A 72,089-nucleotide genomic window follows, 5' to 3' on the forward strand; every position below is an offset into this window, starting at 1 on the left:
CAAATCCATTAAAAGTGACAATCTAAAATTTTCACATAGAAAACCCATTAAAAGCCTTTACCTCACTAAGCTTATTGTCATGCTACTGTTGTTGATGATGATGGAAGAAATCATCACTGCCAACAACCCACTTGTTCATATCATTGAGCACAAAAAAGCTACTGAATTACGAGAAAATATAATTTGATAGATTGTACTAAAACTACTACTCCAAACTTGCACTTTGTTGATATTTTTCCTAGTTCCTCTTAATAGACATCAAACTTGTTCTCAATAAAATTGTATCAATTCAGAGGAAAAAATGTGGGCTAATTTAGGATGATGACTAATGATTTGGTAGACAATATATGGAAGAAACCTATAGAAAGGTAAAGATTGTGAAGGCAAAAATTATGATGGTGGATTTTGGCATCTAAGACAAAGAGTTTGTTCGAAAAAAGAAAAAGAAGTAATAAGAGTTTGAAACTTTGGATGGATGTAGAAAACCGTGGGGATGGAAACTATCAAGACATTGACTAAGCAATAAAACTCGTAATTTTGGTTGTATACAAGTGTATTCTTGACTTTTAAAAAATTTTAATGATTATTCATACTAAGGAAATTTAGATGAGGGCAATTTTGGGCATTCATATACTTTTTTGGTCTTACATCATCAAGGTAAAACCCAAACCTATGTTCTAGGGGAGGTATGTGTAATTTTTAAAATGTAAGGGTAGCTGTTTGAAATTACTAGAAACCTCAAGGGAGGTTTCTGAAATTATCCCTTAATTTTTTAAGCATACATGTTAATCCACCTAGCTTAGTACATACTACCATATATGTACTAATAATTTAGCTCATTTTTACAAGAAAGTTTCTCCAATTTCCTATATATCCTTATATTATATAAGATTGAGTTTTGGTCAAAGAATAGGTTGAATTTCAACTGCATAGGTAGGGGCTTTTTGGGAATGTGAAATGTTGTGTATTTCTTTAAAAGCTTTAGGTACAACTTAACGAGACATGTATTTGGGTATATTTACTGAAATGACCCCATATTAATACATTTAAAATTGTCATTGCTGAGCCATCTAGGTATTGATGGAATGTGTCATGAGTGCTCATGGAATTATTGATAGTTAAGGGATATTCCGGTAATTACACCAGCACACAAGCATATATGGGTTGTACAAAATGTAAAAAGCATTATTCTCTGTAGAGGTATTTTGGTCAGAGGTAAGTAGAGAGAAAATGGTGAAGCCTAACATACAACATAGTAATACTTTTGCCAATGTTGGTTGCCCATAATGCCCTTTCAAATAATGAACTTAATGGTTTAAATTTGACATAAGAGTGATAAAGCTTTGTTGGAGAGAGCTTTAATGGAGGGTACTTGAAAAATCACTTGTGTAACCGATGAATAGTGTAACTGCAACAAGTGAAGCTTCATTTGTAGTCAATACAAATATTATTGCAATACTTTTGAGCTACCATAACCAATGAATAGTGTAACCAAAGCAAGTGAAGCATCATTTGCAGTCAATACAAGTGTTATTGCAATACATTTGAGCAGCTGCCCATAATGGAAATTCTATACATATTAAAGAATCTTGACTCACATATATGTGGTCTGTTTTCTCTTTTGTTTAGAAAGGTATAGTCACTTCATGCAAGATTAAGGCTATGTTCGCACCGCACTCAACCAATAAGCAAGGCTGGAATCCTATGTCATTATGCATAACTCCTGGGATTGTCCGTGTGTTCTTAGTACCTGTAATTAGTGACTTTTATCGCGTTGCCTAGCTGCAAGATAGCATTTTTTTCATAGATTCGGTTGCCCTCGTGTAATTTGACTGGGTTGGTTATAATCTTATAGGTTTGGGGCAACAGCAAGAAAAAGCTCTCGGTGGAGATTCTGGAATAAGGTTAGCTTTCTGTGTTGCTCTGCCTTTCTGTATTATCACTGACCTTCAATTTGACACCGTTTTATTGTAACGCTGTGTGAATTGATTGATTATATCGTTTATTGTTGATTTGGGTGTGAAGTGTTCACTTCACTTACTACTAAATGTGTTCCTTATTTTATATTGTATGAGAACAAATTTTTATGCTATATTCCATGCCTGAAATTGCTATAAAGTTAATGACAACTTAATCTATAATGAGAAGAAGCAATTTGGGACTTGCATTCACTTATCTGTCAAATGCAAGTTCGTCAAAGGTACCGGTTAAACATGGGACCACATCAAAATGGATTAGCAGTGCTACAAGCGTACACAATAATGGAGCACTTGAGAGATCTCCAGGAACTCAACTCCCGAAGAGCTCGCTGTCATATCAAAGTACACAACTAACTATGCAACCACATCAACATCCTGGAATTCTGGCAGTGCAATAAGCGTAGCTGAAGTAGCAGAAAAACCAGACTTTATCTCTCAAGGAACGGCAATAGATGTCGCAATGATAGAAATGGAGACAAGGAAAAGAGTCGGCCCAACCAATTTGGACACCTCATCTTCTACAAAGTCCAGTGAAGGAACCAGTGGTGCAACACCTGCACAACAAAATGACGAAACCACCAAGAAGCAACACAACTGAGTACTTAAGGCTGCCTATTAAAGTATCTAAATTAGTTTACTACTATTACTATCACTAAATAAGGGACTGCATGGTGCCAGGATTATAGCTATTACTATCTTTGTTTTCAACAATCTTTGCTTTATGGACTATTACTACTGTTCTCGTTCGACTACTTTATGGGCTATTTTTTTTTTTTTTTGCAATAGTAACTGCTTCTCATTATTTGATGGCTATTTCTTCTCACAATGTACTATTGCTTGTTCAACCAAAAAACCTCCTTCCCCACAAGCACCAAACACCTGCGCGATGTGCGGGCACTCCCCCATAGTATATATATATAAAATTGAGTTGTTGTATGACTCTTGGGTGATTTTCATCTAACATTTGTAGGGGCGTTTTGGTAATGGTAAAAATATAACAGTATTGATTAAGCAAAATGCACAAGTTTCTGTTGCCTAATTTCGCATGGTTTACCTACTGTACCCTTTAGTGGCTAATGGCTTGGCTACTTTGCCATTGATTTAGCAAAGTGGGTAGAAAAGAGAAATTAATTCCCCTCAAGTATGTTTAGCTGAATTGATTATGCAAATTAAATGCATTTAAGATAATATTGGTGCATAAGGCTAAAAATGAATGCTTGAATTGTAACGGTAGAAAGTTTCGTCTTCTTCATCATTAAAACTCAAGAACCATTAATTCAACTCTTGCAACAAATGACACTTATTTGAATTAGTAACTGTAGCACATTGATGAGGCCATTAAAGTGTGAGAGGTAAAGAATCATTTGGAATAAATGTTACAAGAGTAACGCAGGACCTCCCATTTTCTTCAACATTTGCTCATCAATTTGTAACGTAGGTTACAATAATGGCTATTGTTAAGGTACAAAATTGTGGATTAAGAAGGTTTGCACAATACCAAAGTTGGGTTTGTAGAGGTATGCTCAATTTTGCTCTTGCTTTCTGGTCTATGAGTTGCATAGCTTCCATTCTACAAAATCCTGAATAAGCCTTTGTGCTTTCTATTGCAAGCGGGCGAAGTGTGGAGAGATTTTGCTCTTAGATTGCACTTTACTACCGAAGGTACAAGGTAACTCTATATTCCCACTTGATGCATGTCAATAACAAAGTGAATGATTGTTCCACTTTGAAAATTATCTTGTAGTTGATGCAATTTATTGGTTCAATAATTAAGTGACTGAGTTGTTGTGTGTGGATAGAAATTGCCATTTGAATAGATAAATGGCAATATTTATATGCTTTGTTATTTTGTATTGAATTTCGTAGACCTGATAATTGTTTGATACAAATTAGTGTTTGTAATGAGGAAAATTAATTTCCTCTCTAATTATTTGTAGATGCATGTATTGATCGAAATAATGGTTCTTAGTTGTAGTAGTCAAGCAAACAAATGCTATATATAAATTTTCTATGTTTGAGTTTAGGGTTTGTGGGTTGAAATTTAGGATGGATCAAACAAACAATATTGAAAAACTTAATGCTAAAAAGTAATTTGGGAATCAAAAGGCAAGAAAAAGATATGTATTGTTATCAGTAGAAGAAAAAGATAAAGTACGATTGGAACAACAGAAAATAAGCGTAAAGCACTAAAAATTCATGTTCATTTTGTTAAAACTACTAAATAGAACAATGGTGAGTGTTCCTGATTGAACAAACTAATTTTGTTTGAAAGATTAAACTTAGGGGAAAATGATATATATGATAACACCATGAGTTTCCATTTGTATTAGACATTGAAAAGGAAAGTAGGGAACCGTGCTGTTATTGCTCAAGAAAAGAATCTAGCCAAGCACCAGAAAAATGTAATGCTAATTATGACAATAGAAAGCTTAAGGAACATATGAGTGTGTTCCACTTGATATCAAGTTATCAAACACTGTTAAGTTATTTGACCACACCACAGGTATCAATCCCCACGCTTCGCGTGGGACTTCCCTCTAGTGTTTAGAATAAATAGATCATTTTAATCTTGACTTAAATAGTTTTATTCAATGAAGTAAACAAACATATGAAAATCTTTGTTGAGTACTTTTCATGCATTAATGCATGAGTAAAATCTAGTTTCTTAATGTGCAATTTAATACCCATCGATCATTGATTAGAGAATATATTGCTTGGTCTTTTAATTGTCACTACTGGTTCTAGTTAGTAAAATTCATCTTTGTACTGAACTTAGTACTAATTTTTATTTATTTACTTATTATTTTTGACAAAAAAGATTTTATACGCTTTGATGACTTGAAAGTTTTTTATTATAGGAGGAACGCCTTACCTTCCAACTAAGTTGTATTTTAATATCTTGGTCAATGTAGATAGAATTTAGTATTGAAAATTTGATGTTTTCGAGGGATAATTAAAGTTTAGGTGTCTTTTAATTGTTAATTAATTCAATTCTTAACTGTAGCTCTTGGATACATACCTACTTAATATTATCATGTTTGGAGGTTTATACTCACATGATAACTTTTGAAGAAAGAAATGCAATTTGTATTCCCCACTGTTTGTTTTATCGACCGTTGCTCCCTAAACAGATCAAGTACCTCATAAAAATCGAATACCCATCGATCATTGATTAGAGAATATATTGCTTGGTCTTTTAATTGTCACTACTAGTTCTAGTTAGTAAAATTTAAAATCGAATATTTTTGGTGTGTGTAGTTTTCCTTACTCTTAAAAAAAAACAAGAATTATTATCACTTTATCCCCTTAAACTATATCACTACTATTAGTTTACCCCATAACGTTATCTTTTAGTCACTTTACCTCCATAAGTAATTCAACTCATCATGTTAAGCAATTTTGGACAAAAATACCCTTTTATTTTATAGCATTACTACATTGTTATTATCACTTTATTCGTTTAGGTTATAATGATACAATCACTTTAGCTCCTAACATTATTTTATAGGCATTTTACCTCATCGTTAATCTAACTAGTATGGTCAAAAAATTTTAAATATATTTACCCTTTTTTATATATAATTTAAAATAAAAAAGTTGGAATAGTTATTCTTCCTTTTTTCACTTTAAGAGATCGAAAAATATAAAAATAAAAAGGGTTTTCTCAAATTTCTTTTTTTCACATTTATTAATACTAAGAAAAGAAAAGGAGATAGGAAAGAATGAGACAAAAAATTAGATTTTGCAAAAAAAAAAAAATTAAAATAAAGAAAAGTCTAACATTATCTTATTACTTTAAGGTTATCGAGATTAGGATTGGAATTTGGTGGTAAACAAAAAAAGTGAAATAATTTTAAAATAATAAAAGTATTTAATTCTTTCTTATTTGTAACTTTTAAGAAAAGAATTGAGCTCTCTCTCTCTCTCTCTCTCCCTCTCCCCCTCTCCTTCCTCCTCTCCCTCTCCATCTTTCTATTTTTTTTCAATATTATAAGATTGCCAAGAAGAAAAAAAATTAATACTTTAACTTTTTTCCTTAATACTAAAAAGGAGAAGAGTTACTCTAAATTTTTTATTATTTTTATTATGCAAAGAGGAGGGTATTTTCTTCTAAAATTTTTTAACTTGCTAAGTTGGTTTAATGGTAGTATAAATTGCCTAAAAAATAACTCTAAGGGGTAAATTGATAATGAGACTATATTTTATGAGGAAAAAGTGATAATAATTTTAAGGGTTAAACATGTCTTTTCACTTTAATTAACAAACTCTGTTAAGTTTGATCGTTAGTCTTAGGGGTAAAGTGACTAAAAGATAACGAAGGGGGAAAGTGATTGTAGCACCAAACGTTAAGGGGGTAAAATGATAATAATCCAAAAAATAATAATTGTACTTATTGACTAAATATATAACGCACTTGTAATTTTTCATGATTAATACTTCTATATTGTCAAAATTTAAAGTAAACAGACCAGTGCGCCTACCCTATTTCTCAAATAAACAAACTATTAAGACCCCTGCACCATTGTGTTTACTATGAATTTATTCTCAATTTGCTAATTCTTATACTTTTTTTTAATTTACCAAGTCGTTGCTAGCTGTCGAAAAGCATAGCGTGATTGACATTAATATTCCTCATGTTTTTCAGGGACATCAATCTCTGAATGACATATCTGGTTGAAATACAACAATATTGCAGGTGGAAGAAGAAGCTGAACCATTAATGACGTTATTGGAGTCTCTTTTAGTTTTAGCTTAATAATGTTGGAGAAAAGTTCCCTTTACCATTGAATAACATTATAGATTAATTTGGTCTTTAAAAGTCATAGTTAAATTAAAATTTTCAAGTTTAGTCCTTTAAAGTTGTGGATAAGTGAACAGCTTCATCTTGGTTTCTCCAAGTAAAAAAAATATTTCATTGAATAATACACCTTGGTTAAAAAAAAAATGGAGTGTTTTTATTCACACAGTTTGTTAATAACTTTGATAGACATGATCAGCGGGTATTTTTTAGTCATGCAAAGTGGTTGTTTCTGAGGGCAATGTTGTTTAAAGTTATAATATTTATGAAATGTTTTCTAATTGCTAGTTAATTTGGTTCTTAATTAACTGGAGCTTAATAGAAAATTCTGTAGCACTAGTACGGCTTTGAATCTTCTGTCCCCAAATTAGTTTTTATCCCGTCTATCCCTTCTTTGTACAGCTGCCACGTGTCTCTAGCTTTTTGATAATTCAAACTCAAACAAATCGATAATAATTGATTGACAAGTTTACTCAAAACTAATTAAAACAGATAACTCAAATTAAAGTACTTGTTATGGTTTAAGGAAAAAATGATTTGAGATAAAAAAATAAAAAAAATTTTAGTTGATTTCTACGTTTATGACCAACAAGACTTTTTTTGTTAAAATAAAAATAAAAAAATGTTTTGAATTATCTGTTTTAATTGGTTTGAATAAACTTGTCAATCAATTATTATCGATTTGTTTGAGTTTGGGTTATCAAAAATTTAGAGATACGTGGCAACTGTATAAAGAAGGGACAGAGGGGATAAAGACTAATTTGGGAACAGAAGATTCGAAACCCACTAGTACATACAAGTTGTTGTATGCCCCCCGCACAAAGCGCACGGGGAATACTCTGAAAGTTGGTAGATTCAGGGCCATGTTTTTGGGCCTGGGAATGAAATCTAATCATCAATTTGCATCATGGAAAGCTACAAAGTCAAAGAGCTCCCATAAGCCAGAACGGAAAACGTACAGAGAGGGTAAGGCCCATTCCAAAATAAAGGGATAATTTCACAAACCTCCCCTGAGGTTTCTGACACTTGCACTGAGACCCCTCCAAGTTTTAAAAATTTCACCTAGCTCCCCTGGCAGAGTATTGGGGTCCATTGCTGACATGCAGAGCATTGAAATGACCAATTTTTCCTTAGAGTTTGGTTTAGAGTTTGGCAGAAATATTGATTAAGAGAAGCATGCTTTGGGACTGCACATGCTTTCTGTGTTTCCATCTTCTGTTCCCCTTAAAGTCCGCCGGCAGTTTAGTGAGCTTTTCAATACCATGGAGGAAAATTTTAGTGAGCCTCTCCATCCTGAGCCCTTGGCATGAAGGCTGGCAATACATGTCTGCACTTTCAATTATGATAGAATACTTAATGTCGCTGAGAAACTGAGGCTCTCATTTAGTGCTTACGAAAAAATGGGAGAGAATTTTTTTTTTCTAAAAAATATAAGAACTAAAAACCTGATTTATAGCAGCCAAGAAACTCGATTTCAATATCATGAGTATGATGATACTTATATTCTCACAAGGGACTATATTCTGGACAAGTCTCTTTGAAAAGATGAACCACAGTGGATTCTAAATGTGGTGTATATATCGGTGATGTGGGAGTGATGGAGTTTTACAAAATATAAATTTCTGGTTTCATGAATATGGAGAAAAATGGGTGCCAGAATGTATGATGTTATGAGCACCACAATGGCCACTAAAAGGCAAACATCCAGGTTGAAACAATTTTGACAAATGATGCTATAATTATATGGCAAAGTGGATCAGCTTATGGAGCTTCTAGCATCTCATTAAAATAGGCAAGATTACTTTATGCTGTAACAGTGAAATGTTGCCACGCCTCATTGATCTTCTTGTGGATATCTCATGAAAGTTTTATCAATTCTCAACTATCCAAAAAATTTTGTGTACTAGAATTGGAGTTAAAAATTGGATCAGGAAAATTTAAACAAAACTTTAACAGCCAATGCCCATGATTGATATTTGACAAGAAAAGAATTAATTCTTGCAATTTAGAACCAACCATCCAAAAAAAAAAAAAAATTCCCATTGCAGAGAGCAGGCTCTGAGATTTGTACCTGTGGTTTAGCAAACCAAGTCATGGACTTGAAAGTAGACAACCTCCTAAATAGATCATCACGGTCCCATGGTCTGCAAGATGGAGCTTGTACTGAACCACTTGAACCTGATGACACCTGCATTTCCTCAGTTGGATTTAACCTTGATTTTGGACCAAGTATGCCCAATGCAGAGAATACATTCGGCCGTTTCTTGCCTTTCAACCACCGAACTCCATCAGCACTACTGTTTTAACCAATATTGTAAAAAAAAAAAAAAATCATTGGCAACAAGTTTCACTCTCTCTGGTTGTAGCATTCCAATTCTTATTGACAAACACAAGCACACAAAAGAAATGCAAGATCAATTTCCTTGCTCGGAGCTATCTGTTGAATCAAAGCCACAATTGTGGACTTTGACAATTTTTCCACAGCTCACAATTGTGGATTTTGGTGGCAGAAATATTCATCCCACATCGGTAGTTTTAGGAATTGTAGGATTTTGAGAGCTATAAATAGCTCTCAAGCTCTTCAAATTGAATTGTACCAAGAACAACAAAGAATTACCATAAGGATTTTGTAATTCTTTGTATTCTTTCTTCTCTCCTAAATTATAAAAGCAGGTCGCTTGAGTGGTGCTCGGAGATTAGGCAAAATTGGCCGAACTCCGTTATCAATTTTCGGGTGCGTTCTTTCCTTATCTCTTTTATTTATTCCGCATTTATTTATTAGTTTCTTTTCTATTGTAGTATAGTATTCAATATATTTGTCTATATTTGGGTATATTTGTAGTGTTTTATACGGTTCATTTGGGTGTATTTTTCTTATTCGTGTGTACGTATTATTTATGTATACACGGGTATAGTTGTGATAATACACCGTGCACGTAAGTTCTGTCTAGGAGACTGGGTTTTAAGTGGGACCGCTTGTGACCCCTCCAGCCTTTCCTGGGAATTTACTTGGAATGGTAATTCTGTCTAAGGAGATTGTTTCGACGATCTTTCTTGGGAATTACTGAATCGGTTTAATCACTAGTTGTATTTTTGAGTGGGAAATTACCCGATTTCCCCAACAAGTGGTATCAGAGCCGAAGGTTCGTCCTTTGGCTTGTTTGTAATTTGTTATATTGAATACTATCATTTGAGTCTGTAATGGCATCTGACAATTTCCACGTCAAGAATTATATCTGGGGCATCGGCTTCCTCGTCCACATGGTCGAGAATTCCAATGTCAAGTTTGAAGGTGGCGGTGGAGACATTTGACGGTACTGGCCATTTCGGCATGTGGCAAGGCGAAGTCATGGACTCCCTTTTCCAACAGGGTCTTGACATTGCCATTGAAGAAAAGAAACCAGATGACATAGAAGAGAAGGAGTGGAGTACCATAAATCGGTTGGCATGCGGAACTATTCGATCGTGTTTGTCCAAAGAGCAAAAATATACTTTCAAGAACGAGACTTCTGCATGGAAATTGTGGAGGGCATTGGAGGAGAAATTTCTGAAGAAGAGTGGTCAGAATAAACTCCTAATGAAGAAAAGATTGTTCCGATTCGATTACCAACCAGGTACTACTATGAATGAACACATCACTATGTTTAATCAATTAGTAGCAGACCTGTTAAATTTAGATGTAAATTTTGAAGATGAAGATTTGGCTTTGATGTTGTTGTCATCCCTTCCTGATGAATTTGAACATTTGGAAACTACGTTACTTCATGGGAAGGAAAATGTGTCTTTAGATGCTGTATGTTCTGCTTTGTATAGTCGTGAATTGAGAAAGCAGGATAAAATGAAAAAGAAAGTAGCTGCAGCAGATGAAGCGTTAGTGGCAAGAGGTCGTCAACAAAGCCAATCAAAGGGGAGAAGAGGAAGGTCCAAATCGAAAAGCAGAGTTGCCAAAGATGAGTGTGCTTTCTGTCGTGAGAAAGGGCACTGGAAGAAAGACTGTCCAAAGTTTAAAAAAAAGGGAAAGCTCCGCAAGACGTAAATATTGCAGAATGCAAAAGTGATGCGGAATCAGATTTCTCTTTGGCTGTATCACCTTTAACATCCCATCCAGATGAGTGGATTTTGGATTCAGCTTGTACCTACCATATGACTCCCATGCGGGAGTGGTTCTTTGAATTTGAAGAACTTGATGGTGGAGTTGTGTACATGGGAAATGACAATCCATGTAAAACAGTTGGGATAGGTTCAATCAAGCTGCGTAATCATGATGGATCCACCAGAATCCTGAAAGATGTTCGGTACGTGCCGAATTTGAAGAGGAATCTCATCTCCTTGGGACTCTTGGAGTCAAAAGGCTTGGAAGTGAAGATGCGAGATGGAATTCTTAAAGTAACTTCGGGAGCACTTGTGATGTTGAAAGGTGTGAGGAAGAATAATCTGTATTACTACCAAGGTAGTACAGTTGTTGGGACAGCAGCAGCAGCAACATCTTCCAGTAGCAAGAAGGATGCGGAAGCAACAAAGTTGTGGCACATGCGATTGGGACATGCTGGTGAAAAATCCTTGCAAAATCTTGCCAAACAAGGATTATTGAAAGGTACGAAAGTTTGCAAATTAGAATTTTGTGAGCATTGTGTTCTGGGAAAACAAAGAAAAGTGAAATTTGGCACTGGTATCCATAATACCAAGGGTATTTTGGATTATGTGCACTCAGATGTGTGGGGACCTGCCAAGACTCCATCCTTGGTGGCAGGTATTATTTTGTCACTTTTATTGATGATTTTTCCAGAAGAGTTTGGGTGTTTACTATGAAGAGCAAGGATGAGGTGCTAGGGATTTTCCTTAAATGGAAAGCTCAGGTTGAAAACCAGACGGGAAGAAAGATCAAGATCCTCCGAACAGACAACGGTGAAGAATACAAGAGTGATCCCTTCCAGAAGATGTGCCAAGAATGTGGCATAGTTCGGCACTTCACAGTTAGAAAAATACCGCAGCAGAATGGGGTGTCAGAGCGTATGAACAAAACACTAGTGGAGAAAGTATGTTGCATGCTGTCTAATGCTGAGTTAGACAGAAAGTTTTGGGCTGAGGCTGTGACATACGCTCAACATCTCGTTAATTGCTTTCCATCATCTGCAATCGGTGACAAGACTCCATTAGAGGTATGGTCTGGAAAACCTGCAACAGATTATGATTCTTTGCGTATTTTTGATTCTACTGCATATTATCATGTAAATGAATCAAAATTGGATCCACGTGCAAAGATGGCTCTCTTTATGGGCCTTAGTGCTGGAGTTAAGGGATACCGTTTGTGGTGTCTAGAAGCAAAGAAGACCATTATCAGCAGGGATGTTACCTTTGACGAATCTGTCATGTTGAATAAGGTAACACAAGATGGGACCAGTGGTACTCCGCAGCAGGTGGAGTGTACGCCGAAACAGGTGGAGTTTGAGCAGATAATGGTGAATCCAACAAACAGCACCTTCAGTGACTCTCCCATGACAGAAGAAGAGTCAGATGAGGAAGAGGTTTCAACCCAAGAACCTCAACAGCAGCAAGAGTCAATTGCCGTCAATAGGGCAAGACGAGAAATTCATAAACCTGCTCGTTTTGTTGACATGGTGGCTTATGCACTTCCAGTTGTTGATGATGTTCCATCCACATTTTCTGAAGCAGTTCGAAGTACAGAAAATGATAGATGGAAAGATGCTATGGAAGAAGAGATGCAATCTCTTCAGAAGAACAATACGTGGAAGTTGACACAACTACCGAAGGGCAAGAAGGTAATTGGATGCAAATGGATATTTGCAAAGAAAGAAGGATTTCCTGACAAGATTGATGTTCGCTACAAGGCAAGATTGGTGGCTAAAGGCTACGCTCAGAAGGAGGGAGTTGATTATAATGAGGTATTTTCTCCAGTTGTTAAACATTCCTCTATTAGAATTTTGTTGGCCTTGGTAGCACAGTTGAATTTGGAGCTAGCTCAACTTGATGTGAAGACCGCGTTCCTTCACGGTGACTTGAAGGAGGAAATCTATATGGCTCAGCCAGATGGATTCAAAGTTGCTGGTAAAGAAAATTGGGTTTGTAAGCTGAGCAAATCGTTGTACGGATTGAAACAATCACCGAGACAATGGTACAAACGATTTGACCAGTTCATGATGGGCCAGAAGTACACAAGAAGCAAATACGATCACTGTGTGTATTTGCGCAAGTTACGAGATGAGTCCTACATCTACTTACTCTTGTACGTTGATGATATGCTGATAGCATCAAAGAGCCAAGTTGAAATTGATAAATTGAAGGCTCAGTTGAGTAAAGAGTTCGAGATGAAGGATTTGGGAGAAGCCAAGAAGATTCTCGGCATGGAGATAAGCAGGGATAGAACGAGAGGCAAGCTTTGTCTGACACAGAAGCAGTATTTGAAGAAAGTACTACAACGTTTTGGCATGAATGAAAATTCAAAACCTGTAAGTACTCCGCTTGCTCCTCATTTGAAACTTAGTAGCCTATTATCTCCAAAGACGGATGAAGAGCGAGCATACATGGCGAAAGTCCCGTATGCTAATGCAGTTGGTAGCTTGATGTATGCAATGGTATGTACGAGACCCGACATTTCACAGGCAGTTAGTGTGGTAAGCAGGTTTATGCATGATCCAGGCAAGGGTCATTGGCAAGCTGTGAAATGGATTCTACGGTATATCCAAAATACCGTAGATGTTGGATTAGTATTTGAGCAGGATAAATCACTTGGTCAATGTGTAGTTGGATATTGTGATTCTGACTATGCAGGTGATTTGGATAAGCGACGTTCTACGACTGGCTACTTGTTCACATTTGCTAAGGCGCCAGTTAGTTGGAAGTCTACTTTGCAGTCAACGGTGGCTTTGTCTACAACGGAGGCAGAGTATATGGCGATTACAGAAGCTGTGAAGGAGGCAATTTGGCTTCAAGGATTGCTTGAAGACTTGGGAGTTAGTCAAAAACACATTGACGTGTTTTGTGACAGTCAGAGTGCTATTCACTTAGCAAAGAACCAGGTCTTTCATGCAAGAACGAAGCACATTGATGTTCGCTATCACTTTGTGCGGGAAATTCTCGAAGAAGAGGAGATTTTTCTCCAGAAGATTCGGACTACGGAGAATCCTGCAGATATGCTGACCAAGGTGGTTACAAGGTCCAAGTTTGAACATTGTTTAAACTTGGTCAACATCCTGCACATTTGAGTTGGCGCCTGAGGGCGCAAATTTGGAAGCACCACAAGGACCGTTTGTTTTTTTTGAGGGAGAAGATTTGTATTTTTGGGTGGGATTAGATTTATGCCAAGGTGGAGATTTGTTGAATCAAAACCACAATTGTGGACTTTGACAATTTTTCCACAGCTCACAATTGTGGATTTTGGTGGCAGAAATATTCATCCCACATCGATAGATTCATGAATTGGTGAAGGATTTGAGAGCTATAAATAAGCTCTCAATCCTTCCAATTGAATTGTACCAAGAACAACAAAGAATTACCCATAAGGATTTTGTAATTCTTTGTATTCTTTCTTCTCTCCTAAATTATAAAAACAGGTCGCTTGAGTGGTGCTCGGAGAGTAGGCAAAATTGGCCGAACTCCGTTATCAATTTTTCGGGTGCGTTCTTTCCTTATCTCTTGTATTTGTTCCGCATTTATTTATTAGTTTCTTTTCTATTGTAGTATAGTATTCAATATATTTGTATATATTTGTCGGGTATATTTGTAGTGTTTTATACGGTTCATTTGGGTGTATTTTTCTTATTCGTGTGTACGTATTATTTATGTATACACGGGTATAGTTGTGATAATACACCGTGCACGTAAGTTCTGTCTAGGAGACTGGGTTTTAAGTGGGACCGCTTGTGACCCCTCCAGCCTTTCCTAGGAATTTATTTGGAATGGTAATTCTGGAAAAGGAGATTGTTTCGACGATCTTTCCTGGGAATTACGGAATCGGTTTAATCACTAGTTGTATTTTTGAGTGGAAAATTATCCGATTTCCCCAACACTATCCAATTCTTGTAGATATAGGCAGATACACACCAAGGGTGAAGCAAAAAAAAATTTTTTTTGAAATACATGCACGCACACAACAAACACACACAAAACACTCCCTTTAAAGGTACATTTTGGTATTTCAGGTAGAAACTTCTATTTTAACCACTCAAACACAGTATCATACTCTACAAACAAGAAAAAATCAACCAAAGATATACAATATTAATAATTAATATTTCGGCTTTATAGCTTATGCATCAACATTTCAGTTATCAGCCAAAATCATACAATATTAGTAACTAGTATTTCAGCCTTATAGCTTATGCATCAACATTTCAGTTCACAATAACTTCGAAATCCAAACAAGAAAAATTAAAATACAGAGAAAACAACGAAGTGACAACTTCAGCAGCTAAAGTTCACTTTCAACCAAAAGAAAAAAAGAAGAGTACATAAAAGAGCAATGAGAAGCCGTTGATAAAAAATTGTGAAAGAGTTATATAAAGAGAATTAACGAGGAAAGCTGAAGAAGAAGACCTGGTGGTGGTGGAAGCAGAGGAGCCGTTATTATATAGATGATTATTATCGCTATTATTAGGCTTGGATTTGGTGGTGGCGGTGGTCGGAGATTCCGGAAACAGCCTCTCTAATATTGCTTCGATTCTCTTTTGTGCCGCCATCTCTCCTTATTGCTAAATTTTTTGGCCTAAAAAAAAAATGCTCAAAAGAATCTGGACATAATAGAATTTACTTGGATTTTGAAGAGCTAAAAATGGTAGTAAATTGCTCCGGCAGCAGGCGCCCCCAATGTGCTGAGGCCACATCTGACTGGATGGCCAAGAAGTTGGTTTCTGTCATGACTGGATGGCCAATGTGCTGAGAGCTCTAATTGCAGCACAGCAAATTCACTTTGTTATCAGTCCAAATCAGCAGCAAAGAATGATAATAGCTTGAATCAGAGGTAGTTAAGTTGCTTTGCTTTATATGCTATTGCTACTGAATGTGCAAAAATCTGGCCGTTGCAATTTGCAGCTAGCCGTTGCAAAATCTGCCAAATAACTGTTGCATGGCACATCTGGTGCTTACAAATTTTTTATTGCACTTACACCCCCTCAACTTTAGTAATCAGTCCAAATCATTTATTCTTCTTTCAATCTTCTACTAATACAAGGAGCAAAAGGGCAGCCATGGAATAAAAATACCTTCTCACACATGAAAATAATATTGTAATATGATTTGGACTGCTTTGTTACCAAAAACTCAAAAGCAAGGAAGGTCAGTGAAATTTTGAGAACTTTAGGGGGTCTCAGTGCAAGTGTCAGAAACCTCAGGGGAGGTTTTCGAAATTATCCCCAAAATAAATGCAGAGATTGCTCAAATGGTGTTCTAATAGTAGTTTTAGCCTGTTCCCAACAGCCAACACCCAATTTAGCTATTAAAGATAGGGATGGTAACGGGTCGAATGCTCATGGGAGAGTCATGGGGCCGGGGGTGGGGTCGGGTGGGTGTAAGAGCAGGGAGAATTTTTCTCCACCCATTTTAAACGGGGCAGGGGACGGAGGAGGGTAACCCTGTCCCATATCCCTCCATCTCTTGTACTAATATAAAGTTAAAAAAATAAATACTTAAATATAGTTTTCTATATATATATACATATACACATTATAACTACATATCAACAATGTATGCATACATCATAATTTGTATGATAAAATAATTATTTGATTATATTTTTAGTTTACTTGAATTTTTTACATATTGTAAGTTATTTACCAAAAATAAAAATAAATACGATAGTTGTGAGTTTAAATTTGATATACACATTATAGCTACACGTCAATAATATATGTATATCTATTATAATTTGAGAACTAAAAAAATCATAATTTTTTGATAAAATGGTGATTTAGTTTTTTTTAGTTGACTTCAATTTTTTACATATTGTAAATAGTTTAAATAAATATGATGATTATAAGTTTAGATTTTCTATTAAACATAGAGAAATGAATTAGAAAAGATCAAAATGAATTTTAACCTTGATTTCACATTGATTATTTAGCTAAGAATCTAAAAAAGTGATTTACATTGTTGTTATTATATATATATATATATATTGTTAAAATAAAAAATAAAAAATATAATTAAACAACTGCATGGGCACCCATGACGGGTATTTTACATACGTGCAAGCTAAAAAATACCGAATTACACCCGTTCACTGCAAGTATACAGATCAACTAGTAGTTTAGGGTATATATCGGGTCGATCCCACAAGGAAGAGTGAACAATTACCGGTATTACTAAAGCTTCTCTATTATTTAGACTATCAATGAATTATAACAAATTTAACCTACTGAAATTATACAAAATAACAAATGAAAGCTCCTTAGGTTGTGGTATCCCTAACTACTCATGCAAGTGCTATATTTGGATCATTAATTACTACATCTAGGCTAATTATGGTGTAATTTCCTTATGCATTTGAATCCTACTTTCGTAGTGAATCAATTATACTCATAACTAATCCATACCTATTTTCATGGTTATGAAATTAGCTACAAGTTCATTTCTTCAATGAAATTACATGAAATGAATCACTAAAAACCACATAAGTGCACCTCTACTTTCGTGAGTGTACTCCCTATGTTTAGCACTTCTTGAACTAGTGTTAAATCTCAATTTTCATTGCAGAAACAACACCTTAAATAATCACAATCAATGGTACCAGATTAATCATGATTTAAAGAGCCAAAGTGCTAAATAACTTGCTCAAATCATAGCAGTCAAATAACCAAATAATAAACACTAACAATTATAGAAAGTTCAACCAAACCCAAGGCTTAAACTTTAGAAACACATAATGAACACAAAATCCAGAACTTGTATATTAACTAAACTTGGAATCAAATACAAAAGATAAAGAGTTTGGAAGGAATGTAACCCTTGTCACATGAGTTCATCTCCTTGCCTTCTTCATCCTCCATCTTCTTCTTCATCTAGCTAATAAACAACAATGGATAACACTCTACTCTATACTAACCTACTGCTACTACTCAGAAAATGCAAGAGCTACATCTCTGCACTCCAAGCTTCTCCCGTATGTCTCTCCATTTTTCTTACAATGAATTTGGCTATTTTATGATGAAAATGGTCAAGGAATGAAGCTTTACACTTTCTCCTTACAGCTGGTAATGTCTCTCACATGTCTAGCATCCAATGTGAGTTGGTGGGGGTGAAATTGAGTTTTACGCGTACAGAGCAGCCTTTTCTGACCACAATCCGGCCAGGAATCCGGCCACAAATCCGGCCAAATTCCGGCCGGATTGCTACAGTGACCATTTGGTCACTTCTGGTTCAATTTCCAGCTCTGCTCCGATTTTGCATCAACTTCCACTGAACTTTTCTTGATGATAAAAGCTGATTTAGCTCTTTACCAAAACATGAAACTTGTAGCCCTTTTAGTTAGCTTTCCAATGCATCAAGAATCACCTCATTTGGATCTGTGTAGGCTGAGAAATGACCAAAATACCCTTACCTGCTCATTGCCCTATTCCAGTTTCGACCAGTAGAAATTTGCTATTGTAATTCGGCATTTTGACCTGGAAAACCTTCAAACTGGATTTAGATGTCTTCACCAAAGTTGTAGATATATCTCTTATCTTCAAATTGGTTCAAGAATCATCTTAATCCGATCATTGTAGCTCAAGTTATAGCCGAAATACGAAAATGTGTCAAAACTGTCAAAATACACAAAATCCAAGTAAAAAATGATAAAAACCTCATTTAATCACTTAAAAGCATTTTTCACCAATTATAGCCAAAATGATTCATATTCTACCAATAATATAACTAAAGTGACTAAAAATAATATAAAATATCATACAATTATTACGTAAATTAGTCACTTATCAAACTCCCCCACACTTAAACCATTGCTTGTCCTCAAGCAATAAAAATACAAACCAACAATGATCCAAAATTTGAAAATAAACATATGTAGCATTTCAACTTCATTTCCTCAAAACAAAGTAAATAACCATTATGCAATTATTCAATTAAGTTCAAGTACTCATAATATCGAGTAAAGGAGAGCCAATTATACCACCATTATAACAAATTCAAGTCAATTTCTCATCCTTAACCAATTTCATACTCAAGTAACTCATATGGCCAATAATATGCTTTCTAAACCCATGATCATCTTCTTATTTAACTTTAAAGAGGGATTTATTTATATAATATCGCTAAATATTACTTAAGTTGTGAAGGTATCTTTTTACGCGAGGATCGACATTTTTAGATGAAGATCACCGGTTACTCAACACTTCACATACTCAAGTTGCTTTGCATACTCTTAATTCAAGTACCGTTTTACGCGAAAGTCGACATTTTTAGATGAAGACACCCGGTTACTAAGTACAAGAATCATTGGAGTAGAACAAATCTTATTCTATTTTTGTCTTTTTCTTTTGTTTCTTCATTTTTTTTTTCATTCATTTTTTTTTTAAAGTAAAGATAATAACATTCCCTCGAAAGCATAATCATGAGAAGAGTATTGCAATTATTGACCATATTTATCACTTAACTTATAAAATCCAATAAAGAGAAGAAATTTCATCAAATATGCAAAAAAAAATATATAGGCATAATTTTCTCCACTTTAAAAGATATACTTTCCTACAAATGCAAAAATTATAATCACATAATAGTCATTTCCAAGTTAAATGAGAAAAGAAGTGCTTAAACCACATATATTTATCTCAAATGTAGAAGGACTTTGAACTACTAATGGTATGGAACTTGTTACCCCTTGGATAAAATCGAAAAAAATTTAAAAATTGTTGAGGCAAGTTTGCAATTTTGGACAAGATTTTGGAAAAATTTTGAATTTTAACACAAGTCCAATATTTGCAACTAATACGTCAATCACATACAATATATATAATCTCAATTCTCCCCCCACACTTAACATACACATTGTCCTCAATGTGTAAAAAAGAAAATCAAGATAAAGAAAGTAATCCTCCCCTATGATGTGATTGAATATGAAGCTTCAAGGTACGTTGTTCGCTTGTCTCCATTGCTTCATGAGTTCCATTTGGTAACCATTAGTGATATAAACCTAAAAATGGAAAATGAGAAACAAAAGTGATAACAAAGGCTTAAGAAAACAAAATGGGGATCCGTAACTTCAAGCCCTTGTTTTGGTGATGTACCTATAAAAAATACACAATAAGAAACTGAAGGTACAAGAAAATATATAAGGAAAAGAAGAAAAAAGAGAATCAAGGAATGTGCATTTTTTTTTTTTTGCTCCGAAAACGCGACTCATCAAAACGCGCCATCAAGCCGCGTTTTGTGAAGTCGCGTTTCTTCACATATCTTGCAGGATCTAAAACGCGACTGTGTTATAAAACGCGACTTGGAGTCGCGTATTTAAAGTCGCGTTTTCAATTTTTGATCAGGCTGTAAAACGCGACTTGGTAGAAAACGCGACTTCCTGTCGCGTTTTGAAGGCGCGTTTTCTTCAGTATAGGCGCAGAATTGAAAACGCGATTATGGAAAACGCGATTCTAAGGCGCGTTTTCAGCCCAAATGCGTTTTCTTCTGCGAAATTTTTGCAGAAAGCCAACTTTGAAAAATTACCATTGATACCCCAATTTTCCAAAATGCATCATAGATCATTTGTTTGCTAATATACTCAATGCATGCACATGTAAAATGATCAAAACATGCATTTTAACCCCTTGTAACGAATCAAAAACAACAATTACTCAAATCGAGGGGTTGAGTTCCTTGATCAAATTTCGCCTTTTTCACCTCATTTGGTCACTTTTGCTTTCATTTCCAATACCTATAAATGAAAAATCACAAAATAAATCAAACACATACTTTAAACATAAAATCACCCCAAAATAACATAAATAGCCAAAACATTGGGTTGCCTCCCAATAAGCGCTTTTGTTTATAGTCGTTGGCTCGACTATTGAACCTCATTTTTCAAGGAGGCTTGGTTAAAGAATAATCCACCATTTTTGGTCGTGGTGGATCATTAAATGGTGACTTTATAGCCAAAGCCACGTGATCTAATGATGTGAGAAATGAAAGTGACTTACCTATCCCAAGTGTTTCATAGATATTACCTTGAATATGCACCACTTGAGAACTTACCAAAGGACATGTCATAAGAGTATCTTGGGCAGGAATACCTTTAGAACCTATACTTTCGCTGCACTCCTCAAGAGGGGTGAAAAATGAGTCATTAAAACTCAGCTCTTGAGGCTCAAAGTTAGTTCCAAAGATATTATCATGTGAAATGGACATTTGCTCATTGAAACACAATTGAGATTCATCATTTTCATCCAAATGCAATCCATTTTCACATACAACATTTCCACGATTCATGCTAGAATCATTTTGCAAATTATTAGAAGAAATAACTTCACACAATGCACTCAATTGCTCATGTATTCGACCAAAGTGAGAAGCTAATTCATCTATTCTTTCTTCAATCCTATCAAAACGATCGGAAGTTGCATTTGCTAGCTTTTCTAAAGCTAACTCCCAAGATGGCTTAGAATCATTAGCTACTCTTTCTATTGCCAACTCCCAAGATGATTTTGATTCATATTGGACACTTTCAGGTTGGTGATCATAAAAATATGAATTATCACTATAAGTACATTGATTATTCCAACCATAAGCAGGAGAATTGCTCCAATTAGCACTATATTGATCAAAACAAGGATTGTAATGCTCTAATTTATCATAATAATCCACATTTTGTGCTTGCATACATGTATTAGTAGCATGACAACCTCCACACAAGTCACAAATCACATGATAAGAATTAAAAACATTAACATTCCTCCTCTGCTCAATTTCATGCATCATGGTGTCCATTTGAACTTGTAACTTAATTACATCAAATTTTGCCTTTAAGCACCTTAAACCATCTTCAAAAGACATACATTCAGTAAATTCTTGGTTACCTCTGTTGAAGGAGCTTTGCACTTCATAACCATCCATTGCCAATCTTGCACTTCTCAAGCATTGTCCTCCAAATTGACCTACCCTCCTCATTACCTAAAATTGCTTTTAAACAACTTAAGAGCAAAATTAGTAAGAAGACTAGGTGATAAAACACATACACATATAAAATACTAAAATAACAGAAAATAACATTCACAATATAACTAATATTATGTCTAAACTAATAAAGTTGCTCTTCACACCGATATTGCCAAATCTTCCCCGGCAACGGCGCCAAAAACTTGACGGGTATTTTACATACGTGCAAGCTAAAAAATACCGAATTACACCCGTTCACTGCAAGTATACAGATCAACTAGTAGTTTAGGGTATATATCGGGTCGATCCCACAAGGAAGAGTGAACAATTACCGGTATTACTAAAGCTTCTCTATTATTTAGACTATCAATGAATTATAACAAATTTAACCTACTGAAATTATACAAAATAACAAATGAAAGCTCCTTAGGTTGTGGTATCCCTAACTACTCATGCAAGTACTATATTTGGATCATTAATTACTACATCTAGGCTAGTTATGGTGTAATTTCCTTATGCATTTGAATCCTACTTTCGTAGTGAATCAATTATACTTATAACTAATCCATACCTATTCTCATGGTTATGAAATTAGCTACAAGTTCATTTCTTCAGTGAAATTACATGAAATGAATCACTAAAAACCACATAAGTGCACCTCTACTTTCGTGAGTGTACTCCCTATGTTTAGCACTTCTTGAACTAGTGTTAAATCTCAATTTTCATTGCAGAAACAACACCTTAAATAATCACAATCAATGGTACCAGATTAATCATGATTTAAAGAGCCAAAGTGCTAAATAACTTGCTCAAATCATAGCAGTCAAATAACCAAATAATAAACACTAACAATTATAGAAAGTTCAACCAAACCCAAGGCTTAAACTTTAGAAACACATAATGAACACAAAATCCAGAACTTGTATATTAACTAAACTTGGAATCAAATACAAAAGATAAAGAGTTTGGAAGGAATGTAACCCTTGTCACATGAGTTCATCTCCTTGCCTTCTTCATCCTCCATCTTCTTCTTCATCTAGCTAATAAACAACAATGGATAACACTCTACTCTATACTAACCTACTGCTACTACTCAGAAAATGCAAGAGCTACATCTCTGCACTCCAAGCTTCTCCCGTATGTCTCTCCATTTTTCTTACAATGAATTTGGCTATTTTATGATGAAAATGGTCAAGGAATGAAGCTTTACACTTTCTCCTTACAGCTGGTAATGTCTCTCACATGTCTAGCATCCAATGTGAGTTGGTGGGGGTGAAATTGAGTTTTACGCGTACAGAGCAGCCTTTTCTGACCACAATCCGGCCAGGAATCCGGCCACAAATCCGGCCAAATTCCGGCCGGATTGCTACAGTGACCATTTGGTCACTTCTGGTTCAATTTCCAGCTCTGCTCCGATTTTGCATCAACTTCCACTGAACTTTTCTTGATGATAAAAGCTGATTTAGCTCTTTACCAAAACATGAAACTTGTAGCCCTTTTAGTTAGCTTTCCAATGCATCAAGAATCACCTCATTTGGATCTGTGTAGGCTGAGAAATGACCAAAATACCCTTACCTGCTCATTGCCCTATTCCAGTTTCGACCAGTAGAAATTTGCTATTGTAATTCGGCATTTTGACCTGGAAAACCTTCAAACTGGATTTAGATGTCTTCACCAAAGTTGTAGATATATCTCTTATCTTCAAATTGGTTCAAGAATCATCTTAATCCGATCATTGTAGCTCAAGTTATAGCCGAAATACGAAAATGTGTCAAAACTGTCAAAATACACAAAATCCAAGTAAAAAATGATAAAAACCTCATTTAATCACTTAAAAGCATTTTTCACCAATTATAGCCAAAATGATTCATATTCTACCAATAATATAACTAAAGTGACTAAAAATAATATAAAATATCATACAATTATTACGTAAATTAGTCACTTATCAACCCACAGAAGTATAGAGTGGGGTAAGGGTGGAAGTAGAAAAATTGGGGACGGGGGAGATTTTAGAGCACGCAAGAGGATGAGGGAGGGATCCTTGCCTTGTTGTCATACCTAGATAAAGACATTGGACAAGTGATCATGAGATGTGAACTACCTAATTCTAGGATGACAGTAAGTAGGGTACCCTCTAAAATCCCTCTTACCAAACGCTTACCTGCTTAGATTAGTGTCTTATCATACCCTATGGGGTAACACTATATGTTTAATTTCGATTACCATACCCGCTTGCTCACAAGTTCAGATGAACCATTGAATATCCTTTGCCCACTATTTAAACTTATCAACTTATTCATGAAACTACTATACAAGTATCTAAATTGTTTAAAAAACTCTAAAAATTAACTTTTGTTAAACTAAAATTTTAGTGCATCAAGATTAAAACATTCCGTTAGGATAAAACATAAGTTAAAACCATGTTTAAGAATCCTATCTCATACAGTTTAGAAAAGAACATCAGTTCAGAGATTGATAGATTGTGTCAGAATGGTCAAAATACAATAAGAACAAAATGATACAAGAATGTCATGGAAAATAAAGTTGTATATTATTTTTCTTTATTTTCCTAACTCCCCATCATGAAATTTTATATACAAACTATATATATGTATACATAGATACAGACACACACACACATATACACATATATATATATATATATTTTTTTATTTATATTTTTAGTAATATGTCAGGTATCAGATATTGGGATTTTTTGGGATCTCTTACCAAACCCTATTGCACTACCTATTGATAATCTTTGCTCCATAGCAAAATCTTATGATAATCCATTGAATCAAATTATGCATTGAGTCAAGTATAGGTGGGTATCCGTGTTACCTTATCTATTGTTATCCCTACGTGATTCGACTCTCAAGTCCTCCTTTTCTTTCTATATCACTCATCAATTTTTTGTTGGGAAAATGTATACTTTAAATACATGTGTTTAGTAATACCCTGAAAACATTCCAAAAGCACCCTAAAACAAGAAAAAAGATACCAAAAGCAACTTAAAACACATATACAACATTATGCTTCCTTTCTCTACCACCATTCCTCTTTCCCCACCAACAACCCCCTTTCTTGAATTCTGGTATCCCCTTCCTCTTTCCCCACCAATACCCACTCCTCCTCCTTTCTCTCCTTCACCCAACCAACTTGCCACTTAACCAGTTCACCCATCACCCTTTTCTCCCTTACTATCACCACTCCACGACCCTCTTTTTCTCCCCTTCTTTCCTTCCTTCCTACCATCAATCCATCACTCTCTTCTCCTCTTTACCACCATTCCGCAACCCCTCTCTCATCGTTCTATCCTTCCCTACCAACTCGCCCACTCCCTCTTTCTTGCTCACCTGAAACCCCCTTAATGAGAAAAAGGGTCTCAATATAAGAAGCAGGAAGTTTGGTGGCAATGTTGTTAGATTCAGACCGGATTGACCGGTCTGACTGTGAACCAGCATTCTTTCCAAGTTGGTTTGTAATACAAAATCGTTTTAGTAAAAAATCAATCAAAACTATCAAAATCGACTAAACCAGTGACTTGATTTGACTGGTTGACTTGGTTCTCAAACTTTTCTTTCTTGTTTTCTTCAAACATAATTTGAATCACTTAAATTGTAAAACTTTCATTCATTAATAGGAATAAAAAATGCCACCTACTTAGTGTAAACACCGAAATCACTTGCAATCCTAAATAATCTCTAAATCAAGAAGTTTTCATCCCTATCACCTTATCAATTTAGTATGAGTGATTCCAACTTGCGTTAATTTGTTTTAATTTAGTTTTTAAAGTAGTTTTGGAGAATGGATATATTTTAGCCATAAATTTACATTTTTATATATAATTTCTAGGTATATATTTGATTGCAAGTCTAATACTTTTAGAATATTTTGTATGGTTGGCCGATATAACCAAGAACTTAATTTTAATATTTCTAAAACTAATATAAATATAAAACAATTATGACATCATGCTATTGTTAGTGGATTTTTTAGAACGGTTCAACTGATCTGACTAGTTGACCTCTGACCCAGTAACTTAATCGAGTTGCTATCCGATCAGAATTTAACAAATTCGGTTGGTGGAAGCAAGGGAAAGAAGAAAGAGAGATTGAGGAGGCAAGGTTTTAGGGTTGGGGTAGGTTGGTCGAGGAAAGGGGCAAAAAGAGTGGAGAGGCAAAAGGGAATAGGATTATAGGTGGTGGTGGGAAAAAGAGAAAGATAGGTGTGACACAAAGAAAGAGGTGGTTTGCCACTCTCCGATAATTTTTTTAGGCAAATTGAAGATTGTTTTTAAATCACCTCAAAAAAACACATTCCAAAATATCACATCCAACAAGTTATAAGTGTTGTTCTATTCTATGCCATTAGGACACATGATAATAGGTAGGGTTAGGTGTTATAAAAAGGGTTCTTCTATTATGTACTCTTAGGGCACATGATAAGAAATGGATCCGGGTGTTGGTTGTTCGAAAAAGTTTTAAAGAGGTGTATTCGGATGTTAGTTGTCCGGAAAAGTAGTACTCTTAGGGCACATGACAAGAGGTGGATCTGAGCGTTAGTTATCCAGAAAAGTTTAAAAGAGGTGGATCTGAGTGTTAATTGTCCAGAAAAGTTTGAAAGAGGTGGATCCAAGTGTCAGTTGTTAGGAAAAGTTTAAAATTTCTTCACTAAAGCTTCCTAAATTTAGGGAGAGATGATAATATTTAAAATTTAAAGTGGATCCACTTCTTATACTTAGTGTGCTTATCCTGTGCTCTTAGAGCACAATATAGGAAAAATCTTACAAAAATATGGCTACAGTAAAATTTTCTAAATACACCCTCAATATCACATGATTCATATGGACCGAATATTTTAGTCCTCAATGTTTGAGGCATGGAACAAATTAGTTCACGATATTTTTCTTGGAACAAATTTGCCAAAACAAAATCAATTTCGGTCAAATTGCCCCTAATGTTTCAGTTTAAACATGCAACTCATAAGTGTTCAAGTTTTGGGCGAATAATACGTAACCTCAAATAAAAATTTAAGAAAACTTATAAAAAAATATATAAAGTTGACTAAAAATCATAGAATGTATTAAAACTACAAAAAAATACAAAATTTAAACAGTCATAAAAATATAAAACAAGTGTATGGCATTTTTTTTTCCAAATGGAGACAACTAATTTTTTTTCAATCTACCTACATAACAATTATATGCTAAATATATACACGTGTTGCATTGATTCTATTTTTACCCTTTTGATTATAATTGTACAAGTATGGTTTTTCTTTTTTCTTTTTTTTTTTTAACTTTGTCTTCCAACAGCCAACGATATTCTTTTTTGATACTTCTTTTTCCAACGGTTAGTAACATCCCAATCTTGGCATAGACATTGGAAAAGTTCCAACACTGTTTGAACCTAAACGACAATATAATATATGTGCTTAGAATCAATATCTTGTTCAATTAATACAGTTTGCGAGGTTTTCTTAGCAAGCAGGTAACGAATACAGAAACAAAAAAACAGGTTCCAATTGCCACTACACCAGACAAGAGATTAGATAACTCAATTCCAGGACCTTCAGACTCAGAATCTAGCAATACAAAAAATTTTGACCATTTCTCCATTTGTGCGTGTCATCCTTGCGCCGGGGCCACGCTAAATGCTAATCTTCTTTGTATCGTTCCAATTTTATCGGATGTCCCCGAAAGGACGAATCTAGCACAGGGGCGGATTTAAGGTGGGGGCACGGGCCTCCACTGTCCTCTTAAATTCCTATAATACTTATATAATTTTGATATAATTTTAAGTGTGCCCCCAAAGTTTTTTTAAAAGTGTGAAAGAATGGGTCACAAAATTTAGTTTAGTTACTTATATTGAGAAAAATATACTTTGTGAAGTTCAAAATGAGAAAGTTATAAATCGTTATCAAAATATGAAAACTCGTTATAAGCAATTATAAATAGTTTAGTTTGTTTTGGAAATAAAATTATTATTACATTAATAATTTTGAATTTGTCTTTTATGTTTTTCATGGAATATACGTATCATTTGTACTTGTTGGTGAATTTATATATTTTTGTTGATTAAAAAACCAAAAAAAGAGTAGATAAAAAATTTTAGTGTTATTTTTGCCCCCACTAAGATTTTTTTCTGGCTCCGCCACTGATCTAGCAATGCAAATTACCGTAATTATCACCAATTTGATGAAATTCCAATAGCAACTAAAATGGCCAAGATAATGATTTTATTGAATTTATATCATGTATGTAATACACTACTGCTTGTGCCAGATCGAGTTAATTGTCAACACTCAAAAAATTTCCAATTAACTGACGTTGGAAAGCAGCTTCAACTCGAGCAAATACTAAGTGAGACATCACCATTTTGGCACCCATAGATACGAACCCCAGAATATTTTCCTTCTTAACGATGTACACTGGCTCATCTAATTGAGCCCAGGTGAGTGGTAATGACTTTGTATTTAGTCAAATATAATATAATACAAAAAGCTAGAAGAAGTCGAGACATCCTGCAAATATTCAAAAATTAGCTGTGACAAATTTTCAATTTTTTTTTAAAAATAACTCAGAATCTCTTCCCCTTAGACTAAAAATAATAATTTTAGCCCCATTATCTCATTTGCTAAGCCTAATAAGAATACCATAAGGCAGAAAATTAACAAAAATTCAGTAGAGGAGAAAATTAGGTAGGTTTAAGTCATTGTTATTGGTCTAAAAAAGATTAAAATACTCGACTCCCACATACTGCATATTTATTAAATTATCTAAAATATTGGCTAATGCTTATTCATTAAATTCATTTGTTCACCTTTTATTAAAAAATACTATCCATTTTTGACATAACGTTACTTCACAATGAATATATACAAATCTGACAACATAATTACAATTTTAAGTTGAATAATTTTCAAGGATAATGTCAAAAAAACCATTGGAAATATTTATTGAAGTGCACCAAAAACTATTCGTGCATTAATGCACAGGCTAAAATCTGCTTTAGTGATTAGGGCAATTGTTATTGGTTTTAACAAAATTAAAGCTCACCATCTCATGTACCCCTGCCCCCCGCCCTAGATCCATCCTTGAATGCAAAAGATGAAATATCATTAACAACGTTAAAGCATAGCCTAATCCTTTGTGTGAGGGAAAAAAATCTATTTGGTATAGGCTGGTTGAGGAAAATCATATATAAAACCCTAACACTAATAAGTAACAAGAATATAATATGTTAGGTATAACTCTACTCATATGCTTTAATGTGAGTTTTGTACACGAGGAATTGCACCTAACCTTGTTGCTTGGTGACTGATTTCTAGTAAATTTCTTGTTAGTACACAAAGGCACCAATTTGCTCTATATCATGGGCTTTGTCTTTGGCAAACGCCAAAGAAATCACCTTAATTTGCACCCTATCTAATTGGTTAGACATTGTTCACCCACCACATATACTACAAGACTTGGTTTTGAAGAACCATAGATACACTTAATTTCCTAATAACGTTAAGCAATCACCTAATTCAATTCATTAACATATGATGCAAATGAAAATGCTTGATACAAAGCTTGTTTACTGGAGATTCTTCAACTAATTGAGACAAACAAATAACTTGAGCTATTGTACAAATCTGACAAGTCAACTCAAATTTTTTCTTCTTTTTCTTTTTGTGGTTTAGATAAGGCTATCATTTCACTACAATCAATTCTTGCCAACCCAAAGGCTGTCATGGGGAAAAGGTATGTACTCGTGATAAGAGTTAATTAACTTTCTAGCTAGTGTTATTGTAGTCTGCATGTGTTTTCTTTTTCCATGCAAACATGAACGAGCATTCTGCGGATGGACGAAATCAGATGAACCCTCAATAGCTCGTACTGTATTCCTGTTGACAATTGTCCAGTGAATTGGAAAAGTGTATGTACATAAGACTGATTATTAGGCTCTTTGTTTTCTGGTTTAGATTTTTGTTCAAGGAGTTTGGAGATTGACCAAATTAACAAGGTAAATTTCGACCCCAGAGAAATTGTTAATGCGTTTGTGTATTTACAATTTGGGTCTTTTTATTAGAAAATGCTATGGTTCCTTTAAGTCATGATAAAGACTCGAATTTTAAATGGTAAAAAATTTTGGCGCCCACTAAACTATTTATCAGGTCAAGTTTTGATCATCAAACAATTTTACGTTACAAGTTGACCACCAAACTAACTAATCAATACACCCATAACCATTGTATCAATTAATACTCTTAATCTATGAAATAAGCAGAACACGTGGCATAGTTTTGTTTTTAATCGTGTAAGTGGTGGATAAAACTATTCTTGCACTTTGCCACGTGTTCTGCTTATTTCATAGATTAAGAGCATTAATCAATGCAATGGTCACAGGTTTATTGATTAGTTAGTTAAGTGGCCAAGTTGTGATGAAAAATTATTTGATGGTCAAAACTTGATCCGACTAATAGTTTAGTGGCCGTCGAGATTTTTTGCCCAATTTTAAATGATTGAAAATATCATAATCTAAGGGTCCAAAAGAGTACTTACTTTACTATTCATTATTAAATTTAATTGAGAGTATGATATGCAAAAAGGACTATAAAATCTCCCCTTATTATTTAGGGGAGATTGTCAATTTTAAATATTCTCTGATATTTTAACTTCAGTATTCAAGCACAGGATGTGATTAAATCAAAAAAATCATGTAAATTTTTTTAAAAATATGTATAAATAGAGTACTCTCACGAGCCACAATCATTGCTCAGAAAGTTAACAATTAGTGATTTTGTGGAAGGCTGATTAGAAAGAGATCTAATTTAGAAGAACTTTCACCATCATATATTATATTTGTGTAGTTGTGTTGTGTTGTCAATCTGGTGATATATAGGCCACGGCACAAGAGCCACTGAATGCAACGAAAGCGTCTTCAACTATTGGACGAGTTATGACTCTTATGAGACAGAAAAAAGAAAGGCGCCCCTTGATCCAATGAAAATCGGGTTGTGGTCCATGTGGGCCTCCGGGCCTCTCCACCTCTAGATGTGAGCCCGATCAGCTCGGTCGTTTGTCTGCTTGGGTCTGTCAATGTTAGGTTTGATTTAATACTAACTTGGTAGTTGTTATCATGACCTGGTTGATTCCTTCAATTAACGTGTTTCCACGATAATCGTAAGAAAAATTTTTAGGTATATGGAATGCTTATGATAATGCACCTATCATTGTCAATTTTTAATTCCTCTCTCTCTTTTGAGCCTCCTTTTAATTTTCTTTTTTAGTGTTTAACTCAACACATTAAAGATGGTGAACTGCCTTAATCAAAATCCTAATCATGAGGGGTTCAAAATTGATATGTTATCAACTTAACAGGATGATTTTTTATATATATATAAAACAGAAATCAATATTATTAATAAACTAGTTGGAAATGATCCAATGCAATCTGTTTGACAAAAAAAAGTGGCACTAATTGTAGAAAATACATAGAACATATCACAAACGAGTTGCTCCATAAATAATATCTATGCATGTCCGTTCCCTCAGATCTGCTGTTCAACTTATTCGAGTTCAAAACTAATGTTGCGATCCGATGAGAAGACCCGAGAAATTTCATATATAAAATATAAATTTGAAATAGCTCTTACATCTGAGAAAAAGAAAACAAAAAATAAATAAAATTCCCACTAGATCTGAGAAAAAGAAAACAAAACGCTAAATAAAACTCTTACTAATAATAACCACTAGAATAGAGAAAACTCTCACTAGAATATTTTAGAAGAAACTTTATTAAACATAAAATAAAAATAAAGAAATAGAAAGAAAGATCTTGACTTAAGGCCAAAATCTTCCTCCTGTTGAGGAAGAGCAGTGAAGAGAAAGTTGAGCATCGGGAGAAGGCAGATAAAACGGGTGAGTAGATAGAGAACCGGGGATGATGGGAAAAGAAAAGGAAATTTCTTGAAGTATAAATTAGGGTAGAAAAAGTTTTCGAAAAATTAAAGTTGGGGTGCTGTAAAGTAAACTGATCCGGATGTAAAAGAATATTTTGACTAATGCAATTGAAGACTAGTGCATGGGCATATTTGCGGGTCATGCAGCATTTCGTAATATAATTGAGGTTGACATGTTTTGGATTCTTTTCATTGAAAAACATTGTGATATAGGGTTGTATTTTTCTTGTCTTATAATTGCCTCATCACCATGAAATACACCTTCTCAAATGAAAAATGTCCAGGGTCGATTTTATGTTATCCTTAAATTCATGTTTCAATTACCATTTTATCTCATATATATCAAATCGATATAATACATTTTTTTTAATAAAAATTTCAGAAAATAGCAATCCAAACAAGCTCACCTTATGAGGTAAGGTGTAAATAAAATGAAACAGTGCAACTGACTCCTAATTACAAGGGTTCAAACTATTATTGCTGTGTTAAGATCATTGTTTAATAACAATAATAACAATTAGTGCTAGGATATGCAATGTGTGAGAAATTTAAAATGTCTCAATATTTTTTGCGAATTAGTTTTACATAAATTTTCATTACTAAATCAAATTTGGGATTTTGAACAGATGTTATGGTACTAAAATTTTGGATACAACTGTTATATAACGTGTTATGGTGCCCAAGTCGTGGACAAGTTATTGTTTATGTTGAAAAGTAGAAATCTTTGCTGAAATCGCAATAAGATTATTAGAAATTGGAATTGGTTGTGGCTGTTAGGAGTTCGAGGATGGTAGGGATATTTCTAGTTGCAATAACTAGGTAACTGGGTGGTAATGTACGATGACAGAAGATTATACACCCCCTCCCCCCCTCCACAACAGGCTTCGTACTAGAACCAGGTTTGTTCTTTTTGTTTTCTTGTCCATTTCCAGTGCTGGTGGTAGGAGGCCTAAGAGATCTTTACGTTGGGATTTAAATCTGAGTTTGGCACCTATTGATTTTAATTATGAACCACCAGAGAAGTTTTCTTATTTTATTTGCCGATGCAAATGAGATGAGTAATCAATTGAGCAAATAAAGTTCTCTGTTTCATTATTTTATGTCCTTGTTGGCTCCTGTTTGATCCTTGTTCCTTTTGGAGTCTGTAATCTTTTGCATCCTCACGCTGGAAGTAGAACTAATATGTTTAATCTACAACTCTATCTTTCAATGGTTTGATGCAACATGGCTTCCTCCTCTCTGTTCCTAGGTTTCTGGATATAATATAAAGGCGTACATAATTGGAAATTGGCAAATATTAGCTGTTTTGACATCAATTTATCTGTTTATCATTTCATCCGTGTTTTATATTCGCCATCACCATGATATGCAGAAGCTAGGGCACAAGGGATGGCTGCAACACAGAAATTGGGTGGTGAATACAGCCCACAGTTGCATCCTCAATGTACTCATCTGGTTGTTCAAATATCCTTTTGCATATGTCCATTTTCCTTTTCAGTCTAACTTATGTGATTCCACTAATAGAAGTACGTTTTTCTTGTCATTTCGACTCAAATGGTGATTTCAAAGTTTAATCGCTTCAAAGTTTCAAAGTTTTAAGAGCGAGCATGAGCATGAATACTATCTAAATAAGTTTCAGTTACTTGATTTTCTTTAAGTGAAACTCTTAAGTTTTGAGCCCTAGTTGATTTCCAAATTTTAAATGATATTTTATCGCAGATTTGAACTCCACACAAGAAGTAATACCTGAACGTGAATCGAAGAAGCACTAAATCTTTGGTGAGTGCTTCCAAATACCTGATTGAACTGCATACTTGTTTTCAATACTTGACTAATGTGATTTAATGTTATGTAATTTGTTTGATCGGGCAAGAGTATACTTTATCGCACTTGCCCTAATGTGATATATACTTGTTTATTATTGCAATTGACTTGATATACTTGTACTTGACTTGTAAGTACTGAGCGGCAGCATGTACCACACTCAATACGAGATAGAGGTACCTCTCATTTCCCGTCTTCCCTGTACTTTTATCTGATTCCGTCGATTGGAGATGTTATCTCATCGATTTCTTAGGGACCCAAACCCCATTGGGTTAGTTAATCAGTCGAGCCGGCAAGGGTTTGTAAAGATTAGATTAATGAACCATGGATATCTAGTGTTGTCGATTGGAGTGTTATCTCTCGACTAATCGGTATACTCGAGTATTACCACTAGTGTTGATGTGTGTACGAGTCAAAGCCCACGCAATGACTTACATGTTTCGAGTCCCATTGGGCCCAGTCACGCATGCATGGGCCAAGCTATTCAAAGAATCATTCCAAGTTCTGGTTAGAGTTGTCCAAGACCAACATGGAGTTCACAAAGATATTGAGGGCTTGGAGAGAGACAATCGAGCCATTTACACCATGATCCAAGCCCACGAAGAGTCAAGCGGGCCACCAAGAGAATAAGGCCTTAGGCCCCATCAATTAGTTAGCAATTAGTTAATGATTAAGTAAGAGCATGGGCCGGCCCATCTTGTTCCAAGAGCATGGGCCGACTTTTTCCTTTTCCTAGCCCCTTTAGGGTTTTAGTCACTTTAGCCTATAAATAGGCTTGCTTTGTAAGGTTTAAGGGTCAGAACTTTTATCAATAAAATTGTCTTATTTTCGTTTCTTCTTCTAAGAAGAGAATTCGAGCCTTTTACTTGCTTTGCCAAGGGTTTTGAGCAATCTTGCGTCTCGTCCTAGATTGTTCTACCAACCTATCCCGTGGAGTAGTCACCTTCATTGGAGTCGTCGTCCTACCGTCTTGAATCAAATCATGTCGTCCGTTTGATTCTAGATCCCGCAATTCCAAGCGTTGGACATCCTCGCTAGATCCTTGGGCAAACGTGCTACGTGTCTCGAAACAAGTTGATCGAGGAACGTATCAGTTGGTATCAGAGCTTTGGTACAGGTATCTTTCGTTATATCCATATTTTTCGTAGTTGTGTCGTAGAATTCTTAATACTTTCCGCTGCCTTGTTCAAATAAAAAAAAATACTGTTCATCGTACTGTTTACCGACACTGTTCACCGTACTATTCACCGACACTGTTCATAGTTACTGTTCATCCGAATACAAATCTGTCCAGCCTTGTTGTTTGTGTTATCCAACTTGTTTACTTGGTTTTCAAATCTGGATTTTGGCAAAACTTGTTGGAATTTTGTGAATCTTGAAGAGAACTTACAATAATCTTGAGCTTCTTGAATTCTTGACCACAATCTTGAAATTTCTGAAGTTCCTGACAACTTCCTTGAAAGTTCTTGAAAGATCTTGGAGTTTTTGGTAGTTATTATTTGTGGACTTCCTTGTTTTGTGTCGTGGTTGATAGTTGTAGTCAAGAAAAAAAAAACAGAAAACAAAAACGAAAAGAAAAAGAAAGAAAAGAGGAATCGGTTGGCAAGAAAAAAAAAAGGAAAGGAAAGAAAGTGGCAATCGAATTGTTTTGAATAGGGAACCAAATCTGATTTGTGTAATCTTTCTTGGAGTAGAATTTGGAAGTTACCAAAAGTTGTTTCAAGAAGATTACCAAAGGTTGTTTCAAGAAGGTTACCAAAAGTTGTTTCAAGAAGATTACCAAAAGTTGTTTCAAGAAGGTTACCAAAAGTTGTTCAAGAGGAAAAAGATTTTCAAAAGGTTTCCAAAAACTAACTTGTTTCCAAAATCAATTAGGAAACTAAGTAAAACACTTGGATAACTCTTTGTACTCACTTGGACACTCTCTCTCCTACCTTTTTAGGAAACTTTCCCAAACTCTCTCATCCATTTTTTTTTGGAAACTTTCCTAAATTCTCTCATCCATTTTTTGGAAACTTTCCTAAATTCTCTCATCCATTTTTTGGAAATCTCATTTTTTTTGGAAATTTTCCTAAAACTCTCTCATCCATTTTTAGGAAATTTTCCTAAATTCTCTCATCCATTTTTTAGGAAACTCTCCTAAAATTCTCTCATCCATTTTTAGGACCTTTCCTATATTCTCTCATCCACTTTAGAAAACTCTCCTATATTCTCTCATCCACTTTAGGAAACTCTCCTATATTCTCTTCCTAGATTTTAGGAAACTTTCCTACATTTTCTCCTACATTTGCTCCTATATTTTCTCCTAGATTTTAGGAACACTTTCCTACATTACATTCTTGTGGTTACACTTGTGGAAAGGTTGGTAACGGTTGTTGGACTTGAGCAGCATTTCTCAACTACCTAATCCAACAGGTAAAGGTATTTGGTAAGTCCATTAGAACGCTTCGAGAGATACACGAGGGATGAGCACATACACGTGAGCTTGTGTGACGTGAGGAATCTCCTTTTCTTTGCTTACCATTTTGGCAGGTCACGCACTCATGCCTAGAGAAGTTGCGTCTTACCCATACAACCAAGAATTCTTGGAGAATAAGCCTCTCAAGAGGAGGGGTCTCAAGATGCCTACTCACAAGTACTCTAGTTCCATGCAATCCAGTTCACAACATGGGTATCATTCACTCCGGGAGGAGATGCAACGCCACCGTGCTTTGTGTGTATATGAAAGGTATAAACAAGATTGTGATGAGTATGAGAAGGAGCAAAGAAGTCTGCGTAGAGCATCTAAATCGAGGTCAACTTCAAGCAAACGAGGTGCATCTAAGAAGTGTCTTGACAATCAAGACGAGGAGTTTGAGAATTCTCGAATTGAGTCAAAGCTTCGTGAATCAAAGGAAAAATTCCGAAGTCGGACTAAAGCATTGATTGATGACATGATGGAAAGACTTAGCCAAGTGCTGGATTCACACTTGGAGCAACTTAACCATGTGCCACGCACTCATGCCTAGAGAAGTTGCGTCTTACCTATACAACCAAGAATTCTTGGAGAATAAGCCTCTCAAGAGAAGGGGTCTCAAGATGCCTACTCACAAGTACTCTAGTTCCATGCAATCCAGTTCACAACATGGGTATCATTCACTCCGGGAGGAGATGCAACGCCACCGTGCTTTGTGTGTATATAAAAGGTATAAATAAGATTGTGATGAGTATGAGAATGAGCAAAGAAGTCTGCGTAGAGCATCTAAATCGAGGTCAACTTCAAGCAAACGAGGTGCATCTAAGAAGTGTCTTGACAATCAAGACGAGGAGTTTGAGAATTCTCGAATTGAGTCAAAACTTCGTGAATCAAAGGAAAAATTCCGAAGTCGGACTAAAGCATTGATTGATGACATGATGGAAAGACTTAGCCAAGTACTGGATTCACACTTGGAGCAACTTAACCATGTGCCAACCGGTGGTAATAAAGGAAAAATTCAGTCTAGTCCCTCGTTGATTGAAGAACCATGTACGAATGAGTTGCTGCCGAGTCGTGAACAAGAGCTCCCCAATGAAAAACAAAACTCAAGTGCAATGAAGGATCAATGGTCCGAGAAGAAGGGAGTGGGGATAACCAAGAACAATTTGGCCTTAGTGAAGAGTCAAGAAAAGGAGTTGACCATGTCTGCAAACATTGAACATGTGAACACTTTGTTTGCTAACCGGATAACATGTGTTTTGTTTAGTATATCCTCGTTTGTGCAGGTTAAACAAAGTCAAGTAGAGTTGGTCATGGCATGTTCCATCCCGAAGTCACTTGGACACTTTGTGAGTTTCCATGGAGTTTGTCTTCTAGGAACTAAATCTCTTTGGTATCAATTCATGGAACAACGTCCAATCAAATCTGTCCGCACCATTGGAGGATTCATTCGAGCTCATCTTAAAAGGAAAATTCCAGATTCTACTTCTTGTTCTTTACCTATGGTTCATTCATCACCTTTGCCTTATTTTGAGCATGTTACTAGCACTAACTCTTGTTGCTCTTACGTAGATCTTGATGAGGAAGGACTAGCACTGGACTCTCAAGTTAAATCAATGGGTGGAAGAAATATTGAAGTGTCAAAGGGAGTTCTCACATTTAAATCTTGCTCTAAACCTTCTTACTATTTAGTTAATAACGCTCCCTTATTTCTTTATCCAATTTCTGAATTGTTTCAAGTTGAAGGTTATTTTGTGTTTGTAGGTTGTAAAGCTGGCCAAAATTTCCCAACTATGACTAAAGAGTTGCAACCTGATTTCGTGCTTGTTCCAGATGCATGTGGCGCGAACGCATGTGATTTATATGGAGTGCGTCTCACTTCATTGTTGCCGCTTATGCTGGGTGATGCACACAAGTGTGTCAATCACAATCCGAATGCTACCCTTACCTCCCTGGGTCATGTTTATATGGGTGTACAACACGGGTGGTTCAGTGTCCTACCTCCAGCTTGGAAAGTTGAGCCGATTCAACAATGCCTAGGGCCGAACTGTACCATCTTGCACAACCAGATTCGGGGCTTCCCTAGTCCCAACGAACATCGTTATAAAGTGCACGTGAATGCCCATACTCGAAGACAAATTAGAGAGCTTTGTGTTGCAACCTGGAACGTTCACAAGCCTTACACACGTTCCTTCTTACCTTGGCGAATGTCCTTGTTCGAGAGGCCCTTGAAGCTGACTAAGAGACATGTGCACCGAATTATTTTAATCATAACATATGCAAGTGTTATTCAATCTAAGAGGGCCAATATGTGGAGATTTGAGGTGTCATACTGGCAACTCTTGTTAGTCTCATTCATTCCCATCCAGATTTGAGGACAAATCCTTCTCAAGAGGAGGGGACTGATGTGTGTACGGGTCAAAGCCCACGCAATGACTTACATGTTTCGAGTCCCATTGGGCCCAGTCACGCATGCATGGGCCAAGCTATTCAAAGAATCATTCCAAGTTCTGGTTAGAGTTGTCCAAGACCAACATGGAGTTCACAAAGATATTGAGGGCTTGGAGAGAGACAATCGAGCCATTTACACCATGATCCAAGCCCACGAAGAGTCAAGCGGGCCACCAAGAGAATAAGGCCTTAGGCCCCATCAATTAGTTAGCAATTAGTTAATGATTAAGTAAGAGCATGGGCCGGCCCATCTTGTTCCAAGAGCATGGGCCGACTTTTTCCTTTTCCTAGCCCCTTTAGGGTTTTAGTCACTTTAGCCTATAAATAGGCTTGCTTTGTAAGGTTTAAGGGTAGACGTTTTATCAATAAAGTTTTGCATATTTTTCGATTCTTCTTGAGAGAGAGATTCGACCCTTTACTTGCTCTGGCAAGGGTTTTGAGCAATCTTGCGTCTCGTCCTAGATTGTTCTACCGACCTATCCCGTGGAGTATCCACCTTCATTGGAGTCGTCGTCCTACCGTCTTGAATCAAATCGTGTCGTCCGTTTGGTTCTAGATTCCACAATTCCAAGCGTTGGACATCCTCGCTAGATTCTTGGGCATACGTGCTACGTGTCTCAAAACGAGTTGATCGAGGAACGTATCAAGTGTTTAGTTGGTGTTCAAGCCCGGTAAGGGGGTTGAATGGTGGACGGATTGGAGTTAAGCGAAGTACTACTGGATTGGTTACTTTACTTGAAAGTTGACGGAGTGTCAACTAATATTTGATCAAGCTCTGGTGAAGCAATGGGAACTTGGTTCCTGAGAGCCATCCGTATCCTTATACTTTGAAATGATTATTGCTTATTGGATTATTGTTTCTTTTGAAAAACAAAAGCACTTTATACTCGTTCATTTTGAGATTTGCTATTTAAAGTGTTATTGTTCACTTTTATGAACTTGTTATACTCGCTATTTTTCTACGTTGATACTTGTACTTAAAATAATGGTCAACTTGCTATTTGAAATCTCACGGGGCTTTTAGCTCATTCCACGCCATTTGTTTTCCTTACAGGGGTACGAGCGAGGCGTGAGACTTGTACAAACTAATATGGTCTAGTTTTTTTGAAATTTACAATTGTTCTCACGCTAGCACTCGACTAGGGGTTGATTGCACTTGGACTATAAACATTTTAATGTATTTGGGCATGTATGAAACTTGTAGTTGGATTTGAGTATCAATGTATATGCTAAGTTTGAAATCGTTGTTTTATTTCCTTTCTATGGTTGTAAGTTCTTTCTCGAGTTAAGCGTGATTGAGTCCTGGCGAGAACTGGACAGGCGGTTCACTAAACCCTAGGGTACGCCCTAGGGGGAGGTGGGGCCGTCACAGGTGGCATCAGAGCTATTTCGCGTGGTCTCTGCGCGGGGTGAGCTTGGGCCAAGTGGTGATATGGTCCCATTATATGAATAAGTATAAAGGACTTAGTGCTCTTTATGAGCGTAAGTTATGAATCATGAAAGTTATAGGCGTAAAACCTTTATTACGATACTTGAGAAATCTAGATATGTATATCAGGTAGGAATCTTAACTTGGATGAATTGCACTTGGGAGCATACGGCTTGAGATATGAATTCTTCTAGTTTCGGATTCTTGTACCCGAGTACCAAAAGTAGAAAGCACTCGAATAAGGGTCTATATCTCGATTGAACTAGAGATAAATTTGGATGGTAAACGTCAAGATGTGAAAGATTCTAGTATTGGACTTGAGATTGAACTGATCAAGGAGAGTAGATCAATAAGTGTCATCATGGATTGGTTTCGTGCATGTCTCGCTAGAGTTTCTATGGCTCTAAGTAAGTTGTGGTTGTACTATGAGTAAGAGAAAGTCACTTGAGAGTTGGAGGAAAATTCTATAGCATCAAGTTTTGTGCGAGCAAATGTTAGAATTTCGAGGACGAAATTCTTTTAAGGGGGAGAGAGTGTGACCCCAAAATTTTACTTTTCTTTATAACCCTTATGTAAACTCACTTACCTTTGATTCTTGGTTGCTTTAATAGTTGAATCTGAGTCAAGGGAGTGAATTTTGTTAAGAAAAGTTTCATAATCTCAAGTTATTAGAAAATCTAGAAATTTTCGCAGGAGGCTCTGCGCAGCTTTGGGAAATTGGCTATAACTTTGTATAGGAAAGTCAGAATTGAGTTCCGTTTGTTGCCTTTGAAACTAGACTCAGAGGACTTCCTACGGTGTAAAATTCAGAGTTTGATTCAATGTCTATAAATTCTAGGAAATTGGCAAAATTGAATGAAAATTTTGCCTTGTACAAGTAAACATAGGAATGTTGTAGTAGATTATGGCTCAATTTGGACCAACTTATGAACTAAATCTCTTTGAGATGTCTTCTAAACATTCTTAGTATTTGAAGTTTAGTTTTTAAAAACCAAATTGTATAAATTTTTTATATTTATAACTCAATTTATAATTTTTCTAAAGGAATGGCATAAGTTAGGGTTTTTTATGCATACTAGGGTTTTTGGTGTGTTTTGGTGCATTTTGGTAGTGTGATCACTTGGTGAAGTGTGTGTACTAAATTTGGTGGATAAGAATGAGTATTAGGTAGGAAAAGTGTGTGATTAGAAGTGTTAATAATAAGTGAGTGAACCATAAGTAAAAACACAAGTACGCGCGAGTTAGAGAAACACGGTTTGAACCGACGTGCACCGTTTGCTACCGAATGAGTGCACCACTTGAACACTACTTTATTACCTTAATCTCCTTGCTATTAATTGATTAAAATCAGCCCCAAAATATCCTCAAGGCAGACGAAATATTGGACCAAGAAAAAGAGAGAAAAGAAAGCAAAAATGAGAATTATTCTTGTGCTGACACTTGTCGGATGCATAGGAAATTTTGACCAAGCATTTGTCTTTCCTTTTTATCTTCTTCTTGGCTCCATTTTCTTCCATTTTTCTTGAGCTTGGCCAAAATTTTAGGGGAGGAAAAACCAAGAGAGAAACCTTCAACTCCAACTTCAACTTGTGCTTGAATCTTGAGTTCCAATCAAAGTTTGTGCAAACTACTCCATAAAACTTGCTCACTAAGGAGATTTAAAGGCTTTGGTGGAGTGATTTTGGAGAGGAAAGCTCTAACCTACTATCTTTCTTGAGGTTACAAGGTACTTTGGTAAGAAACTTCCCTCCACTTCATATATGTGTAAACCAGTAGCTTAAAGTTGTAGTTTTGGTAACTTTGTGAGGAAATTTCATGGGTTGAAGTAGTATTATGGTAAATTTCAGTTTTATGATGAATTCTCTGCTCTTATATGATACTTAGTGATTGGTCATGGTTTGATAGTTTAGCCATGTGTAATATTGAGGAATTATATGCTAGTTTGACTTACCTAAAGAAATTTCTAGCTTTAGCTTCAAATTCCCAGCATTGATAGTGATGAATCTGCCCTGTTACTGACCTACATATTCGTCTATGTTAGAGGCCGAATTGGGCTTAAATTAAAACGTAAAAATTGTATAAAATGATGTTATATAGTTGCCTGTAAAATTTCACCTCAATCTGAGCACTGTACCATGTGAAATGACAAAACTACCCTTGACTGCCAAATGTATAGTTTTTCAGACAGTTTTGAGATTACACAATTCTGTCTTCGTTTTTCACCTTGATCCGTATCAAATCAGTATTTGGTCAAAACACAAAAGTTTTAGCCCTATGTTTTAGCTTTCCAACGCATCTGAAAACGCCTCAATTGGAATTATGTAGATTGAGTTATTGTTGTTTGAATCTAGTGCTGACAACTAGACTGACCATGAACTTCTGGTTCTGTAATATGCAAATTCAACCTAGATAACCTATGAACTGGGTTGAGTTGTCTCATAAAAGTTGTAACCCTTTGTCTTAGCTTCGAAATGGTATAAAGTGTACCCCAATCTGATAAACGTAGCTCCAGTCGTGACCAAAATGCTATAAGATGTCAAATTTACTGTTTAGCTTTTGTCTTCAAAACTAATTTCCAATTATCTTATTCGACTTGTGTTGTAATTGAATGATGTGGGAGCCTATTGAAGGGCTATGTTGGTAACATTACTTCTGTGTGATTGTGGGGCTGAATTGAGAAAAATAATGAAGTCATAAATGGTTGAAAAACAGATAAACCCAAAGGGCGTACTGCCCAAATTTTCACTTAAAGGTTAGGCAGATATACTCGCGACTTGAGTAAGGATTTGAGGACGAATCTAACTCGAATTGTCTAAGTTGTTCGAGTCCTCTTTTGTAGAGGTATATAAGTTAGAATTCGACCGAAACTTGTACCCTTGGAAAATGAAAGTAACGACTAATAGAAGTATGTTTTTCTTGTCCCTTCGACTCAAATGGTGATTTCAAAGTTTAATCGCTTCAAAGTTTCAAAGTTTTAAGAGCGAGCATGAGCATGAATACTATCTAAATGAGTTTCAGTTACTTGATTTTCGTTGAGCGAAACTCTTAAGTTTCGAGCCCTAGTTGATTTCCAACTTTTAAATGATATTTTATCGCAGATTTGAACTCCACACAAGGAGTAATACCTGAACGTGAATCGAAGAAGTACTAAATCTTTGGTGAGTGCTTCCAAATACCTGATTGAACTGGACACTTGTTTTCAATACTTGACTAATGTAAGTCAATGATATGTAATTTGTTTGATCGGGCAAGAGTGTACTTTATCGCACTTGCCATAATATGATATATATTTGTTTATTGTTGCAATTGACTTGATATACTTGTACTTGACTTGTAAGTGCTGAGCGGCAGCATGTACCACACTCAATACGAGTGGCAGGTACCTCTCATTCCCGTCTCCGTACTTTTATCTTGATTCCGTCGATTGGAAATGTTATCTCATCGACTTCTTGGGGACCCAAACCCCATTGGTTAGTTAATCGAGTCGAGCCGGCAAGGGTTTGGTCGATTAGATAACGAACCATGGGTATCTAGTGTTGTCGAGTGGAGTGTTATCTCCTCGACTAATCGGTACACTCGAGTATTACCACCAGTGTTTAGTTGGTGTTCGGGCCCGGTAAGGGGGTTGAATGGTGGACGGATTGGAGTTAAGCGAAGTATTACTGGATTGGTTACTTTACTTGAAAGTTGACGGAGTGTCAACTAATATTTGATCAAACTCTGGTGAAGCAATGGGAACTTGGCTCCTGAGAGTCATCCGTATCCTTATACTTTGAAACGATTATTGCTTATTGGATTATTGTTTCTTTTGAAAAACAAAAGCACTTTATACTCGTTCATTTTGAGATTTGCTATTTGAAGTGTTATTGTTCACTTTTATGAACTTGTTATACTCGCTATTTTTCTACGTTGATACTTGTACTTAAAATAATGGTCAACTTGCTATTTGGAACCTCACTGGGCTTTTAGCTCATTTCACGCCATTTGTTTTCCTTACAGGGGTACGAGCGAGACGTGAGACTTGTACAAACTAGTGTGGTCTAGTTTTTTTGAAATTTGCAATTGTTCTCGCGAATGGACCCGACTAGGGGTTGATTGTACTTGGATTATAAACATTTTAATGTATTTGGGCATGTATGAGACTTGTAGTTGGATTTAGTTGGATTTGAGTATCAAAGTATATGCTAAGTTTGAAATCGTTGTTTTATTTCCTTTCTATGGTTGTAAGTTCTGTCTCGAGTTAAGCGTGATTGGTTATGGTCTATTTATAAAGTGATTCGGGTAGAGTTTAGGATTTTGATAATGCCGAAATTGATAGAATTTGGGAATTAAGTTGGAGTGCGATTTTGGTAAAATTTGAGATTTTAGTGATACCAAAATTGATAGAATTTGGGAATTAAATTGGAGTTTGCTTGAATGGTTGATGAGGTTTTGGGTTTACAATTATCGTGGAAGCATAGTAAATTTGGATAAAAGTGTTTGTTAATTTTTTTTTTGGTTAAATTGATCACTAAACCTTTTTTTTACTTTCTTTTGATGTTATGATATTGCATAAGGGTATTTTAGGATATTTGACGGGTATTTTACATATATGTACAAGTTAAAAAATCGAATTACACCCGTTCACTGCAAGTATACAGGTCAACTAGTAGTTTAGCATATATATCGGGTCGATCCCACAGGGAAGAGTGAACAATTACCGGTATTACTAAAGTTTCTCTATTATTTAGACTATCAATGAATTATAACAAATTTAACCTACTGAAATTATACAAAACAACAAATAAAAGCTCCTTAGGTTGTGGTATTCCCAACTACTCATACAAGTGCTACATTTGGATCATTGAGTACTACATCTAGGCTAGTTATGGTGTAATTTCCTTATGCATTTGAATCCTACTTTCATAGTGGATCAATTATACTTATAACTAATCCATACCTATTCTCATGGTTATGAAATTAGCTACAAGTTCATTTCTTCAGTGAAATTACATGAAATGAATCACTAAAAACCACATAGGTGCACCTCTACTTTCGTGAGTGTACTCCCTATGTTTAGTACTTCTTGAACTAGTGTTAAATCTCAATTTTCATTGCAGAAACAACACCTTAGATAATCACAATTAATGGTACTAGATTAATCATGATTTAAAGAGTCAAAGTGCTAAATAACTTGCTCAAATCATAGCAATCAAATAACCAAATAATAAACACTAATAATTATAGAAAGTTCAACCAAAACCAAGGCATAAACTTTAGAGACACATATTGAACACAAAATCCAGAACTTGTATATTAACTAAACTTGGAATCAAGTACAAAAGATAAAGAGTTTGGAAGGAATGTAACCCTTGTCACATGAGTTCATCTCCTTGCCTTCTTCATCCTCCATCTTCATCTTTGCCTAGCTAATAAACAAGACTGGATGAACTGTCTAAACTACTATCCTACACTAAGAAAAATGGAAGAGCTACATTTTTGCAGTTCAAGTTCTCTCCCGTATGTCTCCCTATTCTCTCCTCAATCTTGCAATGAATTTGGCTATATAAAGATGAAAGATTGGTCAAGACTTGAGGTTTATACCTCCCTTTTACAGCTGGGAATGTTTCTCACATGTCTAGCATCACATGTGAGTTGGTGGAGGTGAAATTGAGTTTTACGCGTACATAGCAGCCTTTTCTGACCACAATCCGGCCAGGAATCCGGCCACAAATCCGGCCAAATTCCGGCCGGATTGCTACAGTGACCATTTGGTCACTTCTGGTTCAATTTCCAGTTCTGCTCCGATTTTGCATCAACTTCCACTGAACTTTTCTTGATGATAAAAGCTGATTTGGCTCTTTACCAAAATATGAAACTTGTAGCCCTTTGAGTAGCTTTCCAATGCATCAAGAATCACCTCATTTGGATCTGTGTAGGATAAGAAATGACCAAAATACCCTTACCTGCTCATTGCCCTGTTTCAGCTTCGACCAGTAGAAATTTGCTACTGTAATTCAGCTTTTTGACTTTGAAAACCTTCAAACTGGATTCAGATGTCTTCACCAAAGTTGTAAATCTATTTCTTATCTTCAAATTGGTTCAAGAATCATCTCAATCCGATCACTGTAACTCAAGTTATAGCCGAAATACGAAAATGTGTCAAAACTGTCAAAATACACAAAATCCCACTAAAAAGTGATAAAAACCTCATTTAATCACTTAAAAGCATTTTTCACCAATTATAGCCAAAACGATTCATTTTCTTCCAATAATATAACTAAAGTGACTAAAAATAATATAAAATATCATACAATTATTACGTAAATTAGTCACTTATCAATATTTAAGTATAATTCTAGCCTAATGGGTCTATAATGTTACTTAAATAGTAAAAAGAAAGGAGGTCAGTGTAATTTTCTAAAATTGGGGGGAGCTGAGTGAAATTGTCAGAAACCTCAAGGGTGGTTTCTGAAGTTATCCCTAATAAGTAATAACACAATACGAATACAACTCCGAGACAACCTAACGGAAACACAGTATCAAAAGAATTTACGTAGCAATTAGGTGGACATGATTATGAGGACGTATCCAAAATAGGTCATATTGTGTTAATCCATGGAATGACGCAAATCATAAATTAGTAAGTCGTTAGCGGTTGAACGTTGCCATGTTAATCCGAACTTGTAACACGACAAGTTTATATAAGTAAAATAAAATTCTTTTTTGATTCCCTCCGGTATCTATGTAAAATTTTTGTAGATTCTTTCCTAAATTTACAGTTAAACCAAGTTTAGTACCCTTCTGAATAATAGTATAAGATCCAATGTTAAAGGCAAAGAGTTAAGAATTTGCATCAAATCTTTTAGACAAAATTAATACATTTTAAACACTAACTGATCTACCTTGCATATCTATTTACACCAAATCTTTTTAAATTCCCTCTTTATTTTATCTTAAAAACAGTTTAGTTCTCCTCTCCACAAAGTACTAATGCCAAAGTCATATAGTTATTTCCACCAAATTTATTTGGAGCCATTTTAAATTTTACAGTGGAAATAATTTAATTCCCTCATAATTGGTGGATTGAAGCCAAGGTACTTAAAGGCAAAGTCCCTTTGGGAATTCATACCAAATTTTTTTAGATGAAAATGAATTTTTTTTAAAGAAAATGTGGTGGGTCCCTTCCATATTTATATGCAGCAAAATTTTTGAATTGTCACCTAAACTTACCGTGAAAATAAATAAGGGATGGGATGTGTGGTATCAGGGCAGAAAGTATAAGTTAGAAGTCCCGATTTCGAGATCTCCAACCTACACTTTAAAAAAAAAAAATGTTCCTTCCTAGATATTGTATTGGAGCCAAAGATCTTATATTTCTTTATACCAATTCTTTGGAGTCGCTCCTGAATTTTCCATGAAAGTAATTTAGTCCTCTCCTATCAGAACTATAAGTTAATGACAACAGCCCATAAAATGTTTAACACAAATTTTTTTAAACAAAATAAAATTTTCCCTTTTTTGTTTTGAAAGAAAACCACTACATAAGTTCCTTCTACATTCATTTACACCAATATTTAGAATTTTCTCCTATCATGAAAATCGCTAATTAAGTTCCATCCTACTTAAGTGGGTTTTGGTTCGCATACAAAGTGGTTTATATTTGTTCTTATTTTTAGTATGTCATGAATTTTCTTTTGAGTAAATGTTATCTACATTATTCCCAAAAAAGTTCAAAAATCTTATTTCCAAAAAAAAAATCTACATTATGCCCCTATCACGCACGTGGCAATGTTTCTATTTAGCATGATAACTCAAGTTGATGAGAGGGTTAGGATTATATGTTTTAATTAGTTAGAGGGATAAAATTTATTAATCAAGAGTTGAAGGGTTAAAAGTTGAATTTTATAATAGTTTGAGGGCCACTGCTAGGCATATTATGTCATTTTTGTTAAACATAACGACTCAAATTGATGAAAGGATTAGGGTTATATGATTTAATTAGTTGGGAAGCTAAAACTTATCAATTAATAATTGTAAGTTCAAATATTAAATTTCGTAGCCATTGAAATATTTTACCCGTCTTTGTATGTATAAGTGTGCATGGTAGTCAAACCGCTGGAACTAATTAAAGAAGAAAAAAGTTGTAATACCAAAGCCTTAAACCATTTTTGCCGACCTAACTTGCCTTGTGATGGGTAGGAAATCTTATATATATGAAGAAAGCTTTTCAGTCAAACGGTACTTTCTATTATGTGCATAACCAATTGACAAACAAGTGACACACTCAATTTGCAACAGGCGCCATAGTTGATTGATAATAATAAAAAGAAAAAAGTAATCATTGTCATTTTTTTTCTCTCAACTAATCTGTCAAATTAAAATCCTTTAATATTTCTCTGTCTTCTTACTTATTTGAATTAATTTTTGGGATAATTTCAAAAACCTCCCCTGAGGTTTCTGGCGATTTCACTGAACTCCCTTGAGATTTTCAATATTACACTTATCTTCCCTCAATGATAAATAATGACTATAATAACCTTCATAATTTTTTAAAAGACAAGCCATTGATAAAAAAAAGGGAAAAATATAGAAAAAAGGAAAATAATTCTTCTTGACTAGGCTATATATTGTGTTTATTAAATTGTAACCTTCTATCACTCAAATATACTAATCAAGGTAGATGTCTCCTTCCTTATCGTCATCCTGTCATCACCATCCTTACCACCTTTCTCAAAGTGTCTCTTGTACTCCTGATCTCCTAAATGCTAATTCAAAACTTATAACTCTTTTTTATTTTACCACCCTACTTATTAAAACCTTGGTAATTCTATTTGTAAATTGAAATAGAATGGAAATCTCAAATTTTCACACAGAAAACCCATTAAAAGTGGAAATCTAAAATTTTCACATAGAAAACCCATTAAAAGCCTTTACCTCACTAATCTTATTGTCATTCTACTGTTGTTGATGGTGATGGAAGAAATCATCACTGCCAACAACCCAATTGTTCATATCATTGAGCACAAAAAAAGCTATTGAATTACGAGAAAATATAATTTGATAGATTGTACTAAAACTACTACTCCAAACTTGCACTTTGTTGATGTTTTTCCTAGTTCCTCTTAATAGACTTCAAACTTCTTCTCAATAAAAATGTGTTAATTCAAAGAAAAAAATATGGGCTGATTTAGGATGACCAACCCAAATGTTGAGAGTAGAGGTTAGAAGAATTTTGGTAATTGAGTGCTTGGCCGTTTGAGTGGGGAAAATGTAAGGATTGTGAGTTTTATGACTAATGATTTGGTAGACAATATATGGAAGAAACCTATAGAAAGGTAAAGATTGTGAAGGCAAGAATTACGACAGTGGATTTTGGCATCTAAGACAAAGAGTTTGTTCAGAAAAAGAAAAAGAAGTGGTAAGAGTTTGAAACTTTGGGTGGATGTAGAAAACATTGGGGATGGAAACTATCAAGACATTGACTAAGTAATAGAACTCATAATTTTGGTAGTATACAAGTGTATTCTTGCTTTTAAAAAATTTTAATGATTATTCATACTAAGGAAATTTAGATGAGGGCAATTTTGGGCATTCATATGCTTTTTTGGTCTTACATCATCAAGGTTAAACCCAAACCTATGTTCTAGGGGAGGTATGTGTAATTTTCAAAATGTGAGGGTAGCTGTTTGAAATTACTAGAAACTTCAAGGGAGGTTTCTGAAATTATCCCTTGATTTTTTAAGCATACATGTTAATCCACCCAGCTTAATACATACTACCATATATGTACTGATAATTTAGCTCATTTTCACAAGAAAGTTTCTCCAATTTGTTTCGAATAAATAGATCATTTTAATCTTGACTTAAACCGTTTCGTTCAATGAAGTAAACAAACATATGAAAATCTTTGTTGAGTACTCTACATGCATTAATGCATGAGCAAAATCTAGTTTCTTAATGTGCAATTTAATACCCATCGATCATTGATTAGAGAATATATTGCTTGGTCTTTTAATTGTCACTACTAGTTCTATTTAGTAAAATTCAAAATCGAATATTTTTGGTGTCGCATAGTTTTCCTTACTCTTAAAAAAAAATAATTGTACTTATTGACTAAATATATAACGCACTTGTAACTTTTCATGATTAATACTTCTATTTTGTCAAAATTTAAAGTAAACAGACCAGTCATTTGCAGCTGCAAAAATCATTCTCGAGAATATATTGAGAAAGCGTCAAAGAGGCTCATAATTGTTGCTTTTACTGTGATTGCTTCATGTTGGCGTCTCTCTCATGCACACACTAACAAGTAAACAAACCAGACGTAGATAAGGTCAGAATTTTCATGCGGATATATAGTTATTGTTCTTACATAATTCAGTGTACTATTATATAATTTTGTTATATGCGTAAATTTTATTCATACGTATCAACTCAATAGGTAAATATAACTTGGGCCCTCTTTGGCACTTGAGTTTTTTGCCAAGTTTTTTAAAAACTTTAGCTACAGTAACCTCAAAAAACTTCTCAAAATTTTTAAACTATACACTTCAAAATATTCAAAAATTTACACATTTTAAAAAAAATTTAAAAAACTTCTACAGTAAGTTACAATAAAATTTTAGACAAACACCCAAAAAACTCACTTGTCAAATAGGGCCTTGGTCTGTAAGCACCTACACCAAATTTTAAAAGAAGTATAACAACTATATAGAATTGCGCCTAACCCAGTTGTACCTATACTATTTCTCGAATGAACAAACTACTAAGACCCTAGCACCATTGTGTTTACTATGAATTTATTCTCAATTGATAATTCTTATACCTTTTTTTTAATTTACCAAGTCGTTGCTAGCTGTCGAAAAGCATAGCGTGATTGACAGTAATATTCCTCATGTTTTTCAGGGACATCAATCTCTGAATGACAAATCTGGTTGAAGTACAACAACATTGCAGGTGGAAGAAGATGGTGAACCATTAATGACGTTATTGAAGTCTCTTTTAGTTTTAGGCTTTTAGCTAATAATGTTGGAGAAAAAGTGCCCTTTACCATTGAATAACATTATAGATTAATTTGGTCTTTAAAAGTCATAGTTAAATTAAAATTTTCACGTTTAGTCCTTTAAAGTTGTGGATAAATGAACAGCTTCATCTTGGTTTCTCCAAGTAAAAAAATATTTCATTGAATAATACACCTTGGTAAAAAAAAAAACAAAAATTGGAGTGTTTTTGTATTCACACAGCATGTTGATAACTTTGAAAGACATGATCAGCCGGTTTTTTTTTTAGTCATGCAAACTGGTGGTTTCTAAGGGCAATGTTGTTTAAAGTTATAATAGTTATGAAATGTTTTCTAATTGCTAGTTAATTTGGTTCTTAATTAACTGGAGCTTAATAGAAAATTCTACAGCACTAGTATATACCAGTTGTTGTGTGCCCCCGGCACAAAGCGCAAGGGGAATACTATGAAAGTAGGTAGATTCAGGGCCATGTTTTTGGGCTAATCGACATAGTCAAAGAGCTCGCATAAGCCAGAACGGAAAACGTACAACAGCCAAAAATAAATGCAGAGATTGCTCAAATGGTGTTCTAATAGTAGTTTTAGCATGTTCCCAACTGCCAACACCCAATTTAGCTATTAAAGATAGGGATGACAACGGTCGAGTGCTCGGTCACGGGGCTGGGGGTGGGGTCGGGTGGGTGTGAGAGCGGGAGAATTTTTATCCATCCATTTTAAATGGGCAGGGGATGGAGGAGGATATCCTCGTCCCATTCCCCACTCCATCTCTCATACTAATATAAAGTTAAAAAAATAAATATCTATATATAGTTTTCTACATATATACATATACACATTATAACTACATATCGACAATGTATGCATATATCATACTTTGTATGATAAAATAATTATTTGATTATATTTTTAGTTTACTTGAATTTTTTACATATTGTAAGTTATTTACCAAAAATAAAAATAAATACACTATTTATGAGTTTAACTTTGATATACACATTATATCTACACGTCAATAATATATGTATATCTATTATAATTTGAGAACTAAAACAATCATAATTTTTAGATAAAATGGTGATTTAGTTATTTTTAGTTGGCTTCAATTTTTTACATATTGTAAATTGTTTAAATAACTATGATGATTATAAGTTTAGATTTTCTATTAAAAATAGAGAAATGAATTAGAAAAGATCAAAATGAATTTTAACCTTGATTTCACATTGATTATTTAGCTAAGAATCTAAAAAAGTGATCTACAATGCTGTTATTGATGTTATATATATATATATATATATATATATAATGTTAAAATAAAAATATAAAAAATACAATTAAACAACTGCATGGACACCTGTAGAGGTATGGAGTGGGGTAGGGGCAGAAGTAGAAAAATTAGGGATGGGGGGAGATTTTAGAGCATGGCAAGAGGATGAGGGACGGATCCCCTGCCCTGTTGTCATTCCTGGATAAAGACATTGGACAGATGATCATGAGATGTGAAGTACCCGATTCTAGGATAGTAGTAACTAGGGTACCCTCTAAAATCCCTCTTACCAAACCCTTAGCTGCTTAGATTAGTTTCTTATCAAACCCTATGGGGTAACACTATATGTTTAATTTCGATTACCAAACCTACTTGCTCACAATTTCAGATTAACCATTGAATATCTTCAGCCCACTATTTAAATTTATCAACTCATTCATGAAACTACTATACAAGTATCTGAATTGTTTAAAAAACTCTAAAAATTAACTTTTGTTAAACTAAAATTTTAGTGCATCAAGATAAAACATAAGTTAAAACCATGGTTAAGAATCCTATCACATACAGCTTAGAAAAGAACATCAATTCAGTGATTGATAGATTGTGTCAAAATGGTCAAAATGAAATAAGAACAAAATGATATAAGAATGTCATGGAAAATAAAGTTGTATATTATTTTTCTAACTCCCCATCATGAAATTTTAAATATAAACTATATAAATGTATACATAGATACAGACACACACACACATACGTACACACATATATATAGATATTCTTATTTATATTTTTAGTAATATGTCAGGTGTCAGTGTCGCGCCCCATTTTTTTGAAAAATAATAAAATCTAAGTATTTAGGTGTTAGAAAAATGAATTTTTGATTTGGAAAATGAGTTTTTTATTTTAGAGAATAAACAAAAGAAAAAGGGCCTAAAATGGGATATAGAAAGTGTAACGATTTTGTCCCAAAATAATAGTCTAAAAAGGGTTTATAAGAAAAAAAAAATAGGAGTCACCACTTGGTATCTAGTTTAGGTGTACCAAATCACCTAAAAATGAAAAATAAATAATAGATAAAACCTTTTTTAGACGACTCCAAATCTTTGAAAAACAAGAGAAAATGGTTCGAGAGTCACGGTTGAAGAAAGGGAAGGTAAGGATAAAATTCAAGGCACCCTTTCAACCTAACTAAGGCTAGTTGCGAGATTTAGTCAAAAATTTTCCTAATCTAACCTATGGACTTATCACATTGGGATGTTTCTATATGGATGCAAAACCTAAACCTAGGTGGATATCGGGGGATTGGAATATCTCTTCAAAATTTAATTGGTATCAATCGTATTAATTGCAACGTCCAAGAATGACTCTTTGAAGAGGTCACGAATATGCAAAAATGAGACCCAAAGGAAAGAAAAATTATAATATATAAATATACGTGACCTAAAAGAGAGGAATTCAACATAGCGGGTGCGGGGGACTAAGATTCGTGACTCGATTTTCCTTTTTGTAGAAAGGATACGAACGTGCTAAGGCTAAGTAGCCATACTTGTTTATTTCCCTTATTTAAAGGGTGGTTCCTCTAACCTAATCAAACAAATGAACTATCCTATGTCTAATTTCTTAAATGGAATGCAAGTCTAAATGTCATGTTTTGCACACATAGGGATAAAGAAGATAATATATAGAGGAAATATCATGCAAGATGAGAAAAGATTCTAAAAGTGAAAATTATGCATGAAATGCGATGAATGTCATGCAAACATGTGATTCTATCGCGAGACGGCCTAAAGGGTTTAGCATTGGACTAACTCATTTCTACAATCTTCACTAGCGTTGGACTAGTGAGAAATTGGGGGGAAAAGCCACAACTAGCGTTGAACTAGTGTGCTGACGTCATGCATTTATTATAACTAAATAAATCATAGAAAATATAATTAAAGCAAGTAAATACATAAAACACATAGAACACATAACACATAGGTATAATTTTCCAGATGCACACCCTAGTGAAAGCGAATAAATAAACACGTAGGCACACAAGCATGCAAGCACACAAGCAAATAAACGCAAATAAAAATCTAACTATTACATTCGGGGCCCTAATTACAATCTAAGAGGACAAATTTAATAATACCCTAACTATTACATTCATCTAACTAAATATATTTTTAGCAAAATTAAAACCTATCTATTACATAGGCTAGCTAAATACTTGTCTTGAACGCCTATCTATTACAACTTGGCATTTAAATGTCTCTCAAATAATCATCAAAAATTAAATAAAATAAATGAAACTTAACATGAATTAAAAAGAAAAGCACTCAAAACATGCAATTGCACATAAAACACATTAGAGCACATAAAAGAATTTAAAATAATAAAAGAGGTTACCTCTCTTGAAGTTGCGGTTAAATGGGGTGAAATTTGCCCTATTTATGCTCCAAAAATCAATAAAATAATCAAGGCACCAATTTAATTATAAAACAAATGGAAATAATCATGAAATCTACCAATATTAAAGTACTTGAATGAAGTATAATTAACAATTAAAGAAGAAAAGTAACTTATCTTTAAGAAATCAAAACTATTAGAGACCTAATTGCAAAAATTAAGAAATTTTAGGGGTTAATTTGTAATTATTACAAAATTGAGAGGTCAAAATGAAAGAAAAATAAAGTTTAGGGACCTAATTGAAATAAGTTAAAAGTTTTTAGGGCCATAGTACAATTACTCAGACATTTAGGGATTGATTTGCAATTTTCATCACCAGATCACTTAAGGAATTGGGCCATTGTGCCATCTTTCTTATTTCTTTGGCCAAAGCCTCCCAAACCTAATTGAGAGTCCAAGGCAAAAGGAGCGGGCCAATCCATCATTTCAACCCAAAATAATCCAACAAAACTGATGGGTTTTAACTAGGGGTGGGCAAAATTATCCGCTAACCGAAAACCCGTTATATCCGATCCGATCCGATCCGAAAATTAGGATATCCGATTTTTATTATTTGATCGGGTCAAAAGAGGGTCAGGTACCCGCTAAGATACGGGGCAGGTTAGGGTCACATAATTAAAAACTCGCGGGTACCAGATCCGCCCTGCATATATATATTTTTTATTTTATTTTTATTTTTATAAACACACTATAAAATAATAAGAACTAAATAAGTAATTTTATTGAACAAATTGCATTACAAATATGAGAGACTATAGTTTATTTACAATATTCATTTGTAAAGGCCATGATCTTATATTTTATAGAAAAAAATTTAATTAATGTAGAACATATATATTAAAAATTGTGCTACTTATTTCAAACTTTTATTGATTTCGAATTCTTTTAATTTTTTTCCTTTATCTTATATTTTCTTCACATGCTTGTTTCTTGGTGGGAAACTTTTTTTAGAAAAAAAATTTATTAAATCTTAGATGAATGTGTAAAATATAAAATTAAATTGGTATAAATCATTTTTTTTTAAATTAAATGATAAATGGGACGGGACGGATACCCGCTGACCCGACCCTATCTCAGTGGGTGCCCGATTATAAGGTACCCACTGATATGCAGGGCGGGTAAGGGTCAAAAAATGGCTGACCCGCAAGGTGCGGGTCGGGTCAGCCAAATGGTGAATGGGGCGGGTACCCGACCCGCGCCCACCCCTAGTTTTAACCCTCCAGCTCAAGCAAAAAACCCAAAAAAAAAAATTATAATAAACCAAACCCACTCTCTTAAATCCAAACAAAATAACATTTTAACCCAAATTACCTATTTCACTAAAACCAACATGATAAAAATCAAATAAAATTATTTAACCCTAATCTTGCCCTAAAACCCAGAATTATTCTGTCAAAAAACATGTTTAAAATATGCAAAAGATGATTAAAATTTAAAAGGGGTCAAAATGGTCCATTTGCAGAAGTTTTTGGGCCATAATACAATTATTTGAAATTTTAGGGCCAAAATGAAATTTTTAAAATTTCCCATGCATCCTGGTAGCAGCTTTCTTGTTCTTTCCTCTGCAACTTTGAACATTTTAGCAACCCAGGAGCCTTGCAATAATTTAAATCAAACTTCGGCCCCAAACCCTCACTAGATTCCACAAACCCATCATCAAAACACAATATAGAACAAACAAACAAAGGAAATCTAGATTAGGGAAGGAGTTTATAAAGCAAAGGGAAAGACAGTTAAAGCAAAAAAATGAGGTCGCATATTCCGGCCGAATTTCTGCAACTTGCTCTGTTTTCACACTGCTTTTCAGCTCAAATTCTGCACAGAATTTCGACTACACATGCTCATGACTTAAAAAGAAAGAGAAAAGAAGCTTTATGTCTTGTCTAGAAACCACTTTTTGACTCTCTTAACACTTATTGTGTAAGAATCATTAGAAAGATAGAGAAAACACATTAGAGAGGGGGCATATCAGATTTTAGAAGGAGAGTTTACTAATTAGTCTTGTTTTGTTCTCTCTAACTAGAACTTTTGGTGAAAACAATTGGAGACTTCATTGTACAACTCATTTTGTTGAAGAAATAGAAGATCATTGGGAGCTTCTTCACTAATCTTGGCTAAGCTTTCTTTATCTATCTTTCACTTGTGATTCAATACGTGTTCATCCACTGAAACCATGCTCTTTCTTGTTATATGTTATATGAGTAGCTAAATTCCAAATCTAGAGAGTAGATGAAACTTATGGCTACATGATATGAAGTGAATAGGATTTACAATTGTTACACCTTGTATTAGCTTGTCTATTTATGCATGCTTATCACTTATTGTTGCTTGATCACCAATAGTAAGTCTTTAGTTGCTATTATTCAATGAGAGTTAGTAATAATGATGGAACAACATAAATAGAGCTTAAGTAGTAGACTCATGAGAATAGAGGTACACTTAAGTGGATTAAACTTGCTTTTCATGAAGGAAATAAAAGTAGATCTAGTTGTTCACCATGAGAATAGGGAAAACTAGTCTAGTTTAGGCCATTTCATCATAAGAATGAGATTTGGTAATATTGAGAATGAATCCCTAGTTAAACAAAAGTTATAACAAGAGGTAAATCTATTTATTTGTATCTTTGATGCCATAAGTGGAATCTATATCCCTAGAATCAAGTCTTTAGTGAATTTTCTCCATTGTTACCTTACAAATATCTAGTTAAGACTAGTTAGATAGTAGTAATTATAACTTCTCTTGTTTAAATCGATCATTAGTTTAAATAATAGAGTAAGTAAGGATCTAGTACTTGCAAAGTCGCTCTTTGTGGGATCGACCTGATATTTGTTCTAAACTACTAATTTGACCTGTATACTTGCAGTCAAAACCGGTATATTTCGAAATTAAACTTGTACTTATATTAAAAAATTCATCAAATTTTTAGCGCCGTTGTCGGGAAAGATTTGTCAATATCGGTGCTAAGAGCAATTTTATTAATTTAGACATTTTTACTTGTTTTTGTTGTGTCAAGTGTTTTGTTTGTTAAATTTAGTGTCTTTTTGAGTCTTTGTTTATGTTTTTTTGTATATTTAGAGTCATCTATTCTTCTTAATTAAACGTGTTTTTGAGTTACTTTGAAAGCATGTTTAGGGTTCAAGGAGAGTAGAAAACATGAGAAGACAATGCTTGAGAAATGGAAGATCAGCAATGGATGGTTACCAAGTGCAAAACTCCTTGAACAGAGGTAACCAAGAAATTACCAACGGTATGTCATTTGAAGATGGTTTACGGTGTTTAAAGGCAAAACTTGATGTTATAATGTTAAAAATTCAATTGGACCATTTCAAATATGCTTGAGCCAAAGAGGAATGTTAATGCTTTTAATTCTAATCATATGATTTTTGACTTGTGTGGAGGTTGTCATGCTACTTATATATGTAGGCAAGTACAAAACGTGAATAATTATAATGAATTGGGGCATTGCAATTCTTATTTTGATCAATATGGTTCTAATTGTAGTAACTCTTATACTCATGGTTGGGATAATCAATGTACTTATAATGATTCTCCATGTTTTTATGATTATCCACCTGAATGTGTCCAATTTGAATCTAAACCATCTTGGGAATTGGCAATAGAAAGGTTAGTTAATGCACCTTCACCTCCAAAATTAGATAGTGAACCATTAGCTAATGATTTTAAGCCATCTTGTGAATTAGCTATAGTAAAGCTAGCAAATGTAATCTCCAACCGTTTTGATAGGGTTGAGGAAAGATTAGATAAATTAGCTTTTCACTTTGGTAGAATACAAGACCAATTACATACATTGTGTGAAGTTATTTCTTCTAATCATATACACAATGATCCTAGCATGAATAGTGAGCATGTTGCAAGTGAAAGTGGATTGCATTTTGATGAAAATAATGAATCTCAATTGTGTTTCAAAGAAAAAGAGTCCATTACACATGATAGTACCTTTGAAACTAACCTTGAACCCCAAAAGGTGAGCCTTAACGATTCATTTTTCACCCCTCTTGAGAAATGTATTGAGAATATAGATTTTAAAGATATTATTCTCCTAGAAAGCCATGCGGATGTTCCTTTGATGAGTTCTCAAGTGGTGCATATTTAAAATAATATTTATAAAACACTTGAGATAGGTAAGCCACTTCCACCTCTTACATCATTAGAACATGTTGCTTTTGCTATTAAGCCACATTTTAATGATCCACTACAACCTAAAATGGTGGATTATTCATTAACAAAGCCTCTTTGAGAAATGAGGCAAAATAGTCGAGCCAACGACTACAAACAAAAGTGCTTGTTGGGAGGCAACCCAATGTCTTTGTTACTTATGTTTATTTTATGTGATTTTATGTTTAAATTATATGTTTGAGTTTTTTGTTAATTTTCTTTTGTAGCTTTGAGAAATAGAAGCAAAGGTGACCAAATGAAGTGAAATAGGCGAAGTTTGATCAATGATCTCAACACCTTAAATTTAGTAATTATGGTTTTTGATGCGTTAAAGAAGTTCATAATACATGTTTAGATCATGTTACATGTACATGAATTGTTTATTTTGACAAAGAAATGATTTAGGATGTGTTTTGGAAAATTGGGGTCAAGTGCGCGATTTTTAGAAAATTGCAGAATTTCTGCACTACAAGTGCAAAACTCAAAACGCACCTTTTAAAACGTGACTAGCACTTGCGTTTTAGGGTCGCGTTTTAGTTGTTATTCAACAACTTCATACAAAACGCGGGCTAAAACGCGAGGAAGGCCGCGTTTTGCCTCGCGTTTTCACCTGGCTCAAAATAAAAACGCAGGCAGAAAACGCGACCAAGGCTGCATTTTTAGTTCTTGCGTTTTCTATTCTGCGATATCCAAACACAAAACGCACCCTGAAAATACGACCCCTCCCGCGTTTTTGACCCCGCGTTTTCTGCTTCTTCTTTTAAACATCAAAAACGCAGGCTATTCTTTCTCTTCTTCCTCTTCTTCTCACCTGCATTTCTAACTCTCACACACACACTCTTCGCAAATTCACTCTTTTACTCCATTTCTTTGCTAAAAATCATCAACCCAACACCTTTTGAGCATCATATAGCCTTTCTAACCAATTAAAATCCAACAAAAACACCTAAAATTCGGTTTTTAAGGAATTAAAGGCTAGGGTTCCTAGTTTTTAATTTCTTCAATTGGAGGTCAATTGGAGGGTGTTTCATAGGATTTTTCACATATTTAGCATCACCAGTCATCCTTCTACGTGATTAAGGTGAGTTTATTCATCAAATCTTCGTATTTTAGAAGTTGAAATTTCTCAATTTTCTGAGTTTTCTGACATCTTCTAATTTCAAATTTTTTTATGATATATGATGTTTTTGGCCTCATTTATGCTTATTATGGTTAATTAAGCATGTTTACATGTTCATTTATAGCAAATTGACGAATTATTATTTGATTAAAATTATGAATTGCTATATCTGGACAAAATAGGAAAAGTGTCTTAACTTGTTAGTGAGCCCTTGTTTATAGATGATTATGGCTACAATTGGTTGGGAGTTGATGTTTTGGCATGTATATTGAGAATAGAGAGTAGTTTTGATAAATTTTGTGAATTTTTGGGATAATTTTTGCTTAATCGTGTTTATGACAAATATAGATTATTGTTGCTGATTAATACTTGTCATAAACTTGATTATTACTAATTTCATCAATTGGGACATATTTATTGCCTAATTTACGTAAATTGGTGATTTTGGTAATTTTTGACAAATTTTTGACAATTTTACAGTCATGTCTCTCATGTTATATTGTTGGGCATTTTTGAATACTCAATTAACTCTTTATGACATAGGGATATGAACTTGTGGTTATTTGAGCCAGTTTTGGCTTTTCTACATGCATTATTGTCAAATGTGTGAGATATTGTATAGTACATAGGATGATCAAATTTTTTTTAGGTATTATGGTAAGAGGAAAACAAGTGGTTTATTATTCCTCGAGTAATGAGGAAGCTGAAGAAATGGAAAAGAGTGAAGAAGTAGAAGAAACTGAGGAAGATGAGCGATCTCCTTCACATCCACCTGCTCCTCGACGTCAACAGGGGAGAACTGCGTGACAAATCGAGCTCGTGATATTTGATAGCGCTAGGTTTTCCACTCAGCAACACCAGGAGTGGTACAAAGCATATGCTAACCTGGAGTTTTTATTTGAAAAGCATGTGAGTTTTGAGGTCGAGACTGCATTTCAAATTTCTGAGGCGTTCGACCAACTTGGTTGGGCGCAGATTCTTAGGTTGGCCACTTACTACTATCCAAAGTTAGTGCACGAGTTTTACGCCAATATCGTCAACAAAGCATGACATAGTGGTGAATTGGTGGAATCTTGGGTCCGGGGGATGCGCATCTCCTTGTCACGAGAGCGTCTGACAGCAATATTGGGTTGTTGCAACTAAGGTCTAGCAGTTGATTTGAAGAAAGGATTCGTCGCTCCTAATAAAAGGTGGGATCCATCACATGCCATAGCAAGGTTTGGTCTTGAGTACCAACATTTTCGTTCCTCGAGGAAGGAGACGATAGTTGCTAGCGTTTTCGATGTTCACCATCACCTCATTATCTATACGATGGCACACAATGTGATCCCCAAGAAGACGGGTCATAGCGAGGTCAGGAAGAGTAATATCTACTTCCTCAACTATCTGTTCCATAACCAGGAGACCTCATACGCCTATATTCCGTTGCCGAACATCATTATCAGCTACATACGATCTACGACGAGGCATCGGACAACTTCTTTCAAGCTGGCATTCCCTCTCCTACCCACATTGGTGTTCGAACAGATGGAGGTTAATTTAGTTTGAGCTGCGCGGGAGGTTGTTCACCCTAGTGCCGAGTTAACTTTTACTTAACTACGTAGCATGGGCATGGACGTTGCAGCTATCCATCATCCACTTCGGGAGCAGCGTTCCAAGGTGCGGCATGGGGGAGATGAGGCTGGTCCATCCACCTCTGCTCCTCCACACCTCCTCCGGTGCATCCTCCTCAATCCAACTGGCAAAGGCTCTTCACTCGCTTGGATGACATCGAATACTGGTTGGGAAGGATGGACGCTCGCATAGAGCGCATTGAAACTCACTTGGGCATTCCTCCACCTCCCCCGCGAGATGACGAGAGCGACGACTGAAATTCCGCTGGATTTAGCTTTTTCTTTATCTTTGTTTTCCATTTTATTTTCTTTGTCGTTGGTGTAGTTTGTTCTAACTTTTCTTTAAGGGCTGTTTAACTTGCACTTCTTATTTTGAATATTGGAACTTGTGGCAGTTACTAGTAGATAAGTGGATTGTAGATGGTTGATTGGTCGATGACTCGTGATTTAAGGTTGAACTGGACCGCAACCATCTCAATTGGGGAGTAACTTGTTCTTCTTTTGTTTCTTTTCTTTCCCCTACACGTTGAGAACAATGTGTATGTTAAGTGTGAGGGGAGAATTGTTTGTTGGATATTACTATGTGTTTAATTGTTTGGACATGTTATTTCTTGTGCTTAAATGTTGTCTATTTTGGATTTGCTAGCAGAAAGTTTAATCCAGTTTTAAAGGGAAACTCTGCCAATATTTTTCCAACATCTTGTCCAAAATTACAAATTTGCCTCAAAAGGTTTCAAACTTTTTCAATTTCATCTAAAAAGCAAAAAGTTCCATTCAAATTCCTTCTAATTTTGAGGTAAATATATGTGATTTGAAAATTTCTTTTCTCAAGTGACTTGGAAATCACTATTATGTAATTATAATTTGTTGCGCATTTATAGGAAAGTATATCATGTAAAGTAAAGAAAATTAAGCCTATATTTGCATGCTTGATGAAATTTCTTCTCTTTACTTGATTTTACATAGTTAAGTGATTAATATGGTCAATAAGTGCAACACCTTTCTTATGATTACTCTTTTAAGGGAATGTTATTATCTTTGTTTTGAAAAAAAAAGAAAAAAAACTATTTTACTCCAATGATTCTTGTACTTAGTAACTGGGAGTCTTCATCTACAAATGTCGACTTTCGCGTAAAACGATACTTGAATTAAGAGTATGTAAAGCAACTTGAGTATGTGAAGTACTGAGTAACCGGCGATCTTCATTTAAAAATGTTGATTTTCGCACCAAAAGGTACTTTCACAACTTGAATAATATTTAGTTATGATATATGAATAAATCCCTCTTTAAACTTAAATAAGAAGATGATCATGTGTTTAGGAAGTATTTTTATTGACCATATGACTTACTTGCTTGTGAAATTGGGTAAGGATGAGCAATTGAGTTGAACTAGTTAAAATTATGGTATAATTGGCTCTCTTTTACTTGATATTATGAGTACTTGAGGTTTAATGAATGATTACATAATAATTGTTTGCCTTGTTTTGAGGGATTGAAGTTGAATTATGTACATATGTTTATTTTCAAAATTTTGGAGCATTACCTGGTTGTATTTCTAATTACTTGAGGACAAGCAATGGTCCAAGTGTGGGCGACTTTGATAAGTGTAAATTTTACGTGTTTTTAAGTGTGTTTTCTTAGCTAGTTTTGATGTGTTTTATTAGGTTTTATAATTAATTTGCTAGGTTTGTAGTAAAATATGTATTGAAAAAAGTATGTGAGAGGTGAAAGTGGCTTACCTATTTCAAGTGTTTCATAGATATTATCTTGAATATGCACCACTTAAGAACTCACCAAAGGAACGTCCACATGGCTATTACCTGCAAAACATAGGTTTGCTAGGTTTTATAACTAATGTGAGATAAAAAATTATTGAAAAGATAAAAGTATGTTTTGAAAAATGTATTTACGATACAAGCGAACGCTTTTTTTTAGCAAATAATACCTATCCAAACACACCCCCACATTGGTTTTTTCTTTTTCTTTTCTTTATTATAATTATTGTTCTTATTTTTTTATAAGCAAGCAGTATTTCTTTTTTTTTTTCCTCCCTCTCTCTCTCTCTCTCAAAAGCATGAACACACAAATACACTAGGAGATGAACAAACAATAACTCAAGACCCTATAATCATTATTAAGTTTAATCTTATTTATTCTTCAATTGCTTTTTCCTCTTGGATAAAGTTAATATATATATATATAGTAACAGTGTATACACAAGTGGAGCGAGATGAATGACAATTAATCACAATTTAAACCTCAATAATAAGTTTTACACTGATATATGCACTATTAATTAGTATAGTAGATACAAAATTTGGTTGTGTTTGGATTGCAATTTTTTAAAGAAAAATTACTACGTTTTTCGTGGACATATTTTTCAATTATCTTTTTATCTCATATAAATCAAATCGTTACAATAATTTTTCTATAAAAAGTTCAGAAAAAAGTAATCCAAACAAAACCTAAGTTTCACAGGTCACACAAAATTACATCATCATTTGGGACCAAGGACGTCACACCACATCACACATCATTTGAGTCCCACTCTTCTCATGGAAGGAAAAATAAAAATGAAATTATTGCTGTCTATCGAACCTTTCCCACAAAATGATAGATTTGTTTAAAATCACATTGCCATGTTATTACTTATTAAGCGAGTTCCACCGCCACATCACATCAGATGTGAATGATATATAAGGTGCTTTATCTTTCGCGCCAGAGGAGTTGCCCTCTCATCCAACGAAAATATACTCCATTTTTGCCAATGCAACTGTGTTGTCGGATAGGTCTAACGTTTCCGGAATATAAAAAAAAAACTGTGTTGTCGGATAGGAGATTATTTAAAATAATTTTTTTCATAAAATATTATAGCAATTTCCAATGAAATTAAATATATTCCATTCTGGCCGATGCGACTTGTGACACTTTTCTGATATGATACCTATAAAATAAAAATATATTTATAATACAAACAGATAAATTGATGTAAATAACTTGCTATCCAAACTAATTTGTCGTGAGAACCCGAATTAGATACGTATCCATATCAACATTAGTGAAGCAATCAACACATAAAAAGCAAACCATCATGCTGTACTACGTTAGAACGTAAGAAGATTTTGGGTCGTTTGCCACATTACTGATGACTGAAGCTACTATAATTTCTTCTCTCTAGCTATGTGGGACTATCAATTGTGGAAAGACCTTTAACAGCTAGCCAACAATATCCAGTAAAAATGTTATCATTGCATGGTACTGTTCAGACTTCAAAACTAGTTAAAACCTTGGAAAAATGAGTTTAGATCCCATTGCTAGCAATATAATCAAGGATCTTGGCCAAGAGTAACAACTTTAAGCAGCTGTTGTACTCTCATGCGGTGAGTCAGCAGTGCTTATTTTCTTAATGGTCTACCTAGTACCTCGCACTACAATCAAAGCATGATTTCTGGGCATCCGTTAGTTTTTGGCAAGCAACAATAACACATATCAAGACAAATAAGAAACAAAAAAGTGAAGTCATTAGCTGCCACTATCGATGCATTTGCTTCTAATGTGTCACTGGTGAGACAATATTGTAGTGCCAAGGACCATTAGTTTGGTATTGTGTTGGCAATTAATAGCAACCCTAACAATTAACTTTTCAAGATTTCAATCAATAAAAGATAATAGTGAACTCAATTTTGTACCAATCCATCAAGAGTTTCCTGTTCAAACTTCCCGATCCATCAGATTTCTACCAAATTGACCTTAACTAATAGGTGCACTAGCTGAATGCTGGGTGCTGGAGCCTCAGTTTTGTCAAGGGAGACTTACACTGGTGCCCCTTCAACTTTGTCCTAGGTTACTTTTTCCCACAATTAATGCTTAATTAGCACAAGGGCTTCAAGTGTACCATAGGGCGAAGTTCCCAGGGTAGTGGTTTAATTTATCCCTGCTTCCAGCCAATGTCCTTCGTCGACCTCCTAATGCCATGATGCCATCTTTTGGCTTTATCATCAAGCAAGCACTTGCTATTGATACGCTACAAGGGGTTGTGACTGATTAGATTATTACCAAGAGTAAGATTTGTTCTTCAAAAAAAAAATCACAATTCTGAGGATAAGATTAAACCTAAAGTCAGCTTCATTGGTTGGAGCGAAAAGCTGCTGCAATTGAAATCTCAACCGCATTGAATAATTAAAAAAAAAAATAGATATGGGGGTATGTGACAACATTAATTTCTTTTTTCTTGAGGGTATGTGACAACATTAATTTCTTGCTTGCATGCTTTGCTAGATTTTAAATGACTCTTCCATATGGTTGATTATATACCACATATATATAGTATCGATAAGGGTACCTCATGAGAGGACCACAGTGAAAGAACCATCAACTTTCGCAAATTTCCATTCATGGTTTTTTAATCTTGCATGTAAAAATCTATAACAAAAGTAGTATATGTCGTTCGTGAATTAGTCTGCAAATTTTTTTTAAGAGTGCCCCCTTAATTCTACTATTTTTACTTGTCTTACCCAGCAAATCTCAACTTCTGGTTTCACCAACGCCCCCAAACACATTAAAGAGGCACGGACATGTTGACTTCGGTGTTCAATAACTATTGAGACCTAATCATCATTATTGAGCTTAATTTTATTTAATCTTAAATTGCTAAATCTTATCAAATTTTACTCGTAACAACTCCTTACTTTTGAAAATTTTTGTGTGAAGACTTCAATATCTATTAAGACCTAATCTTAGTTGATGTAGCTAATCTACTTATTAACTGTAATGCTAACTCATTGCTTTGTCATCATCAGCTTTTTTTTTTTTTAATTCTTTTGTCATTATCAGTCATTAAGCAATCCTAGCATTTGCACGGAATCTTGTATATATTTTTGCGTGCAAGGAAACCAAACCATTGGAACTACATTATTCCGATATATTTACTCACAGAAAAGTGTGGTGGAGCACGTTTCCTACAGATTATACTAATCTTGGATATTGTACTCGATCGCGTGAAATGTGTTAGTAAAAAATTTTGAATCCATCACAAACCTGACTAGGATTGACACAGAGGTTTTCGTCTAAATTAGTACCACTTGTTCCTTATTCAGAATGGTTGATGGGGTTTATTTTTAGTGGATATAGCCCATGTGATACATACTGCGAAGCATTAAGTACGAATTTATTTACTCAGCACCACCGCCACTCAAACTTTCTCTCACTTGAGAGCACTTTCTCTCTCATCGAGAGCTTTTCCCCCCAATGTGGGAGTCAAAACTTTTCAACTTTCCAAACTTTTCAAAATTTTCAAACTTTCAAAAACCAAAAAACAGAGATTCAGACCATGAACTAATAATCAAACACTTGTAACCAATTAAGTGAATCTGTCCGGAAATCCATACAAATTCAGGTGTTAATGCTGGTGGGTGTCGGAACAAAAGGTGCGTGGGTTCAGGAACTTCGGACATACTATTTATAGCTGGTCGAAGCATAGAAGATGGACCGGTGCAGAACAGGTTTCACAGCTATAAATGCATGCTTTAAAGACTGAGTTTCTCTTAGGTTTCATCCCTTAATTTTGCTGCATTAGTTTTTTTGTTATTGTTATTCTCCTTTCTTCTTTGTTGTCTTTTCGTATATGTGGTTCTCCCAGAAAGGCATTTACCTAGTGGAAGATTGCAGATTTGAGTGCTCACTTGTATAAGTTTGGTTAGATCCTTTTCATATCTCAGGAAGTATGGGTTTCCATCTAAATATCAAAATACTACAATGGCTGAAGAGTTGACTGAAATCATGCAAAAGTTTGCATTAAATAGCCAGGAATACAGTGTGATTGATCTGGATGCAGGGGATGCCCGCATAGGTAGGCAGGAATGTCAGACCAGCTTGTTGGGAAGAATCAGGGGAGATAAGATAGCGAACTATACTGGGGTTAAGAATTTTGTGGCAAGTGCTTGGGGTTATCCGAAAGAGCTCAGAGTTACTGAACTAGGGCCAAATTTCTTCCAATTCGGAATTCAAGGGGAGGATATCAGAGAAAGGATAATTAATGGAGGGCCTTGGATTTTAGATAACCAGTTACTTGTGTTGAGTAAGTGGTACGAGGGGATTGAAGATGATCCTCATGCTTTCAGTATTGCACCACTTTGGGTTCAAATGTGGAATCTTCCTTTACATTGCATATCCAAGGAGGTAGGAAAGAAAATAGGGGCAGTGTTTAAGGAAGTTAGGGAGGTAGTTATTCCACAGAATGGAGGCAAAGAAGGAAAGCATTTGAAGGCACTGGTCATGGCTGATATTTTCCATCCTCTACTTCGTGGTACAACAATAAAAATGAATGATCAAAAAAGATGGATTAAGTTCAAATATGAAAGGTGTCCTGACTTCTGCTACACGTGCGGGATTATAGGCCACAGTGAAAAGGGATGTCAGTCTAAGATACTAGTAGGAAATGATCAGCAAGAGAATCAGTACGGGCCATGGATGAGAGTACAATTTGGGAAATCATCACCCCAAAAGGAGAAGAACTATTACAAATCTCCATCTAAGAGGCAATACTGGGGGGTAGAAAACGGGGAACTGGTAAGGAAAGAATCAAAGAGGCAGGAAGAGGAATATCAGTCCACAACTCCAAGAAGAAAGGAAATTCTGGAAGAAAAGGAAAAAGGAAAAAATAATCCAAAGGAAAGAGTGGAACAATTACCAAGTAACTTGAATGTGGAACCACAGGTCCAGGCTTTGGTTAGAAAAGGAAAGCAAGGTGAAATTCAGGCTGAAATGGACAATGTGGAGGAAATAACTTTGGAGGAAGTCCTGTCAGGAGCTCAACAATCTGGCAGTAACAAGATGATGGAGCTTCTAAAAGAGATGGAAAGATGCAAAAAACCAGAATTTCAAGGAATTAATGGAGAGGATGAGGAAATGATGGACAGGGAGCTGTTAGCACCAGAGCAAAAAGCTGATCTAAATAACCAAGAAGAGGGCAGTTATAATACCGTGACTAATGAGGTACAAGGTAAACAAGAGGGCATTAATAGCAAAGACCCTCAAGTCGTACATCCTCAGAGACAGGATAGAAAAACAAGGAAAACAGCAAGGATAACAATGGTGAGGGGAAGGAAGGCTTTGCAGCAGATTGACAGCAATAGTCTGAGGCATGTAGGAACGGCCAAAAGGAAACTGGATGTGGAAGATGAAGATATGACAGACTCTGGAGCAAGTGAACACATCCTGAAAAAAAGCAAAGGGGGAGACCAGGTAATGGAAATAGAAGGTTTAAAGGAAGGGGTGGGTGCCAGCCTTCACTGGACCCCAAGTGATCCATGAAGGTTATGGTGTGGAACTGCCAAGGTGCAGGGAGCCCCTTGACAGTTCCCCACTTGAAGAAGTACAAGAGACTCCTCTCCCCAGAAGTGATGTTTCTTTGTGAAACTAAGAATAGGAAACAATATATGGAAAAGGTCCAGAGGATCCTAAATTATGAGCATAGCTATATAGTGGAATCGATGGACAAGGCAGGAGGCATGGTCCTATATTGGAGTGCACACATCAAACTAGTGCAGGTACAACACACGGCTTTCACCCTAGAGGCCCATGTAGAGGACCAGAGCAGCAATAGTGATTGGTGGATAGTTGGGATCTATGCCAGTTGTGATGACTCAATAAGGAAACAACAGTGGTCGGTCATTCAAAGAAGGAAACATTTATGGGGTAACAAATGGATAATAGTAGGGGATTTCAATGACATTTGCTCCAATGAGGAGAAGTGGGGAGGAAGAGTAAGAGAAGAATGGACTTTTACTGATTTTAGGAACTTTATCCATGAAAACCAGCTGATTGATATTGGCTATGAAGGGCAGCCTTGGACATGGAGTAATAATTGGGAAGGGGAAGGTGAGATTAAACAGAGGCTGGATAGAACTTTGAGCAGTGTAGAATGGAATCTGAACTTTGGGAAGGCAAAATGCTCTCACCTGAAGTCCCATGCATCTGATCATAGTGCTTTACTTTTGGATACTAACCCCATGGAAAGAAACAGGAAAAAAAGATTCTTTTTTGACAAAAGGTGGCTTCAGAGAGAAGGAATATCCCAAGTTATCAAGGAAGCTTGGGACAAGAAGGTAGAGGGGTCGAGGATGTTCCAGGTTAAGACAAAAGTGAGGAATTGCAGAATTGCCTTACTTAGATGGAGCAACAATAATAACAGGAACTCTAGGGAAAGGATAGAGAGGATAAAGGAAAAGTTGGATCAGATTCAAGGATCTTCACTGGTTAGTATCAGAAAGGAAAAGGCTTCGCTCAAAATGCAACTGAAGGAAGCTTACAGGGATGAGGAAATTTTTTGGTGCCAGAAAGCCAGACTCAAATGGGTACAAGAAGGAGACAAGAATACTCAGTTTTTCCATGCACAGGTAAACAGCAGAAGAAAGGTAAACAGAATGCAGAAACTACAAAGGGAAGATGGGACATGGACAAAAAATGAGGGTGATTTGGGAACTGAAATTGGTAGCTACTACAGGCAACTCTTCACCAAATCTACTGAGAGTAGTAATCATGAGATTATAGATGGAATCCCAAAATCCATTTCTGAGGCTATGAACCACGATCTAACCAAGGTAGTAACAGAAGAGGAAGTCAAATCTGCAATCTTCTCTATGGATAGCAACAAGGCTCCTGGTGTAGATGGGATGTCCCCCCTTTTTTTCCAAAAGTTCTGGGATATAATCAAAGGAGACCTGGTAAATGCTATTAAAAGTTTTTTTCATTCTGGCAACATGCTAAAGGCTATTAACCATACCATCGTTTCCTTGATCCCAAAGGTCCCATGTCCTACTAACATCAAGCAATACAGACCCATTAGCCTCTGTAATGTGGTTTACAAAGCTATTGCCAAAATCTTAGGTAACAGGCTCAAGCCTATTCTGCATCATTGCATTAGCATTAATCAATCTGCTTTCATCCCTGGGAGACACATTCTAGATAACATCATTACCTCTCATGAGTATCTGCATCATCTAAAAAATAAAAGGTATGGTAAGGATGCATTTATGGCTGTGAAGCTTGATATGTCTAAGGCTTATGATAGGGTTGAATGGCAATTTTTGCAAGATATAATGGGAAAGATGGGATTCTGTGAGAAATGGATAACATGGATAATGAAGTGCATAAATACAGTCTCCTTCTCCTTTAACATCAATGGAGAGTGTAAGGAATACATTGTACCTGAAAGAGGATTAAGGCAAGGTGATCCTTTGTCACCTTATTTATTCCTCTTATGCTCAGAAGGCTTCTCTAGCTTACTGAAGAAAGCAGTGCAGACAAAAAGCATGGCAGGTATGAAGATAAGCAGACATGGCCCCTCTATAACCCATTTGTTCTTCGCTGATGACTCCTTGATCTTTTGCAAAGCCAACTCTAAAGAAGCAAAGGAGTTGAAGAGGATACTAGAGGTATATGAACAAGAATCTGGGCAGATGGTTAACTTAGACAAGTCCAGTGTGTTTTTTAGCAAAAATGTGGATTTGGCAACTAAGGAGGAAGTGTGTATGGAACTAGGAGGGATTCAACCAGTGACGCAAGGGAAATACTTAGGACTGCCTATGGTGATCTCAAGGTCTAAGGGACAGTTGTTTGGTTACATAAAGGATAATATCAAAAGAAGAATGTTAAGCTGGAAAAACATGCTTCTGAGCTCAGCGGGGAAAGAAATTCTGATCAAAGCTGTGGCAATGGCAATGCCTAATTACACAATGTCTTGTTTCAAACTACCTTGCAGGCTGTGCAAAGAGATAAGTTCTATGCTTTCCAATTTCTGGTGGGGAGAAAAAGACAACAAGAATAAGGTGCACTGCGTAGCTTGGAAGCAGCTGACAAGGGAGAAAAAATGAGGTGGTATAGGATTCCAGGACATTCAAAGTTTCAACAGAGCTTTGCTGGCTAAACAGATTTGGAGAATCATCAAAAATCCAAACCTGTTATCCAGCAGAGTTCTGAAAAGCAAGTACTTCCCAAATTGCAGTATTTTGGATTCCAGAACCCCCAACAATGCCTCATGGTTTTGGCAAAGCATCATGAGTGCAAGAGAAGAGATTCAGCGGGGAATACGAAAAAGGATAGGTAATGGCCTTTCTACTAGAATCTGGGATGATCAATGGATTCCAAACCAACATTTAGGAAGGCCAATCACAAATAAGCCAGACGATTGCCAAGTTCAGAAAGTTGCTGATCTGATAGAAGGCTATAGATGGAATAGAAATCTCATTTTCAAAAACTTCAAAAGGGAGGATGCTGAAAACATTCTCAAGATTCCTATAAACCTAACAGGAAGAGAGGACAATATTTTCTGGACAGGAAATCAGATAGGGGAATATACGGTGCAATCAGGCTACAAGGCAATCCAAGCTAAGAATGAACAGGAGGGTAGAGGGGGAAGAGAAGGAATTGAGGCTAGCTATAGGCCAAGGAGGACTGACATGTGGAGAGTGCTGTGGAAACTAAAAA

At 35.2% G+C, this 72,089-nt stretch overlaps 1 protein-coding gene and 1 pseudogene across 1 annotated transcript; both read right to left on the minus strand.

Moving 5' to 3' along the window:
• Positions 1-8,848: 8,848 nt before the first annotated feature.
• Positions 8,849-15,485, minus strand: LOC113758277 (the record flags this gene model as incomplete). The annotated part of the gene is made up of 2 exons (XM_027301203.1): positions 15,331-15,485; positions 8,849-9,074 (listed from the first exon to the last, which is right to left on the minus strand). Coding segments are annotated over exons 1-2 (369 nt in total), but the record flags the coding sequence as incomplete, so codon positions are not given.
• Positions 15,486-27,464: 11,979 nt separating this feature from the next.
• LOC113758278 lies at positions 27,465-27,574 on the minus strand (annotated as a pseudogene).
• Between the last annotated feature and the right edge of the window lie 44,515 nt (positions 27,575-72,089).

The sequence above is a fragment of the Coffea eugenioides genome, unplaced genomic scaffold, assembly GCF_003713205.1.
Source record: "Coffea eugenioides isolate CCC68of unplaced genomic scaffold, Ceug_1.0 ScVebR1_447;HRSCAF=1126, whole genome shotgun sequence".
Lineage (NCBI taxonomy): Eukaryota > Viridiplantae > Streptophyta > Magnoliopsida > Gentianales > Rubiaceae > Coffea > Coffea eugenioides.